This window comes from Hydra vulgaris, chromosome 09 (genome assembly GCF_038396675.1).
Source record: "Hydra vulgaris chromosome 09, alternate assembly HydraT2T_AEP".
Taxonomy (NCBI): domain Eukaryota; kingdom Metazoa; phylum Cnidaria; class Hydrozoa; order Anthoathecata; family Hydridae; genus Hydra; species Hydra vulgaris.
This window is the reverse complement of record NC_088928.1, coordinates 42,099,509-42,171,597: the sequence shown is the minus strand read 5'-3', so window position 1 is coordinate 42,171,597 and position 72,089 is coordinate 42,099,509. Positions and strand designations below refer to the sequence as shown.

At 27.0% G+C, this 72,089-nt stretch overlaps 1 protein-coding gene across 5 annotated transcripts; it reads left to right on the top strand.

Moving 5' to 3' along the window:
- Window positions 1-11,679: 11,679 nt before the first annotated feature.
- Window positions 11,680-69,305, top strand: LOC100198141 (serine/threonine-protein kinase D3). 5 transcript variants are annotated; one of them, XM_065805766.1, is made up of 19 exons: window positions 27,324-27,488; window positions 27,590-27,657; window positions 32,698-32,832; window positions 34,479-34,607; window positions 34,806-35,077; window positions 35,287-35,323; window positions 41,999-42,064; window positions 48,346-48,566; window positions 51,178-51,255; window positions 52,469-52,729; window positions 52,851-52,923; window positions 54,432-54,538; window positions 57,493-57,549; window positions 57,679-57,783; window positions 58,254-58,361; window positions 58,912-59,072; window positions 60,950-61,056; window positions 68,694-68,779; window positions 68,859-69,305. In XM_065805766.1, the coding sequence occupies exons 3-19, from the start codon at window positions 32,775-32,777 to the stop codon at window positions 69,051-69,053; spliced, it is 2,121 nt and encodes a 706-aa protein (XP_065661838.1). In that variant the 5' UTR covers window positions 27,324-27,488; window positions 27,590-27,657; window positions 32,698-32,774; the 3' UTR covers window positions 69,054-69,305. The 5 variants fall into 5 exon arrangements, with proteins under 5 accessions (XP_065661839.1, XP_065661841.1, XP_065661840.1 ...); XM_065805767.1 differs by lacking the exons at window positions 27,324-27,488; window positions 27,590-27,657 and adding an exon at window positions 11,680-11,792; XM_065805769.1 differs by lacking the exons at window positions 27,324-27,488; window positions 27,590-27,657 and adding an exon at window positions 12,654-12,962.
- Window positions 69,306-72,089: the final 2,784 nt, after the last annotated feature.

The window sequence follows — 72,089 nt, the reverse complement described above, 5'->3', positions numbered from 1 at the left end:
TGTTAGTGGAATGTAGTAATTACTTTTTTTTTTTTTTTAAGTTTACAATGTTAGTCGTGTTAGATAATTCATAAGCCGTAATACATAAACATAAGTCGTAATACCATTACGCAAATAATACAATGTAAAACATATATATAAAAGATTTAACGTATTTACATTATGCAAAGATACAACACATTTTAATATATAATAAGCTGAAGATTTAACAAATACATTTTACATACATTTTTAGTAGAATTTTAGAATGTTGTCCATAGAGAAAATTAATTTTTTTAATTTAATTTTAAAAACAGGAAGAGTAATAGAAGGATCAAAGTTTGGTAATACTATTTTATTCCAAAGATGGGGTGCACGATATGAAATACAAAATTGATGAACTTAGTTCTACAAAAAGGTTCATTTAAAAAACTAAAATTTCTTAATGTGTATTTATTTATTGGTTTTAAAAAAAAAAGTCGTTAAAAACAAATAAAGATAAATCGTTTTTCCATACAAAAGTAAAACATAAGACATTAAATACGTTCAGTTTATAAACATCTAGAACCTTCATATAATCAAAAAAATATTTTGAATGTGAAAAGCGATCCGCATAATTAACTACGCGGATTGCATGTTTCTGACGGCGATAAAGATGTTGTAATTTACTTTTATCCGTACTTCCCCAGGCGATGATTGCATAATTTATATAATTGTGTATAAATGAATAATAGAGTTGGGTTAGGTTTTTTTTGTTCACATAATTTCGGGCTTTGTATAAAATGCCAATATTTTTGGAAATTTTTGTGCTTACATGATCAATATGTTTTCTCCAAGTAATATTCTCATCAAGATAAACACCTAAGAATTTTATAACATTATCTCTTTTTATTATCGTTTCATCAATATAAATTTGAGGCATATTACTTGGTAAAAAACGTTTTTTTGCGCAGGAGTGAAAGATAATCCATTTTGTTTTGTTAATATTTAAAGTTAATTTATTAGCTTTGAACCAATTAGAAATAAGATTGAGTTCTTTGTTTGTAGTTGAAAAGAGTTCATAAACATCAGTATGGGATAAAAAAAGATTAGTATCATTAGCGAACATTATACTTTTCAATTTGGAAGCATTGTTTAAGTCGTTTACATAGATTAAAAATAGTAGTGGTCCGAGGATAGAACCTTGTGGAACACCACAGGTTATGCTCAGGGGTTCACTTTGCTGACTATCATTACTATACACAAGTTGTTTTCGATTTATTAAATAGCTTTTAAACCATTTTAAGATTTTATTGTTTAAACCATAATGTTTAATTTTTTTGATTAAAATGCGGTGATCGACCGTATCAAAAGCTTTTGATAGGTCAATAAAAACACCTAGTGTATATTGAGATTTTTTAAAAGATTCAGAGATGTTATGTATAAACTGAATAATGGCATGTTCAGTTGAACTCTCTTTTCTGAAACTATACTGATTGTCATGAAATAAGTTGTTGTAATTAAAATAATTGTATACTCTGTTGAAGATATCTCTTTCTAAAATTTTAGAAAATATAGAAAGAACAGAAATAGGACGATAATTACTGATATTGGATCTGTCGCCTTCTTTATGGATAGGGGTAACTCTGGCAAATTTAAACGTTCAGGAAAAATAACTTGATGAATAGATGCTCTGAAAATTTTATAAATAACATTTTTTAATTGTTTGTAGCAATCTATAACAATATTCCCGTTTATTTCATCTGCACCAGGTGCTTTATTTTTTTTTAAGGATTTGAAAGCTTTTTCAAACTCATCAAATGATATTTCGGCAGATAATTCTTCGGAGCAAATATCTTTGTCAATAGGTACCAAAAAATCATAAAATGAGGTTTGGGTATTTGGTATTTTTCTTGACAGAGTTGATCCAATTTCAGTGAAATATTTATTGAATTCATGAGCTATTATTTATATTAAGCGGCCGTGGCGAAGTGGGTAGAGCGCTTTCTTTATATGCAGGAGATCCAGGTTCGAATCAAGCTCTGGACAAAATTTTCGCGTCACGGTAAAGAAGGAGGCGTGAACTTCCTGGTTAAATACACTTCCGCGGTGTTCTGTGACAAGACCGTAAGGACTTCTTGGGGCACCTAAAAAAAAAGTTTGTGATTCATACAAGCTATTGTTATCGACTTTCAGCATTTGTGGCAAAGAGCTTGAGCATGTTTTTTGTTTTCCAGTAATTTCTTTTAATACTTTCCAAGTGCTTTTTGAGTCATTTTTAACTTTATTAATTAATTTTGAATAGTAAGTTTTTTTTAAAGTTTTTCGAAAAAATTTTTGTAATCTTTGTAAATTTTTTCGCTAGCTGGTGTTTTTGTTTTCAGATATTTTATGTATAGCTTTTGTTTTGTTTTGGATGATTTTTTGAATGCTTTGGTAATCCAGGGATTTTTAAAGTGTTTTGTTTTTAATATAACTGTAAGAATTGGGAAATTTGATTCGTAAACAGAGGTGAATGTTTCAAAGAACTTTTCATAAAGGTTGTTTGCGTTTTCATTAGAATTTAAGTGTTTCCAATGTAATAATGAGAGCTAATTTTTGAAAGACTCAATATTTGATGCTTTAAAAAAACGTTATTGAGTGTCTTGTTTCATATTTATGATTACGTAGAGAAAAAATTTTGTAAAAAAATTTTGAAATTATTTCATTTTGAAGTTTAAAAATAAATAACAAGTTATGATAAATATTCAGCTCATATACGTTTAGAGAATTTCCTTGAGTAACGGCTGAGCACTTTCGTACTATCTGCGCCCAAAACTAATCGACTTGCTAGCTTTTGTTTTGTGTAAATATTTTTTAGGAAAGATGAATGATTGTTTGCCCAGGCAATTTTACTATAGTTAATATGACAGTATATAAATAAATGGTATGAGTTTTTTAAACATATTTTATTCAAAAGATGTTTTGTCTTGAACATAATACCCAGAGTCTTTGAAACTTTGTTCCAGACTAACTTTATTTGGCTTTTTCAATTATAATGTTCATCAAAAATTATTCCAAGTATTTAAATTAAAAAAACTCTTTTTATTTTATTGTTATTAATTGTTCTGGTAATTTAAGTGAAAGGTTTTCAGATTAAGATGGTTTAGCAAACAAAATATATTTAGTTTTATCAGTATTCAATGAAAGTTTATTTGTCTTAAACCACTCATTAGGATATATTAGTTCTGTATTTACATAATGAAAAATACTTTTTCAATTTGAATCTGAAAAGAAAACATCAGTGTCATCAGCAAAAATAATATAATTAAGTATTATTGAGGACAAATAAATATCATTTATATAAATTAAAAACAGCAAAGGTCTAAGTATTAATCCTAGTGGAACACCGTACCTTATTAATACAAATCGTGTCCATGTTAAATCATATAGTACTCTTTGTTTACGATTTTCTAAACAACATTGCAGCCACTTTAAGTTAGAGTAAACTACTCCATAATTGCGTAGTTTATAGAAAAGAATCTTGTGGTTGCCAGTATCTAATGCTTTAGATAGATCTAGAAAAACTCAGAGTGTGTAACTATTGTTTTCGAAACCATTTAAAATTTAATTCGCAAGATCAGTTATTGTATGTTCGGTGGAATGGTTTTTGCGAAAACCAAACTGTTTATGATAAAGAATGTTATTTTTTTCAAGATAATTGTACATTCTGTTGTGCATAATACGCTCTAGTATTTAAGAAAAACAGGAAAGTGTGGAAATTGGTCGTTAGTTAGATTTTATCGTGTCATCGCCGCCTTTGTATATTGGACTTATTTTTGCTAATTTTAATTGTTCAGAAAAATGACGACTTTTAGAGAAAGATTAAAAATTATAAAAAGAGGTTTTACAGCATCAGGGTTATTTTCTTCCAGTCCTGCACTCATTTGTTTTCTGCCTACTAATCGCAAGCCGAAGTTCGTCAACTGAAAGCTCCGATTCATCCATGAAGGAATCAGGTTTTTTTAAGAAAGATTTAAATGATTTTTTCCACTCAGGAATTTCACAGGCTAATTTTTTCCCTATATTTATGAAAAAATCATTAAATGCTTCTGTAATTTCATTATTTTCAAAAGCATCTGCTTTATTATCATCTCTTTGCAATCTATTTGGTAAATTATTATTATTATTATTTTTGTTTTGTTTTTTATTACAATATTTATGATACAAATAATATAAAAAAAGAAAAGTTAACACGTCACGATATTGTTAAGAAATAAAGAATAAGAGTAAATATAAAGAATGCGGATATTCAAAGAAGACTATCAGGTCTTGTCACCGCTATTGAAGAAATCAGAACGTTTTTTTTTTGTTTTTTTAATGTTTTTAATGGTTTTTTCCTTTTTTTATGGTGTTTACGGCTTGCATAAACCAAATTACTATGTCTTCCGAACAGCTGACTCATGCAAACAATAATGTCCATAATTTTCTAGATAAATCTCTTGCGCACACTGAGTCTAATTTGTCAAAAATAATCACTGAATCTTATTAATCGCTATATATTATTCACCATATATCACTGAATATAATCAATATAATCTCATTTCCAGACTGAATATAATACATTTCCAGATTGTTCAAATGGTTGTGCAAAAGGACCTAGACAGCCATACGATGGTTATCGCGGCGTGTTAAGTCAAGTTACCAAGTTTCCGTTTACGCTTCTATGCGTTTTTGCACTTTGTAAATTATCAATTTTCACCCATCCTTCTCCTGTTATTTGGAAATACAAAAAAAACATTCCATGTTTTTTTTGTATTTCCAAATGTTTTATTTAGCGATGAAGAGAATTTTTTTTTTTTAGCGATGAAGAAGTAAATTTTTTGGATTGCTTTTTTAACTTTTCAAAAGAATTTTTACATTTTTTGTATTTAATTTTGTTTTTGTAGTTCTTTTTTTTTTAAAAAACTTTTGGTACAGTTTTTTCTTTTTTGACGACTAAATGAGTCCTTTCCTCATCACGGACTTAGCAAATTTTTATAATGAATAATTCTTTTTAATTTTGGAAAGGTCTTTTCGTATTGCTTAGAGAACATGCGAATAAAAAATCGTAGCCATTATTTACCTCATTGCAATCAGCCAATAGTTCCCAGTTTACTCCTTGTAAGAGATCGCGAAACTTGGCGAGTGATTCATTTTTTATTTTTCTTACATAAACAGTTTTTGTTTTTATTTTTTTCTCAGGGGTTGCATAAATTGTAATCAGAAAAACTGGAAAATGGTCAGTGATATCTGTTTAATTTTAGTAGATGGCAAATGAGACGCAAGCTCTTTAGAGCAGTGCTTATTATTGTATTTATAGAAAAGAGAAAGAGGAGCAAAATTACGACGATGTGAACATGGATAAAGGTTGGCTGCAAGGGTCAACTATGTTTACTATGCGTTTTTATACCTTGTCTAAACGAGAAAGAACATCATTGAATGATCCGCCCCAAATATGGCAACTGTATTCCATACAAAGGAAGGATTTAATATTTTTAGTGATAAAGAATAGAATCCTGAGTAAGAAAGTGGCAAGTACGATAAAGAGACGCAACCTTAGCAGATGCTAATTTTGCAACTGATTTGATATATGATTTTCAAGAAAGATCAGAAGTAAGAGTTAATCCAAAAGATGAAGGTTAGATGACTCATCGAGTACTTTACCGTTCATGAGTAAAGGAAGATCTAGGTTATTACAACAACGATTAGCTAAAAAAAGTTTTATTTGAGTTAAAGTTCACCAGCTACTGAAAGACCCAAGCTGTAGCAGAGTGAGACCCTTTTCAAGTTCAAAATGCTCCCTCCAAGCAGTCAAAGAATTTTAGTTTCTTATCAAGACAAGAATAAATGGTGGTATCTTTAGCAAACAATGCTATCTTAGATGCGAGAATTTCTGGGAGATCGTTAATGTAAATTAAAAAGAGTATAGAACATATAAAGTTTAAGAGTATATTCTATATATCCTAACGTAAAAGTAACATGAAAGTTGTAAATAAGAAATCGTAAGATATAATTAAAAATATAGTAGTTGTAATTAAGAAAAGTTTATAATGTAGATTTCCAAAACTTTTCTTTGTATTTATAACTTTTCTTTGTATTTATAATTTGGCTGCCTTAATTTACCATGTAATTTGACTCTTTTCTTTTGACAAATTCGAGAATTCAAATGTATAATAAGAAAAACACAAATAAATAATTAATAACAAAATATAAAGTTTTAAATTGAGTTTAAATAATGTCATTAAAAATCTTTTTAATATTCAGTCAAATACCAACTTGGACGTGATCCATATTTAAATGTGTTGAGTACTGATTGCATGGTCGTATGTTGTACAGAACGTGTACAATCACCTCCTATTAGGGGCTGTCCATTAACTACGTCAGCAAAATATGGGGGAGGGGGATCGAAAAATTTTTGACTATTTTTTAAACTACATTTCTACTTTTTTATTCCGTGTTGTGCTTTAAAAATACTCTATACATCCAGAACGAAATAATCAAACACTATTATTTTTTCAAAGCTTGTATTTGTAGGTCTGCTGTGAAAACAAATAAAGATTTATGTTAGTACATAGTCTACATTATAATAATTAAATGTTTATACCAGCGGTCAGCAACCTGCTGCTCCCAAGCCAAATTTGATGTTAAAATTTCGTGGTAAAATGCGGCTCTCCAGCTCCATGCGCAAATACTATCATAATATTGAAAACAAGATGTTGATAGCTTTTTAAAAACTGGAAAACTTTTATAAATTGTAAAGTTTGGCTCTTTCGTCTTAAAGTATTGCCAACCCCTAGTTTATACAAATTATCAAATGCATTATTTTGTTATACTAGACTCTATTAGAAATAGTTTTCAATGTGAAATTGAATTAGATCTAAAGTTAAAGTAAGGAGGAATGGCACATTCACAGATTGCAACTCTGCACTGTTTATAAATTATAATAAATATTTAACATTGTCTAGAATTAGGGCTGTTAACAGGTTCATGGGTACCCGCCTATTGGTTACTACCTGGGTATCATTATCAAATGATACCTAGATAGTAACCAACGGGATAACGGTTGCACAATTTGGGATAACTTGTAGAATATCTACCCTTTATTCTAAATTATGCAACCGTTATCCAGGCAAAAACAATATTTCAGATTAACTTACAGATGATTAACTATATATATTTTTTTAAGCTTGTAATTATTAATCATAATATAACAACTTATAACAAAAAAAGATTGAGGCGAATAATAATTGCAAACAAAGTAAACAACTTGAAAGTTTGCAATTATTAATCATAACATAACAAAATATAAACTTGTTTTGTGAAAGAAAATCTTGAAGATCTTGTCAAAAATTTCAGTAGTTACGATTTCTTTATCATAGTATGAATTTCGGAAAACATCGAGGAATATTCTCCACCATCAAAGTTTTAATGTTTCTCTTTGTATTTTTAAATTTCATAATAATTTTTATTATTATATTATTATTATATTTTGAAATAATTTTTTTTATTGAAATGGTATCGACTTGCAATTCTTCAATAGGCTGCGTGAATTTAATTTTGTTACCTTCTACCATGCACTGGAAGAAGTTTTAACGCAGAGTGTTGCAAGTAGCAATCACCAGAGCCAACGACACCGGGGGGGCCGGGGTAAAGACCTAAGAAAATTCTAGATATAGAAGTCTTTTTTTAAGAATTGACAATTGTAGCCTCCCTCCACTTCGAAACTCGTGTCGTTGGCCATGATCACTTGTACTTCTATTCACTTTTTGTTCAGAGCAAGCCCTTGTAATTTTAAATGGTTAATATATATTTTTAAAATGTTCATAAGTTAAAACTTGATTAAACTTTTTTTTTTAAACATTTTGTTTTTAATCACTTTTTCTTAAAGCTGTAAACTACTACTATTACTACTATTTAAAAAATTTTTTATTTATTTTTTTTTTTTTTCTTATGGGAGGGGGGGGGGGGCATTACTAATTGTTGACGTAATTTTATAGAGGTATTCTCTGAAAGTTTGACTAGTTGTTGACAAGGGGAGAGGTGGTGAGGTAAAAATTGCAAGAAAATTGTTGACGAAATTATTGGTTAGCCTCTTTTTTATATTTTTGCCGCAGTAAAACCTCTTTCCAAATACTGCATTTACCAATTTATTACATAGTTCGATTTGTTTTGGAAGTTTGTGAAAAGACGAGAAATACCTGCTTCTTAATGATGTGATGTTAGAAGCAAGCGTCTAATCTTAAAAGTATTTAAAAAATTTGACCACCTTTCTCATAACTTGAGGTTTTAAGTTTATGAGGCGCTAGGGCTGTCCAGAAATTATTACACAACCCAGAACATAGCCTAGTGAAGTTTTTCCCATTATACTATCAATGCTTTATTGGAAAACATTTTTTACAGATTTATTTAAAGTCTTCTAGGGGTTGCTCAAAGCTCTTGAACATTTTAAGTAAATTTTAACAGAAAATGTACAAAAACGCTATGTTATATTTAGTATAACTGTCGAAAAATGTTGAAATTGATCAATTTAAGTTATTGATTAATTAAGTTATGGATGCCAATTGATAAGTTGATGATTATTTAAGTTATTGTGAGTATTTTTTTTTAAATTTTACACAATTTTGACCCAATTTTGACCCAAATTTGACCCAAATCAAACAAATTGTATGTCATTTTCTAAAACACATAGAAAATAATGTTTTTGTTATAATAGTTATTTATTTTACCTGCATGTTATGATTGGGTACATACATTTTTGCATTTTTGTTTAGAAAAAATAGAAAATGTTGACTAGGAGTGGAAAAGAATTAAAAGTGACAAACCCAATTATGCCGTCTTCGCCATTACCTTCGAGTGTTCCCGCAACTCCGTCATCTTCAAAACCTACCACTAGAACTAATACAAATTTTTGGTTGATTGGTCAGCCATGTTCATCAATTACAGGAGCAAAGTTACCTACACGCAGACAGGTGATGAAGTATGTTTTATATCTGAGACATGATCCTGATAGCGTTGGTAACAGTGTTAAGAATGAAGAAATTTCTTACATCGTTGCAGACAGTGTTGCAGATTTTTGGCACATGGCTCGCATCGAAACCTAAGTAAGACAAAACTGTATGTTTGATGTTCTTGGATTATGGAATGAATGGACCAATTTAAAAAAAAATAGAAGTCGTGCCACCGACCCTGGTAACAAACGAGAAAACTTCATCTCAGAGCTTGATATGCTTTTCGACATTAGTGCTCCAGATGCAATTGATGACATAAGAAAATCTAGACTTCTATCTCAGAAACACAAAGATGATGACATTGCGTTTTATCTTGATCAGAAACATGAAAGAAAGTCTAGTATGAATGGCCAGGATAAAATTTTTGAAGCAAAGGCTTTACAGTTTCTGACCAGAATTGAACAGCAGCAACAACGACAAGAAAAAGAAACAGAAAGACTAGAGAAAAGAGCAGCTGCAGAGCTAGAAGGAAATGAATTTTTTGAAGAGTCCGAGGATGATGCACAAGTTGGTTGTACGGAAATTGATCCGGATTTTGAGCCAGATCACATTATTGAAAAAATAGAGTTTCAAGAATTTGTTACACTTCAAGTTCCCAGAAAAATTATGGAATGTGACGAGTTAACGACAGCAGCCGATTGGTTAAAGTTGTCCGACAATCAAACTACAATGATAGTTTCAGCTATAATAAAAGCAGCGGGTGGCAATCTAGACGACTTCGATGTATCCCGTTCAACTACGCGTCGAAAGCGAATGTCAAACAGACAGCACATTGCAGAAAACATAATGGAGAAAATAAAGGAAAAACCACCTCAATTTGGTGCCATGCACTGGGATGGAAAGTTATTGCAGGACTCTCTTGGTGATAAGTTTGAACGTCTAGCAATTCTTCTGTCAGGTTCAACAGAATTTTCATCGGGAAAATTGCTGGGTGTGCCACAACTAGGAGATTCTAAAGGACAAACTCAAGCTGATGCCTCATATGATCTCTTAGAAGCATGGGGATTAAAAGAATCAGTTGTCGCTTTGGTATTTGATACTACAGCAAGCAACAGTGGGGTCCATAAGGGTGCAGCTAAACTTATCGAAGAACTTGTTGATAAAAAGCTATTTTATCTTGCTTGTCGTCAACATATCCTTGAACTTGTAGCTAGCGCTGTTTGGAAATCACTGTTTGGTGAAATAAGAGGACCAGAAAACAAAATGTTTGCTACCTTCAAAGAGGCATGGTCAGGTCTCGATGAGCAGTCACCTATCCAGTTGCTGAAAATTGAAAATCCATGGTTGTTGGAAGTTAAAGAACGAGTCATTGAAAATTTAAAAATGCTGCTCAATAGCAAAGAATAATCTGTATTTCCTCGGGATGACTACCGAGAGTGCGCAGAAAATAATCTTTTTGTTCTGGGTGAAACACCACCTCGTGGTACCCATTTCCTCAAACCTGGAGCCATACATTAGGCTCGTTGGATGGCTTGCAACATATATTCTGGGAAGATGTTCATGTTTTCAAAAGCAATGAAATACGACAAGGAAACTGTGATTAAACTGGAACGTATGAACAGATTCTTGGCTCTTTTTTACACCTCAGCATCTGTTGTTCCAGAATCTCAACATCAGAAAAGATTGACTTGCTAAACCAGTGAATCAATGGGCAGCAGATGAAGACTTCCAAGTTGCTGAAAAGTTTGTTCGAACAGTAAAAGTTGTCAACGATGCTGCCGAACGAGGCGTCAAACTAATCTCAGATTTTGCAACAATAATAACAACAGATGAACAACAGAGAGCATGGCTATTGCAAGGTGTGGAACAACATCGGAAGCTGTTTCCAAGTTTTGACAAAAAAACACTAAACATTTGAAACTAATAACTTGAACTTACTAACTTGAAGTGACAATTTTGACATTTTTCCTCATTTTGGACCTTAAAAACTATGAAAATATTGAATTATTTTCCAGAAATATATGTAGAACGTAAACAAGCATGCACAAGTTGTGCATCATATTACTACTATATAAAAAATAACAATTTCCATAATTACTTTAATAAATTTAATTGAGTAAGACCAAGTAAGAACAAAAGTAAGATAGCGTTTTAATACATTTTCTGTTATATTTTAGTTAAAATGTTCAAGAGCTTTGAGCAACCCCTAGAAGACTTAAAATAAATCTGTAAAAAATGTTTTTCAATAAAGAATTGATAGTATAATGGGAAAAACTTCACTAGGCTATGTTCTGGGTTGTGTAATGATTTCTGGACAGCCCTAATGAGGCGTTTGTGTATCTTGTAAAATGTATTTCTTCATTATTGAATTCCGTCTAAATTATTAAACAGGCAAACCAATGTTTTCGTTTAAAAACCGTATAAAAGTTTTTAAGAAATTTTTACGACACTTTCGTTTTTTTTGCAAAGTTATTTGAAATTTAATTTAAAATCAAACAGAAGTCCTGCATTATATCTAATATATGTTATTTAAGGTAATTTTAGGTTAACTTAATTTTTAATAAAATCTTATTGAGTTATGTGACAACCATTTTATTATTCAAATCACGACCGTGAGTAAGAATTATGACTACGTATTGTATAAATTATTACTATATAAGAGAGAATAAGTAAATATTTACTGTAAACACGGTATGACAATCAAAACGCTTTGTTTTAATATTTTTCTTAATGTTTTTTTTATTCCGTTAATTAGTTTGCTTAGTAATAAGTTAGTATGTCAAAACTATTACGTCGGATCAATATACTTTTTACATCGGATTTTACTTTCATAATTCCGTATTTTGTAGTTTTGCAGTTTTATGAGTAAGTTTTTTTATATAATATTTGTTTCAGTGACAGTTTTTTTTATATTGATAAACATAAGTTTAAACTAAAAGTATTTTATTTAAGAGTATAATAAAACAGTGACGGATCCAGGAGTTTTTTTGGGGGGAGAGGGGGGAGGTAAAGGTTGGATTGGATGTTGAAATATTTTTGTATTTTGTATCACATATGCGTCTCTCATTTCTGAAATACTTTAAGACTTTCAGATTCTGGTGGGTTTGGGAATGGGGGGTAACCTTGCTTATTCCCCTACCTCTACCCCCTCTCTCCCTCCTGGATTCGTCACTGTGATAAAGTTTATTTCTGAGCAAAAACTATTTTTACTTTTAAAATTTTGTGTAAACAGTAAAATGAAATAACAAAAAAAATCCATAACTAAAAACATCAAAATGTAAGTTACTAAATGTTAAACAACATTTTTTTTAACTTTATTTTATTCAGCTAAATAGACTAAATAAAATTTAAAACATTTAAATAACATACTTTTGATAAAAAAAATTTTTGGGTATTCGTTATTATATTTAGATAAAAATGTTCACACAGTAATTATAAAAAAAACATCAGCTCTTTTTATTTAATTATAAACACACATTAGCGTCGCTAGCTTAAATGAAATTGTGGAATACAATAAAGCAATATTACAATATTGGGAGCGAGAGGATAAAATCTATGAGATAAATTACAGCAAGTAATAACAATTAGATATTTAAAAAATGAACTATATATATATATTTTTCATATGTAAATGCAGTTGGGAAAAATATAAGCTTGAACCTCTTTAAGTTGGTTTTGATTCTTCTAGAATAAACGTCTAATTTAAAGTTATAAAAATTTTTCTAGGAGTTTTAATTCATAAAAAATTGTCGGAATTACATTTGCTTTCAAGGAAAAATGCCAATCATTGTGAAATATTTTAAATTATAAATGGCAGAAGTATGTATTTATAAAGAGTTACTGTTTCCTGCACAGACAAGGTGGATTGGTAAATATGATGCAGTATACAATATTTTGGATTTGAAAGATAAATAAAACTTGATAACAGATGCACTGCAATACTAAAATTTACAAGAATTGATTTTAATAGAATACTTTGATAAATAGTTTGATCTGAGATGAAACCATTAGTTGTGAAACTAGATCAGTTGCAAGGTGACAAAGTTTTAAATTATTATAAAGTTTTAAATTATTTAAGAGTAAACTTTACAATTATTTAAAATACACATCTAAAAAAGAAGTTTTTAGTTTAAAGTTTCTCATTATTTTTTTAATCACCGTTACACACTAATTGTTATTTATATATTTATAAATATATATAATGGTAGTTTTATCAAACTTTATTTCCAGTAATAGAAATTCTCATACGAATTTCTTTTCTTCAAGAGAAGGTTCTTTAAGTTTCATAAAAAAAAGCGCTAAAATTCATTATATCTGATTTGTTTATTTAAAATGTAGTGAACAATACAAACTGGCCTTTTATTATTCAAAACGTGAAAGTTTTTTTTTTTCGCAAAACAAGTCAAAAATGTAGAATAAATTTCTTAATATAATAAGACCAAAAAGGAGACCGATGGGAAGCCGGAGCTACTTGTCTCGCGAGATTTCGTTTACTATGAACCGATAAAAGTTAAACTTGTTTATATGACAGCCCACTTAACTGAAGTTTCGCTTGATTTTAGTGGGATCCCACTCAGGTCAGACGATTTCCATATAAATACGAAAAAGCAATGCAAGCAAAATATAGCTCATTAATGTAGCTGATTGGATAAAAAAAATCACACCATTTCTTTTATCCAATCAAAGACATTTCCGTTTATTTTTAAAACAAACAGTTAAATAAAAATAAAAATGCCTAGTTCAAAATTCCAATGTAAAACATTTATTTTTTATGTTTTTATTTATTTAGTTGATCTGGTTAACTGGACCAGCCCGATTAAACACCTCCTTAGTAAATTTTGTCACACAAAAAAAAGGTGTTATTGATATATGAAAGCAAGATTTATATTGAAAATTTACCTTGGTAATAATTTTAAGCGGAGATAAGTTGATTCCTTTAAGCTGGCAGCAAATAATAGTTTGTATAATAAGCTAAAAAAGTACTCTAAGTATACAAATTTCCTGTGAAAAGATTTTACATTTTTCTTTAAAAATTACATATTTTTTAAAAATATTTTTAGAAATTAAAAAATCCTAACTACTACAGCGAAAGATGAAAAAGATTAATTAGGAAGATTTATTGTAGTTTCTGGAATTTTCTGATAAAAGGCTATGAGGTTAAACGCAATTCTTTAACTCCCTGCTGCCAACTAGTCTTGGTCTCTCCCTATAATGAAAAATGTTAGTAAATCATTTTGTCAATCTTTTAAATCAAATGAATGATTCCTGCAAAGCAAAATTATGTTTTTTTCTTGCTCCAAACAATTGTTTTATTGCATTTAAAAATGTAACTTAATTTTAATATTAAACCGCAGGTAAAAAACTGTATTTTAGCAATATTAGGCAAAATCTAGTAAATAAAAACAATTTTATTAAAGTAAAGTTTTGGAAAGTTTTATTCCACAAGCTACAAGGATAATTATTCCGCAAGATATAATAATAATAAGATGTAATAATATTTTTTAAGTTATTTTTGAGATAAATTTCTGAAAAAATTTCTTTGATCTTTTTTGATTACTTTTTAATTATCTATCACATTATAATTTTTTACCAAAAAGATATAGGTTCCCTATATCTTTTTGGTAAAAATTTACTTGCCAATCTCAGATTTGAGAACCTTATTAATCGGAAACTCCTTTACATTAATTTTAGGCTCGTTTGTTTTCATTTCGTTCTTGTAACAATCACAATATTTTATTGAGTATTTTGATGTTTTTTTTAATAAAAATTTGCACCAAAGTATTATAAACATTGATGGGGCTGCTCTAATCTGATATTAAAACTAGAGTTTCATTGTGTCATACAAGAAACGGTACGAAAATTTATGTATTTAAAAAAATAGTTCTTGTTAAATTTTTTAGTATTTTATTTTTGAAACAAGAAATAAATAATGGTGTTCATGGTAAATACTAAGGTTGTCTAGGCATATTCAGTATCGATTTCAGTTTCGGCATAAAAGCTCTTAAATTTTTGTATCATTTTTTGACTCATCGAAACTTCGGTTTCGGTGTCAAATTAAATAAATTCTAAAAAGTTTTTACATCAATTTAAAAAAAGTGATAACTTCTGATGTAAGCTTATAATAATAAAATTGGCGATAAGAATGACAAGAAGAAGAAATATAATGATAATGAATTTAAACGATTTAAGAGATTTTAGTTATGAGGGGATTTTTTAGCTTTTATATAGTATTCATAGCCGCAATAAACAGTCCGACCTTTAGGGACAGATAACTTAATTTTACTAATTAATTGTAGAATATGGTTTTAATTTTCTTTATAACTCAAAAAAGTGAATGTAAATGGCAGTTTATTAAAAAGTTGGTTCCATACAAAGAAATAATTTCGAAATCGTTTAGTTTAGGTTTCGGGATACTTGAAAAAATAGTTTTAAAGCACTTTTTTGTTGATAAAAATTCGTTTAAAATTATTTTAAAGTTTTATACCGACAAAGCGGATTTTAAAAACCGTAAGTTTTTTTTGAATCTCTTGTTTTCATTAAAATATATTATTCGAAAATTTACAGTTAAAAATCTCAATCAAAAATCAAAATCTGTTTCTACACGTTTATTATGTTTTGCATGTTACACGTATGTTTTTATTGCTTTTTTATTGTTTTACATGTTACACGTATGTTTAACTAATATACTTATATATATATATATGAATAATATTTTAATTGAAAAAATAAATAAAAAGAGTAAAAAATAGCAACACTTAACAATATTTTTTGTAATAAATAATCTTTATAGTTTGTAACTTTAAGATTTATGCTTTTACTGCAATAACTCATCGATCGCGGAGCCGTTTGTTATCTGACCCTTTCCCGACGCTGCGATCTTGTAATTACTTTTAATGTAATCATTAAGAAACTTTAAAAGAACATTTCTTTGTGTACTTTTTAGAACTAGAATTAATATTAGGATTAACTGTCTTAGGTAAATACTGACTATTTTTTACAAAAGAATGAAAGAAAAATAACTGTTTTTAACTCTTAACAAAATCTATTTTAATATGCACTTCACATAATATTAAAAGGGAGAATGAGGGGCAGAGAAATGACTTGGGGGCGATAGGGATTGGTGGATGGCACAATAACCCCTATAAAGATTTTTTTCAAGTATCGTACTTGTGATAAATATACTTTTATCGATGCTTTTACAAGCCTTTTATTATAACTATTAAATAGATCTAAGTAAACAATTTATAGTTTGAGTTTGCTAAGTTTATTTTTGTTAACAATCATCGTAAAAAAAAAAAATTAATACTATTGCAACGGTTTGGTTATCTAAAAATATATTTACACTATACATATTACTGAAAACAAGTATTACTAAAAAATTTACTTTCCTGCTAGTTTATACAACATTTTTCTGCGAGATTTCGCTTTTAGAGGGTACAGAACGTTCGTTGGACGTCTTAAAAACACCATATTGACTTGTGACGTCTATAAGGCGCTGAATAAACGTCTTACGTATGTTGTGAATTAATGTCAATCCAAAAATACATGTTTTTTCATTGTTGATCACAGATAATTTTTGATAATCTTTAGTCTACTGAAACTCATTAAAAGTAGATGTCTTATTTGGTTAGAGCGCTTGCTATAGAAGCAGGAGATCTAGGTTCAAAGCGAGCTCTGGACATATTTTTGCGTCACGGTAAGGAAGGAGGCGTGAACTTCCTGGTTAAATGCACTTCCGCGGTGCTCTGTGACAAGACCATAAGGTCTTCTTGGAGCACCTAAATTCAAAAATAAATAAATAAATAAACTTTTAAGTTTGCATTAAATGCTACATTTGGCTGGTTTAGAAACTGAGACGTGGAAGTATAAAAAGCCGTTCTAAAACGACGTTTCGTTATCTCATTTTATTTTTACTTTGAGTTAGAAAAGTTTACAAACAGTAACGTAGACTAGTGATTTCGGTTATTCAAATTATCAACTAATCAAATGGTTTTGTCTAAAAAAAATGCGTCGTTAAACAAAAATAAAAACGAACTGAAACTGGCGTAGGAAGTGCTTATGTTTATTCAGTGTTTATGTTTAAATTATTCAGTTTTTATGACCATGTAAAGAATACCCTCCCTCTCTCAATTTGAGGGGCCACTAACATTACATGGTCATAAAAACTAAACACTGAAAAATTTAAACATAAAATTTAAAATCTGTCGATGAATGCGTAACTAGTTAATATTTATGAAAAAATAAATAATTCAACTCATTGCCCTCACGTTTAGGTTAAGGGGGCTAAGATTTTAGGGTTTCTTGTTCCTATTCTCCTATCACAGTAATTTTTTTTTTATAAAGAATCTTTTCGTCATACATATGAACGTAAAAAAGTTTGGAGTGTTTATTTTGTTTAAAAGTTGATTATTTCAAACATTTAATAACTTTCCTACGCCAGTGTATGTATATATATATATATATATATATATATATATATATATATATATATATATATATATATATATATATATATATATATATATATATATATATTATTTATATATATATATATATACATATATATATATATATATATATACATATATATATATATAAATATATATATATATATAAATATATATATATATATATATATATATATATATATATATATATATATATATATATATATATATATATATATATGCATACACTGTATATAAAAGGGGAAGGGGTTGGGAATTGACGAATTTAGTCCGCTAGTTGGGTATTTGACACAATTCAACTGGATGAGTTTTAGTTTTGAGGACTTTTTATTTTTACCTTTAAGAAACCAGTTGATACTTTCTATGGATTTACCTCACCCCCCCTCCCTTTCCTCTCATTTTATTTTGTAGAATTGCCTCTGTGTATATATATATATATATATATATATATATATATATATATATATATATATATATATATATATATATATATATATATATATATATATATATATTCATATATAATGAATTCTAATGAAAATATTTTTAACTCCTCTAAACGCGTTTATGAAGATGCCCATAAAAAAAGTCACTTTCAAAATTTCGAGCTAAAATTTGAAAAGAAAATTGCAAAAAAGCGTAATAGAAATAAAAACATAATTTGGTTCAATTTTGGTACAGCAAAAATGTTTCAACAAATATAGGTACAATTTTTCTAAAATTAGTAGACAAACATTTTCCTCCCTCTAATAAATTACATAAAATTTTTAACAGAAATACCATTAAAGTAAGTTATAGTTGTACAATTGTAATTGTAAACAAAAAATAGGTTGCCCTCTAAATGGAAAATACCTTTCGAAAAATATAATTTACAAGTGCATTGTTTCCTCACAAAATAACCCTGATAAACAATATATTGGCTTAACCGAGGGGAATGGAAAAAACGTTATGCCAATCACAAACAATCGTTTAAACACAAGAAATATTCAAAAGAGACTATGCTGTTAAAATATATTTGGGATTTAAAAGAAAAAAAGAAAAAATTTTAATTTACAATGGTCTATTCTAAAATCTGCCCCAGCCTATAATAACATTTCCAAAAAATGTATGCGATGTTTGCAAGAAAAATTTGAAATAATTACTCATTTAAATCAAGAAAATTTATTAAATAAAAAATCTGAATTAATTTCTAAATGTAGGCACGAAAATAAATACCTCTTAAAAAATTATAAAAACAAATGACCAAATTAAACTATTCTCATTCCAAAGAAATTTATTTAATAATTACTTTCTGTAACTTTCCGTTAACAAAAAAAATATAGTAATTTAAATTTTTTTATATAATAATATATAACTTCCTGAAAAATATTTTTTTCTAAAAATTGAATTTTTTTGAGATTTAGTAACTCTTCCTGATGATCCAGCAATGGTGAAACTTAAAGTAGAAGATAAAAGTTAGATATTTGTTTTTTACTAATATATATATATATATATATATATATATATATATATATATATATATATATATATATATATATATATATATATATATATATATATATATATATATATATATATATATATATATATATATATATATATATATATATATATATATATATATATATATATATATATATATATATATTATTAGTTAAATCTTAACAAATATTTAAAGTTTTTTTCTCTTACACAGAAGGCCTTTCATATAAAATCTTCAGCTGTGTATGAGATTTACAAAACTATAAAAAACTCTTTATATTGAACTTCCTATAAAAAGTTTAAAAAGAAAGTAATTAAGATTTATATAAAAAACTATAATTAACAAAAATATAGCATGATTTGATACTTGTAGGTAAGGAAATTTTAAAAGTAATATGAAAATAATTTCTTCCTGTTTATATGTTCATTGTATCATGTCCCTGTTTATGTAGGTGAGCTTCATAAATAAGAAGTAAATTCTCATTTTTAACATTGGAAATAATTTAGAGTTTTAACATTGCAAATAATAATTAAAAAAGGTTCATTTTTATGGCAATTGAAAACATGCTAATCAAATTTATCTGAACCAGTACCTGTTCTGCATGTGTAGATGTGTAGATTAGTTCTTAACCTTAGGTTATTAGTTTTACCAATGTATGTTTTTTTTCCATCACATCCATTACATGATAGAAAATAAATAATATTTTTTGAATTACATGATATTTAATTTTTAATGTACCATACTTTACCAGATGATGTAGTAAAATGGTTAACAAACTGAAGATAGATAGTACATAACTTACAACGTTTTGATACGCGTTTGAAAACCTTACATTCATCGTTAATAAAAACTGGTTTCTTATTAAAACTTGATATACTTATGTGTCTTAAAATATTTTTTGGTTGGCGTTGTGATAGTACAATAGAAGTGTTTTCAAAAACTAATTTTAAATTATTGTCTAAAACAGATAGTTTCAAAATACTATGTAGAGTAGTTACCAAATTTTCAAAATTAATATTTGCAAAATTTGTAGTTACAAAAGGTATAATTTTGTTCTTTTCTTATTTTTGAGGTGCTGGTCCCTGTAGTCGAGCTTTAAAAATTCCATTATTAATGATTTTTACTGGGTAATTGCATCGAACTAAAAATTGTTTTAGTTGTTGAAGTCTAATTTCCATTTTTGTTGGATTAGATACAAAACAAATGATCCGTTTAGCTAATGCAAAAAGTATATTTTCCTTTGTGTGTTTAGGGTGATGGCTATTGTAATTTAGATAGTCATGGGAATTTGTAGGTTTATAAAAAATATCTGTTTCAATAATGTTGTTATCATGTAGAATAACTTTTATGTCTAAGAAGTTTAAAAATTGGTACTATGTGGTTTTCGTATATGAAATTTTAGATTGTTCTTCTGTATATTTGATATCGGGGTGTAAAGAATTGAGACACTTTAACAGCAAATTAACATTAATTGATTTTAATAAAGCAACAAAACCATCATCCATGTATCTTTTGAAATTGTTTTGAACATTCTTTCATTCAATTTTATTGAAGAAGTTTAGTAAAACTTTAGGAAATAGTTTCACTTCTTCAAGATATCCTACTACTGAACAAGCATATGGTGGAGCCATTTTTGTTCCCATAGCTGTACGGATTAGTTGATTGAAAAACTCATTATTGAAAGTAAAATTATTGTTCTTTAAAATAAAATTCACGCTTTCTAAAATAAAAGCTTCCGAAAATCTGATAGGTATATTATCACGTAATTTACTTATCCAAAAATTAATTGCTTCTAAACCAAGTTCATAAAAAATACTAGTATAAAGATAAGAAATATCAACACTGTATAAAGTAGTATTTTGGTACTCCATATTATTAGGTAGAATTCTAATGAAATGCCAATCAACTTTGATATATGTTGTTAATTTTGGTACAAGAGGTGATAAGATTTTTTCAACGAGTTCACTAAGGCGCTGGATAGGCGAAAAAGACCCGCCCTAATATATACATATATAATATATATGTATATATTAGGGCGGGTCATATTTTTAATTCTTCTGATTTTTGCATCGTTACTAGTGGGAAAAGTTGCTACCCCATGTAATATGACTACCAAAAAAATATTACCATTTTTGAATTTACATCAAAGGGGGCAACTTTTGCTTGTATTATTTGAGTTCCACTGTTATTCGTCTACATATCACCTGAAAATAAGTAAAAACAACATGTAAAGAATAAAAGCTACATTTGTATACTAAAAAAAGAACGTGAAAATGCAAAATCCTTATATAAAGCCCTTTTTACTGTCGAATTTTGGATATTTAAGTTTTGAGTTTGAAGCGGAAACAACCATTCCATGACATTTTTCATAGGTTGTGACAATCTTAGATAGAGTATATACTTCTTTGACTAGACGTTCAACATTTTGAGAATGGCATGGAATGTCAGAAACTTGAAGAGTGCCATTTACAACATTGATTAAGAGGTTCATTGTTCACTTCAGATAAAATCGGAGGAGGAGAGATATCAACATTTGACCAGTCGATCATTTCTAAATATGAGGATAGAAATTGAAAGAAATTTTTTGTAATGGAAATTGAGAGAAATCTTTTGTAGAGAGAAAACACGCACCCCATCAGTATTATCTTCTCTTTTATATAAAATAATTTTCTTTGCTGCATCGACCGCTTTTTTCTTGTCTTCATCTTTGATGACTGACAACAAACCATTTTCAAGATGAGCAAAGTAACAGTTTCTTTGCAATACTTTCTGGGCAATTGCTATTGTATCAGGATGTTTAAGACTACAAATAAATTTCGTAATCATGAAAAATTTCTGTGCTCTTTCAACGAGTTTCCAATTTTTCTTTGTTAAAAACAAATAGAAACAGTAAACTTTGATGATGTAATCAACATTTTTTATCAGACTTATTGTGGGTTTTACGGTCGACATGTATAACCAAAGCAGACGATCGGCAAATGTAAGCCATCCGGGAGAAGTATTTGTGAAATACTTCTTTGTTTCTACATCCAAAATTTGAAATCCACGGATAACAGCATTGCCTGTTTTAAGTAAGTATTTCTGATCTTTACGGAGATTATGAATAACGTCATTAGACATTTCAATGAGTACTCCGTTTACACTGGCAAAGTCAACTATTGGTAGAAAATGAACATCAAAAGATAGTTGTTCACCAAGAATGTCTTTGAATACAGTAGAACCAGATGTACTTCCATCAAGTGCAGTGAAAATTGCTCTGATAGGTAACTTATTCAAATGAAGCAAACAAATACACCATAGAAGAGGTTTGCCAGTACGAGTTTCAAGTAAACGAATGATACCACTTTTCTAGCTAGTGTTTAAATGGGTTCTATCACAAACAACACTTTGTAAAGTTACAAGAGAACTTCTGTCGTTTAAAACTAAAACAATTTTTTTCAAAACATCAACTGCTTTACCACTTTGAGGACAAATGTGATCAAAGTAGACGCTGTTGAGACATGAACAGATTATGTAATGATCTTCTTTGATGGAAGTGGCCCTGCTAACTTTACCATCGTCTTGTTCCACTAACCTTAGGGTTTTGTCTATGTGGGTAATTCTGCATGTTCTTCGAAATCTTTTTATCGCCACAGGTTTCTTTGTCTTCTAAACTCCTGTTCGTTATATTTGACAGAGTTCTTTGTACTGAAATACATTGCGATATTTGGAATCATGTCCACTATGTGAGCTGTCTTCTGAATTAGTAGCTTCATTATATTCCTCATTATCATTGCAACAACTTCTTTCTTTATCGCTCTCCCAGGAAAGAATTATTGTCAATGACGAAGCTTGGCCTGTTTCTGCATTCTTTTTTCCAAACTGAATTTTCAGTTCTTTACGAATTTTCTGCTTTTGGAGTTGTTCTGTTTCTTCTTGGTCAATCTGGCCAATCTAAATTTTATGATTACTCTTTTGAGTGAGCCGAAACTCCCATTCTTTAAAAGGAACTTTGGTGAAACAATGGCAGTTTAACCGGTCTCTGATACCACAAATAACATAGTTGCAAGGACAAATGTGAAATACTTTATTGAACGAACCAAGTTGGCACTCAATCGTTTTGTATCAGTAACCAATTTATCCAAGCTTTTCAGAGTGCTGTTATATAACATCTTAGGAAACCTTGTCCTCAACCATATGTTTACCAAATCATCAGCTAACATCTTATTTATATCTCTGATTGATGGTTCTTCAGAGTCTAAGGATTGTGAGAAAGCGTGTCTGATGTATAGATAATGCTTAAAGACTTCTGCTTTTGTCAGCAATTGACTTTCTGGAAATTTACGGGGTTGGCCAAATACTGAGTGTTCTGTGTCACTTCCGGTTATGATTCTTTAAACTTTTTCTTTAAGTTTATCATGCAACCTTAAAAGAATAAGAATAAAAAATCATTCGTAATCCACATTTACAAAAACTAACTTTAAAAAAGCAATGTTCTCTTGTGAACGTAAATATTAAGTGCCAACAAATCAATACACAAACATTCAAACAATTCTACAATGTGTTAAACTTTAACATTAACAATCAAAACATATTTAAAGTATGCATATTTCAATATTAGTATTGCATTATGCATTCAGAACACTCGGAATATTGTGAGTGTTGCATTATCGCCAGGGCCGTCCCGAAGAGGTTTCTCATGGAAGTGGGGGGGGGGGGGGAGTGGTCGTATGTATTATTTGCCAACTAGTAACACCAAAAAAAAAAGGTCCACAATATTTGAAATTTGTCAACTATAGTTCAAAACTAGCCAACTCAAATGCTTATATGACAGCTTTGGGGAGGGTGGAATACCCCCTACAACCCCGTCCCCGTTCAGGATGGCCCTGATTATCGCGCTTATATATTAAAAAACAACTATCTGATAGTTATTGATTCTACCATGTTTATTACATAAAATCTTATTTATATATATACAAATTAAAACTCCCATGACAATTCTTTAACTACAATAGTCATTAAAATAACCCTTAAAAGTAATCATAAAAAAATGCGTGAATTTTAACTCGCTTCTTTACGCAACATTTTGTGTATTCTACAAACAGAGTGCTCAATGTTCTTAAAGAACAGAGCAATAATAAATTAGTAAAAACACTTATCTAATTTTTGTTTTCTTCTATATTTCTTATATATATATATATATATATATATATATATATATATATATATATATATATATATATACATATATATATATATATATATATATATATATATATATATATATATATATATATATATATATATATATATATATATATATATATATATACACACACACAGACACACACACACACACACACACACACACACACACACACACACACACACACACACACACACACACACACATTAGATACGATACTTTTCAGGAGTTTTCCAAGAAGATTTCTGATTGTTTCCGACCTTTTCTATTCCACTTACTATCTGATTATGACACGACATTATTTATTTCATAACGCGACAATATTATTTGATAATTGGATAATACGGTTTTATATTTTGTATGGCATCTTGTAAAAAAATATCATTTCATATTTGAATTATAGAGTTTTATTAAGTAAATTATATATTAAAATAATAATTACATTGGAGGTAAAAAAACAAAAACAACAACAACAACAACAATATTTTTTATTTTGTTTTTAAAAATAATTCAAAAATATCATAAAGCGTCACATGGTGTAACTTGGGGCAAAGGGGCAAAAATGAAGCATTTGACTTTTCTTTCCTAGTGCAGGTCTGCTTTTGTTTTTTATGAATTTGTTTTTTTTATTTGTTATTCTTGCTGTTGTAAAAAATTTTATGATTTTCTTTTTCTTTCTTTAAATGTTTCATAGTGGTTTCCATCATTTTTGTTCTAAAATGTACATAGGAAAGCACATTTAAAGTTTACAACTCAAAAAAAATTCCGACAACTTATTAACGCATCAAAAACATTAATATTAAACTTTTAATCATTAAATGCTTAAGTTGGCTTTTTTTTTTTTTTTTAAAGTATTTTAAAGATATTTTACTTATTACAGAGAAAGTCTACTGAAAAAGATTGTCAAAATAAATAAAGTTATTTTTATTTTTTTATTTTTTTAAACTCCATCATTTTGTGAAAGAAGTAGATTTAAGCTTTTTGATTACATTCCGCGAGATTAGAACTATTTTGATTTATCTCCACATTTTAAAACGGTTTACAAAATATAAACTTTGGGAGACGGCATATAAAAAGATTTTTGTTATTTTTGTTATTTCCGCAACTTTTTTTGATTGTAGCTTAGATTTCAATATAGTAGAAAAATATTATTTTGAGGTACATAACACGATCAATAACTCGAATTTTTCATAAAGTGGAGATTCAAAATAATTCTAACCTCGCAATTTAATAATAAAACATCATTAACAGATTACACAGAGTTCACATCCTAAAACTAAAATAAATTAAATTTTGCTTAAAATCCTTTTTAAGTATCTGGGGATTTTTTGTTCTTTTTTAATCCTGTATTTTTCTTTGAAATATTCTGTTTTTATTAATGAGCAGTTTTTGACTTCTGTTAAATAATTGAAGAGCGTTTTTCAAAAGGGACATAAGTCACTTGTACATGTATTGAAAACTAAAAAAATTAATTATCTATTTAAACTTTTAACAAATAATATCTTTTATTTTTTTTAGCAGTAGTTTATTGTGATTTTAATAAAAATTAGTTTACTATTAAAATTTTCTCTTTTATAAATATACTTATAACGGTTTAAAATGTGAGAGGTTTTTCAAAAAGGGCTTAGGTACACATTTTTTTAGAGAAAAAATAATGTTTGTGTCAAATTATATTTCGTGTGATTTAATGTTTTCGAATTAAGTTTATTTAGATAGACTTACAAAAATGATAACACAAATTCCTAGAATCCTAATATTTTGACCACCTCGCCCTTGTTACACGATAAGTAAAGGCCCTATTCGGGATTTCATTTTTTTGTAACAATTTAAAATTGATACGTTCTGTATTCAAACAATTTAAAATTCATTCGTTAAAATTCAAAACATTGGAATTAAATAAATAAAAGTGGATGTATAATTTTTTTGTCCATGTTAACATAGTCAGAATCGTGTCATTTACACTATAGAATCCAAAAGTAACCAAAACTCAATTTCGGCAAAAATTTTCCATTTTTGCCGAAATTGAGTTTTGAAAAATGTTAACCGGTTCCGGTACTAACTCAATAACTTTTTGTTTCTAATTAAAAAAAATCATCAAACAGAAAAGATAAAAATTCACAGATATTAATTAAAGATTTAAAAGAAAAATTTGTTTTTTTTTTAAATTATTTTGTCAGTATTTTATTATCTGTTGTTTTTGCTATTATTATTTATCTTATACTAATTTAATAGGACTGTTATGATTTATGTTATAAGTTTTTGTTAACTAGTATGTAAGAATTTATGTCTTATATAATATCAATTTATGTCATATATAAAATCAGGATAGAGGTTATCCATAAATTATGTCACGCAGTTTTTGACCATTTCTGACTTCCCTCTCCCCCTCGTCACAAAATCGAAACACATTAGTAGCAAGTTTTGTCAAGGATGCTCAACGTCGGAATAGAGGTTTGAAAAGAGAGACAACTGTTTTGTATGAGTTGTCACAAAACCACCGACCTCTTCCCCTCCTTAGAGCCTTAATTAAGTTGTTTAATTTCATTTTTCAAGTAACCAATAAAATACAATGTTTAAATAAATTGCACTATTCGATGATGGAACAATTTAGTTTTTTTAAACCATGCTTATTGTTTGCTTTGAAAAAAATTGTTTTAACAATAATCAGACACTAAAAACAAATCCTACTTAATTTATGATTTTAAAGTAACCAATAAAATATTTGGTTTGAATGAACTGTATTATCTGATTATGACATATTTTATGATAAAATAAAGTCGTGGTATGGCAATAAAATAAGCGTAGTATAACAATACGGTTGTGTTACGAATAAAATACTTAAAAAAGTTTTATGGTGTTAAAATGAAGATCTAGAGGATCTTTTCGCTAGAACCAAGTAAAAAATTAACTAAAAAAAAAATTAATTAAAAAAAAGAAAATTTAATTGATTTAAAAACTAGTTAATATTGTACAATCAAAATAAACACAGACTGAAAATAGTTTTACATTTCAAAAATATCAAAATGGATTTTCACTTTCAATAATACTATTTTTTTTTTAATTTAGTTTTAAAAACGAAAAAAAAATTGAATTATCAAAACTAGGTGGGGCAATTTTATTCCCCGCTTAAAATTGATTAAACCTTATTTGACATTAGGGTTCAGTTAATAGATTATTATTTCGCAAAATTTTTTTAAGTTTTTTTATTTGTTTATAGATACTTGGATAAAAAGAAATTTAAAAACAAATAATGATTAGTCATTCCCAGAACAAACATAAACATAATATAAAATAGACATTGAGTAAACGTTTTGTGCTTTTATATATTTAATAAATGCTTTGAATGCAAAAAACGGTTTTCAAAATGTATTTTATGTATTGCATGTACCTGACGGTGGCAAATTTATTTCAACTTACTTTTAGCGGTACTTTCCAACGCAATTTTTGTTTTATTTATACAGCTATAAATAAATGAGTTAAATTTTATATACTTGGTATCTGTTTAATTGTATCTGGCCTTATATAGAATTTCAAATCTCATGGCTAATTTAGTGGATATATTGACAACATGATGCGTTTAATATCTTCATCAAGGTAATTATTTATTATCAAAAAATTAAAAAATTTCTCAAAAAATAGATCAATCAACCTGAGTCTCAAAATGCCATAAAAAAAATAAGTCAACATGGATTTCAAATGAAGCAAAATTGTATACAACTTTAAAAAAAATTAATATTTTTATAAAATATTTGTTTTTAAAATATTTATATTTTAAAATATTTATATTTTAAAAATTTGTATAATATTGTAAAGCATTTATGTCGTGGAATTGTTGTTTTTTGGGTCACTTGCGCAGGAAATTTGTTTTAAAAGTTATGTTACGTACATATTTTACATGAATATGATTTTGAGAAAAAGTTAATAAAATGATATTTAGTTCCTTTATACTTATATATGTTATAATAATGTTTAAATTTAATGTATTTTACTAAAATAGAAACTAAAGTAGAAACTAAAGTAGAGAAAATCTAGGACAGAAATACAATTTTTAAATTTACTAAACTAGTTGGTTAAAGTTTATTAAAAGATTAGGCTTGTTTTTTACATTCATTGCTGCTCAATTTTAATCTACCTACATTCCTTTTATTTGCCACACTATTGCTGTAAAATATTATGTATTGCTGTAAAATAAATTCTTCGGTCTATTCTAAGTTATAAAATAGAATCCAATAGAAATTTGATTCTATTTTATCAAATCTATGCGCTTTTGAGATTACAGCGCAGAGGTTAGAGTACTGGATTTTAGATTGAAAGGTCTGGTGTTCAACCTTTTGGAGTTTTTCTTATAGCAGTAGTCAATGCTAAAACCCACTGAAAAAAAGGAATAAATTCTTTCAAGGTGACAAGGTGAATTTCTTATCGTTTTGTTTACTTTGTAAATAGTGTTTCAAAGTGACACAGAATTTCTTATCATTTTGTTTATTGTGTAATTACTTAACATTTGTTTACTGTGTAAATACTTAACATAATGCTAAAATAAAATAAAATCATGTGTCCCACTAAAAATTTAGTTATAAATTAAAATTTTTTTCAAATTTATTCCGTAAAAGTAACTGCAATACTAAACAAACCGTAAGTTTTTTTCAAAGTTTTTGTAAAATGCAACACAGTGGGAACAGAACGTTCGTTGGACGTCTGAAGAACGTCCTACAGAATTGTGACGTTTATAGACGTCTATGTTCGCTGGGAATGGACTGTGATAAAAACTTTTAAAAAAATGACTTTAACGGTTCAAAAAGGTAGTGTAAAATGGGACTGATTTCATTGTAAGAGATTGCATTGGAGATATTTTAACTTTATGGTGCAGGGTTTAGATAACTTACTGAAAAATAAATCCATTTTATCTAAAAATATTGAGAAGTGAGTTTATGTGAGTACAGATTAAATAAATGATTTTAATTTTTTTTTTTACCACGTCACGTTTAGCCCACGTACCCATCCAATCTACGTTTTGTAGCGTTTCTTTGGCAACAATAGACCTACTCTTTAGCGTCACGCATTAATATATAAAGTATCGATTATATTCTGCAAAATCTAAACGCGAGTTCTGATGGCATGTTTAGATGAATTTAATAATCCGTGATATTTAATAATCCGTGAAATCGTTAGCCATCCGTCTAATGGATAGAACAAGACAGTTAACGATGTGTCTTAGAACTTTATATTAAAAAGAGTTTAAAAAAACTAACAAGTTTTTACGCCTATTAGAATTTTTTGCCGCATTGTTATTATATCAAATTTTTATTTTTTCAATAAGTATATATAATATAAAAAGTATTATATTCTACTTAAAAACGCGCTTATGCTGTAAGTAAGTTTTAAAAAAATCTTTTTTGTTACGGTTTTTCTACACGAGCAAATTAACTGTTTTTTATCATCATCGTCGTCTTTGTCGTTGTTATCATGATCTTCATTATCAACATCATCATCATCATCATCATCATCATCATCATCATCATCATCATCATCATCATCATCATCATCATCATCATCATCATCATCATCATCATTATTGTCATCATTATCATCATTATCATCATTATCATCATCAGCATCATCATCATCATCAGCAGCAGCATCATCATCATCACAAGTATTATTGTCATCATTATTGTCACTATCATTACTATCTTTATTATCATTGTCATCATTATTACCATTACCATCATCATCATCATCATCATCATCATCATCATCATCATCATCATCATCATCATCATCATCATCATCATCATCATTATCATCATTATCATCATCAGCATCATCATCATCATCAGCAGCAGCATCATCATCATCACAAGTATAAATAATGTTATAAATTATTATTTCAATAATTTATTATTCAAATAATTAAAACTTTTGTAGATAGTTTTCAAAATTTTTGAAATTATGTGTAATAAGATTGGTTAATAACTACAACCTCATTTTAATGCTTTTATAATTTTCATCCATTAGATTTGCATTCATTAAAAGTTATTTTTATGTGTATATATATATATATATATATATATATATATATATATATATATATATATATATATATATATATATATATATATATATATCAAGGACAAAAATTAATTTCAAGTTTTAGTATGAACTTCTGTTCATGATTTAATAATATTTAAATTAAATGATTTCCTGGAGCTCGGATTCGAAAGAAGGTAAAATGCTTTTTAAGTAAGACCAATTTTCATATTGTAAAATATAAATATTTTATAATCTAAGAAATCATCTTCTGAAATAATCTAAGACTGGTTGAGTTGTATTTTTATTTGTATGTAACATTGTAATTTGAACATTAGTGTATAACTACTTTAAATGTATTTTAAAAATTTCTTTAAAATAATCAGAATGAGTAAATCTTTTTTGTGCAAAGTGCGATTTTATTATTAAAGACTCCTAAAGTAATCACTGTTTGGGGGGCATCTATAAAGTACGTACGCAGTAAAACTACTGATTTAGGACCCCTTTCCCTTTGTATGAACCTGTACGCTTTCGAAAACCCCCTTCCCTCCAAATATGTATGCTTTTTTTTTTCAGAATTAACTCGATTTCTTTTTTCTCTCCTCATTATTTATAAAGAATTAAAAAAAAAAATTGTGACAGAAGTCAGAAAAAAAAACACAATTCTGATTTGTTACACATGTGAAATTCAATGTTTTTTAAAAAAAAATCAAGTTTAGGAAAGATAGTCAAACCCCGTGTACATACTCAGTCTTTAACACCCCCTCCCCCTTGTACACATTCATTTGTTTCTTGTACACATTCATTTGTTTGTACTTAATAGATGGCTCCTCGGTTGTCTTACCTGCCTACTGTCTGATAGTTATTTCTCAATTTTAGTTGCAAGTTGTCCCAAAATACTGGATGACTATAAAGTTACACTGCTGGCTTCTTAAAAAAAGCCAGGTCCTTAATAAAATTGTTAGTAACTGTTGAGAGTTTACTAACAATTAAAGACAAACTAGCTAATAAACAACAAGCTCAATAAACAGTCTAATTCAACAGCTAATAAACAAGTCTTGATCCCTTTATGGTCAAGTCTTGGTTCATTGTGGGTCAAAATTTTGACTGAAGTTGTTGCATGTCCTCTTGACTTTGAAACAGAATTTTTAGCAAAAATTTTATACAGAATTTTTAGCAAGATTTTTAAACAGAATTTTAGCAAACTTTCATGTTATCCCCATACATTTTAGGTGAAAATCTTAAAATGTTATCTTAAAATGTTATTTTCATTTTGTTAAACAAATTTAAATAAGATTTTACATTGTGAAGATTTTTTCATCAAGTATCTCATTTATCTGGTTGATAAATCAGCATCTTATAATATTAAAGTCTATTAACTGATGCAATTTTACATTAATGGTGTCATAGACGACTTTATGGAAGATAATTTGCATCCTAATAGTTTGTAGGAGTCTTCTTTTTCTCCTCAATGAAATTTTTTTCAACCAAATATACTTAAGTTTTCCCATCTATATGCATGCTAATAAGAAAACTAAACTAAAGGGCCACTATGAAACAACAATGGGACACACATGTTAAAAATGAATTGGCTAAGTCTCTGCGATCGGATCATATAATAACAATTTTTGCATGTAAAAAGTCATAAAGAGATATTTTTCAATATTAATTCCAAAGAATCTATTAACCCTACTCAGTATATGTTAAATATGTTACATAAGTGTTATTTAATCCAGATGTAGTTCATGAAATATGAATGCAAAATTATTGTAACAGAAATAAATTACGATCATTAACATGTGTGACTGTGTATGCGTTTAATTTAAATTCTTTATAAAATTATGCATATATATATATATATATATATATATATATATATATATATATATATATATATATATACACACACACACACACACACCTATAGTATCACAGGGACAAATTTTACAAAAAAAATGAACACTTCTTGGGACATTAGCATTATCGGGGACATTTTAGTGTACCCGTTAATTTTTTGTCCCCGTAAGCATTGGTTTTTTTGTAAAAAAAATGTCCCCATAAGCAACAAGAACTACATACATCAACTATCAAATAGCCTGACTCGCAGTGTAGTGCTGCTACATCAACTGAGGGTTTGGTTTGGGTCACCATCAAGCTCAGGTTTAGGGTTAGGGTTACAGCAAGGTTTAAATATGGTTATATTAATGTAATTAATTGTATTTGCAAATAGATGAAAATAAAAATGAAATATAATATATAATAAATAAAAATAACAAAAATAAATACAAAGTAAATATTTTTATAATAAAAAAAAAAATTTAAATATATATAAATAAAAATAAAAATATGATAAAAATTAAAAAATAATTATATTTATGATAAAAATAGTATAGAAAAAGGAAAAAAACAACAACAAAACGGAAACAAAAATATATATATATATATATATTTATATATTTATATGCATTTGAAAAATGCATTTTAACTAGTATATATGATTTATTTTAGCTTTTAAGTATAATTATTTATAATTTTCTTGGTCTATAAATTTAAAATTATTTAATGTTAATTAGTGATATGATATATAAAAATATTTTATTTTGTTAGCATTAATTAATTTTTAATGATGGCATTGTGCTGTTGAAGAGTTGAGAGCGTTCTTTGTTCATCTGAAAGATATAACGATGCCTAACACAACATATAACTCTAAAGGACAAACTGGTAGTTTGTTAACAAATAAAAGTAAATATTTTCTTTTTAAATATAATGTAATTACATTTCAAAGAAGTTTTTTTTTAGCTTTTTTTTTAAAAATTGTGGTTACAACCCTCTTGACTCTTAAACTCCGAACCTTGATAAATAAGGCTGCTGCACAGAGATAATATAGTGGGGTTAAAATTAGAACTTTTTTGCTTACAGGCACTCTACTACTGCACCACTACCATATTAAAAGGTTTTATAAATAGATGCTATATTTGCTCTATAAATAAAAATTAACTGCTAAAATTTTAAACACAGTTTCAAAAATTAAATTCTTGTTATGAAAAAACTGAAAAATTTCTACTAAGTATAATATTATTAAGTACCTATTTAGTAGGTTAACACCAACTTAATATATTTAGTAAGTTGTTTTAATAAGTAGCAGATTAACTCGTCTACTTACCATACTTATTAGATGTTACTGGGCATTTAATTATGCGAATTTATTTTATTTTATTACTTGTTAAAGGAAATTATTAGTCTCTTTATATTAATGATAAACTTAATAGTGTTAGTGCCCCTTCAAGCGTGTTTGACAACTGCATTATTGCAACTGATGTAAGAATGAGTTGCAGCACTTTTTTCCATGAAAAAATGTAAATAAAAGCGTATGCAAATATCTAATTTATCTAAACTTCAAATTATGTAATGTTAAAACATATAATAAGTTTTACAATTTTACTTTTGCTTAAAAACTGCATTGCAGCATTATCTCATAAATTTTTATTTGTAGAATTTATTTGCTGTTTTAAAAAGTTTTTTGTTTATAAAATTTGTAATAAAAGTTTTTTGTTTAAAATTTTGTTTTTGTTTAAGTGGTTAGCTTGTTGAGCTTTTGATGCAAAGTGCCGTGGTTCAAATCCTACCACTAACATTTTTTTTTTTTAATCTTTTTCAATTTTTCTAAAATACAAAATAAAACACTTTTAAAGTTTTATAAATACTATATACATAACATATATAAAAATATTATACACTATAACAAACGAAAGGGAGAGAAATATTAAAAAAGTTTATTTGCTGTTTTATAAAGTCTTTTGTTTATTAAATATTTTTAAAATTTTCATAAGACAACACCCATATGTGGCCAAAGTGGTTAGCTTGCAGCATTTCTGAACCGGTTGTCGTGGTTCAAATCCTATCAATAAAACCTTTTTTTTTTTTTTTAATCTTTTCCATTTTTTTAGAATAGAAATTAAAACACTTTTGAAGTTTTATAGATATTATATACATAATAATATATAAAGATATTATATACTATAACAAACAAAAGGGTGAGAGTTTTTTAAAAAGCTTAATTTTTCTAAAAACATCAAAATACCTGAAAAACTTTAAAACTGTATTTTTTAAATTAATATTTTTTTGCTAAATTTATTTTTTTGTTTAAAATATATATATATATTTATATATATATAAATATATATAGTCAGTATATGAAATCTATATAAGAATATGAATTTTTTTTAATAACAATGTTTTTTGATACAAATCTGGTCAGCTAGCATAAAAGGTTGTTGTATTGTTTGTTTTTATAATTGAACCAAACCTATTTGCGGTTATACTTGAAAGTTCATAAAATTTGAGTCGTTAAATAGACATTGCTTTCATAATTTTATGTTATGTTTTAGTTTCTCAATCATTTGATAATGGTTTGCGCCCACATATGCTGTATGTTCACTCGTATAAGTCTCCAACATTTTGTGATTACTGTGCTGTTATGCTATTTGGACTTGTTCGGCAAGGACTAAAATGTGAAGGTGTGTACTGTAAAAGTTTTTTAATTTATACTAATTTATACTAATCTATTTTAATTTATACTATCTTATATTATCTGAATTTATGTTATTTTAATATCTTATATTATTTTAATTTATCTTATATTATAATAGAAGGAATTTCATTGACACATATTTCAGTTTTATTTTGTTTGATATTAAACGAATGTTTTATTTTAGGTTGTAATGGAAATTTTCATAAAAAGTGTGCTTTTAAGATACTTAACAACTGTTCTGGAGTACAAATAACTCGTAATGGTTGTTCAACTTTGTCACCATCTTCCAGAAATTTTAACCTAGATTCAGATAGTTCAGATAAATATACAAAAGATAGAAGAAACACAATTGGGCCAACTGATAGTAGGAGTATAACAGATATAACCAATATACCACATACATTTGTGGTACATACATATGGAAAGCCAACTCAATGTCATAATTGCAGAAAACTGGTGAGTATTATGCATAACACTGGTAAGTATTTTAGAAATATATTAGTAGCTAAAACATTATTCAAATATTCATTATTGTTTCATTTTTAACAAACAGCTATAACTTTTGTTGTATGATTTGGATTTAAAAAATTAAAAATATATTTATACATACTTCCTAAAAAGTTAAGATTTTTTTAATTTTAACTTATGTTTTTAATTATTATTAGCTTATAGGACTGCTCAAACAAGGTTACCAGTGTAAAGGTATGTTGGCATATTTATTTATATAAATATTTAGCATATATATTTGTAATTGTATTGAGGAATTGTACACATATAAAATATACAAGGAAATATGTTAAAAAAATCGTAATTTTGTGTTTTAAAAGTTTTTATTTATAATTTGGTAAGAAAATTTCATAAATAAAATCTTTTTTGTTTTCTTATATAGTTTGTTGTTTTCTGATATTCATTGAATATACCAATAAGTTAATAATTAAAAATTAACATAACGCAAGAAGTTTAAACCTTTATCACAATTTTATTGGGCTGAATTTAATTATAAAAATGCTAATGTAATAGAGTACTGTTTTGCTTTTGTCACGCAAATATTGAATAAATTAAAACTAAGGATTCTGGAATCGAAATGACAAATAACTCTAAAATGAATGAAAACATCAATTAAAGCTATTCAGTTTTTAATACAAGCTCTAAATAACTTTTTGAATTCTTGTTTATTAATAGTAAATTTTCAAGAACTGATTACAAAAAAAGTTTTCATTTTGATCATTTAGTTTAAATTTGACATTTTAAAGCCTGATTTTTATCAGTAGATAGTTTTCTTTGACAATAAGAGAAATTTCATAAACAAATGAGTTTAATGAATCTTAATAGGTTTAAGGTGGGTATATTTTCCAAAAGTTAACAAACTACCACTTCTTTGTATTAAGCACCTGAGAGTAAATGCTTGAATAAAAAGAATTTGGCAAGGTCAGAAAAATATTAACTTGCTCTCTAAGCATTGACTTTTAAAAAGATACTTTTAGAATAAAAATATTAAAAATATATATTTAGTTAATAAGAAAATTCCTTTTAAAAGTAGATCAAATAAATAAATTTACAAAAATGTTTTGAATAAGTTTTAATCCTTAATTTTTAAGAAAGCCTAAATACTTCTTAAATTAGTTTAAAATGGTTATTAATCTTTTTTAAATTTACTTTTCTTTTATTAGTACTTGTATAAGGATTACGCAAAGGAATCTTTGGTATACATAGAAAAAAAGTGAAAAATTTTCAGTTTGCGAAAAAAATAACAAAATAAACAACTAAATTTGTAAAAACAAAAACATTGTTTAAAGTTTACCAATTATAAAGTAACATTAAAAAATTAAGCTGCTAGTGCCAATAAATGAAGCATTACTCCATCAAATAATCCACCAAATAACTTTTGATTGAATGGTTTATTTTTATTTAAATCTCAATACATATGTTCATTGAATCGTTCAAAATAAACACATGCTTTTTACAATTCTTTTTGATTGCATGACCTCTTTTTTTGTAAACTTTTCACATACTTAAAAATATTGCAATATAAATAGTTTTTTGTTTCTGTAAAAGCAAGTTTTGAACTATAATTTCTTTTATAGACAAGAAAATAATCTTGAAAATTAATATACTCTGTAATTCCACACTTCTGAAATATAGCCACATCACTAATGCTACATTAATATAAAATTTGATACATGCTTTTGCTTTTTCACAGATAACTATTAAGACTTTGTTTCAATCCCCACACTCTTTGAGTTGAAAATATGAAAGTTGATAATTTGATGGTCCAAGAAAGTCATAGAAGTAGAAAATTGAGATTCATTTAATTGATAAAATCATATATTTTATGTTCATATGATTAAAGATTAAATGATACAAAAAATCAGCTATAATATCATGGCTATTTCCAGTATTAAAATCAACAATGCTGCATTCTACATTTATATCAGAACTAATGAAGGTTTTCATATTTCTTTGTTATAATGGTTATACATATTTTTTGCATCTATTTTAATAATATTCTTGTTCTTTTCGACAAGAAAATCTATAAGATGTAAACTTTTTGTTTAAATATATAATTTTGAAAGCTTTATTTTTCTTTTATCCTTTTTTCCAAGTTTGTTATCAAATCTTTCGTTCTTTCTATTTTTTTAAATTACATCAGCTGGTAAATGTTCAAGGTAGCAAGAGTCTGATGAGAATAAATCCTAATAATTTAGTTAGAGTTATTATAAATACTCTCCCTTTTTTTTTTTTTTTTTTTTTTTTTTAAAAATAACTTTAATAAATTCTAAATAAAGTTTGATTTTAGCTTTAGTAAAGTTATTTTATTATTTTTTTTTTTTTCAAGTTTTTTTTTAATGTTTTTTTTATAGTTGAGTAAAGATAATTTTCAGCACATTTTTAATATACAAATTTTCAAAAATATCTATAAATTATTAATAATCTTTAAGAAATAAATTATAAAAGCGGAAAGAATTGTAATCTTTTTCAAATACCAAATTTAGATTTTATCGGTAATTTTTGTTATAGATATATTGTTAAAATGATTTAACGCTGTTAAAAAAATTAAATTAAATTACAATGCAGTACCTTATAATATGCTAAAGACTCAATTTAACTTTTAATGATGTAAATGTCAAAACTGAGTTAAAGTTATATTTAGTAGCATTAAGCCTTTTTGTTACATAATGAAATCTCATAACAAGGCCTCCATTCACTTCCATTTTATATGTTTATCCTGATCATGTTGTTTGGACATTAATTTTTTTTTTTTTTAATTCACCTCCCCAAGGCCCAGAAGGCCACTACAGATGAGGAGGCTACTTAATTGTGGTTATAACCCTCTCTCAACTCTATAACTCAGAAACACGAACCTTGACGAACAAGGCCGCTGGGCGGAGAAACAAGTTGAGTGCGGTACTACCAGGGACGTGGTGGGGATTGAACTCGGAACCTCTCACTAATGAAGCGAGCGCTCTACCACTACACCACTATCGCATTTAAATTACTACAATTACAATTATTACTACAATTACAACTAAATTTGACAATGATACCTAACAGACATTATCTCTTGGTGGCCAAATTTTCAGATGGACCATTAAGATGCATAAATATAATTTGGATATCATTTAAGTAATATCTATCTCTTACTCCACAAAAGGAATCATACTTACATGCAATAAAATCATTTACATTTTGTACAACTACAACATCAGTTACTACTGATTTTGACCATGTAAGTCTGCAAATTAATTTTTACTTATGCTTTTGAAAATAATTCAAATTTTGAAATTATTTTTAGCCCTCTCTTAATAAAATTCCATATTATTTAATGTCCCTATTAACTGGTAATTCTAAAACAAAGAAATGTTTCCTCTACCAAACTAAACACTTATTTGTGTACATATTTAAAGAAATGACGTTTTTTAATGTCATTTTTTCAACATCAAATGTCATAAAAACTAAAAATGACATTTATTAATTAAAAAACATCATTTTTTATATCTAATATCAAAAGTTTTCTAAAAAATGTTTGAAATTTTTCTTATAATTTTGTGTACATATTTAAAGAAATGACGTTTTTTAATGTCATTTTTTCAACATCAAATGTCATAAAAACTAAAAATGACATTTATTAATTAAAAAACATCATTTTTTATATCTAATATCAAAAGTTTTCTAAAAAATGTTTGAAATTTTTCTTATAATTTTGCTTCATTTGACTCAGACCCAGGTCTTTTTTTTAAGTTTTTTTAATTTGTTTTAGGCTAATTTTTAAGCTAATTTTATTGTATTTTTGATTTTACTCATTAAATGTTTAAGGGTTTTAAACAACTGCTAAAAGATTTTAAGTTTAGTGTTAACTTATTATATACACTAGTGGCTATAGGAATTGACACCCCTGTAATTTTTACCATTTTTCTTAGAAAAGTTGACATATCATGCACTTGGTAGATTTAATTATTTATTTTTATATTTAAACCATGTCATTTATCATTTGGCTTATAGGAAATCACAAATTTTAATCGTTTATATCAATTTTAAACATAATTATGGATTATTATTGTTAATTGGTGTCAAAAATGAGTCATTGCTCTGCTAATGAGTTTCTCTAGTAAAAGGTGAATGTCTCTATTTTTGTGCTTTTATGAAAATTAGTTTATTTATTGTGATGACTAATAGTTAATTACGTTATTAATTAACATTTTTATCCATAAATCTTTTAAGCTTTAAATACAAGATCATTGTTTTGTAGTCATTTAGTTGAGTTTCAACAATTGCTGGTGAAAAGTCGACAGTGCTCTTGAAGATTTAATGTTTTTTTTTTAAATTGTACTTTTATTTACAATGGCGAAAGGATATTGATCACCTACAAAGCGATGCAAAGCTGTTACATTACGTGGAGAAGGTTATTCGTATATGGAAATCGCCAAAAAGTTGGGAAATGGAGCAACAAAATCTGGAGTAAGGAAGGTGTGTGAAAGGTTTAAGGCAACCAATACCTTCAAAAATATGCCAAAAAATGGAAAAATTAAGAAGACAACTGCCAACGATGACAGGATAATAATGAGGCTTGCACTTAAGAACCGAAGAGCAACTTCAGCTGAAATTAAAAATGATTTAGAGGCCGTTGGAGTTTCGGTTAGTTCAAGAACAATTCGCCGAAGGCTTTTTGAAAATGGTTTAAAAGCAAGAAGACCCAGAAAAAACCATATTCAAACAAAAAACAACAAAAAGAATCGTTTGATTTGGGCAAAAGAACACAACGAGTGGACAAAGGGAGACTGGGCAAGAGTTATTTGAAGTGATAAAAGCAAGATTTCCATTTTTGGAAGTGATGGAGTCAATTATGTGAGAAGAAGGCCCGGTGAAGATCTTTAACCTGAGTGCGCATTGGTTACAATGAAGCATCCCATAAGTGTAATGGTGTGGGGATGCATGACAAGAGATGCTGTGGGTCGTATCCACATTGTGGATTTTAAAAAAATACCAAGAAAATATATTAGAAGCCAAATTACTCACATCAATTGATGATTTGTTTGAGGGCAAAACAGAAACCTGTGTGTTCCAGCAGGATAGTGCTACATGCCACAACGCAAAAACTGTCAAAAATTGATTTAAAGCCAAAAAGATAAACATTTTGAAGTGGCCTGTAAACAGTTTGGACCTGAATCTGATAGAAAACCTGTGGTCTCGACTGAAAAAACTTGTAAGGAAAGAAAACCTGGGAACAAGCGACAATTAATAGAGGCCATAATCAAATCCTGGTTTCACGTGATCAGCACTGAAGATTTGGGCAATTTAGTGGACTCTTAATGCCTCGTAGGATTGCTGAAGTAATAAAAAATAATGGATATCCAACAAAATATCAAGTTTTTTTTTTATAAGCCAATTTTTTAATAACATGTTTTGTAAGCTGTAAAACGTAAATTTACCATAATTTGTCACTTTGTCGTTAAATTGTTATATTTTTATATTAAAATTGTGAATTTTAATCAAAATATTAGTTTTTTTGAATCTAAACACATAAAAAAATAATAATCAATAAAGAAAACCGCATAAATATGGTTATTTTCTTTTAAAAAACACACCAAAGTGAAGTTTTCATATATTTTAAAGGGGTGTCCATTCCTATGGCCACTAGTGTAGAGTACATTGTTTTTTGAACACCTGATATATATGTATATATACAGTAGGGTATCCTAAAAAATGTTTCTGAAAAATATAAGCTGCCCCCTCAATGTGGAATATGATAAAAAAACATAGGATTTAAACAATGTTTGAATAAAAAATATTTTTAGGGATCCCCCAAAACCCTTAATCATTTAATGAGTTCCTAATATTATCAGAAAAAAAGTTCTTCAAAAGTGTATGTTGGGTTTCAATTGAAGCGTAATCATATGAAAATTTCAAAAATGATAATTATATTATAAAAAACTTTATTGAAAAAGAATGTTGTCAAAAAAATATTTTTAGAAACTTTTTTCTTTTTTAGTTAATAAGCTTCATTTATAATGCTGTTAAGTCTAACATATTTGTTTTTATATAGTATAGTTATCATTTTTTAAATTTTTGAATAATTTTGCTTTATTTGAGTCCCAACATGATACACTTTTAAAGAAATTTTTTTCTTATAATGTTTAAACATTTAAACAACTCGTTATATGTTCAAAGGTCTTGAGGGACCCTAAAAATTTTTTTAAACCAGTGTTTTTTTTAATATAAAACACATTAAGGGTGTGGCAGCATATATTTTTCAAAAATATTGTTTTTTGGGACGCCCTAATATACAGCCCTCAGAATTAAGGTCAGCATATGGCAATGCCATTTTAAAATTGTCTGAGGTTGACAATTTTTTTCCAAACTTGTTTCTATGGTGATATGGTGTTTATTTCTATAGTGTTATGGTGAAACTTTTGTGTTAAAACTTTGTGGCAACCTGATGCCAACTCTAAACTATTTTTGAGGGCTGTATGTTTATATATATATATATACATATATATATATATATATATATATATATATATATATATATATATATATATATATATATATATATATATATATATATATATATATATATATATATATATATATATATATATATATATTATATATATATATTATATATATATATTATATATATATATATTATATATATATATGTATATTATATATATATATATATATATATATATATATATATATATATATATATATATATATATATATATATATATATATATATATATATATATATATATATATATATATATATACAAAATATGTTTTGTGTAGATTGTAAATATAACTATATATATATATATATATATATATATATATATATATATATATATATATATATACAAAATATGTTTTGTGTAGATTGTAAATATAACTGCCATTTAAAATGCATTGAAAAAGTTGAGAGAAATTGTCGTGGTGAGAGAGGTAACCTGTTAGTTTTTATTTTTAATCAGTATTTTTTTGGTTTTAAATGTAATAAGTACATAAATTTTGAGGTTTTATTAGTCATAAGGTTAAAGTTTAAATCTGTAACAAATTTTGTTTTTGTTTTGTGGACAAGCATGTTTTGATGATGAGTTTTTTCCGACTTGTAGATAAGTCTTATTTTGCTAGATAATTGGTAAGCATACATTGAATTATACATAAGTTATATACACAGTTAAGGGATGCCAGAAATGTTTAGATTAATGTGTTTTCGTTATATAAATTTACCTCTTTTAAATTTTAGTTTTATTGCAGTAATTGCAATAAAATAAAACTTTGTTGACTTTTTAAGTTATGCTTCATGGGAAAGATAAATTATTTGTCTTACATAAAGTATAACTTAATATTCTTTAAATTAAAATATAAACTTTGTATAAAAATAATATATTTCAAATATAAAAAGATAATTGCATGATAAAATATATGAACAACAGTTATACTAAGCAATATTTACAAGTCGTCACTGCAATCAATAATAGAACTTTTTTTATTTCTGTGAAAAAGTTTTTTTAATTTAAATTAGATCGCTTTCAAATTTTTTCAAAATAGTGAGTTGAGATTGACCCCCAATTTTAATGTTTTGATATTTTAATGCAATTTCTTGTAATCCAATGTTTAATATTTAGCTTATCATTTTTTTGTTGGTTTTATTATTAATTTTCAGTAAGTTCAGTTGTTACAGTTTTTTGCAGCAAATTTTGCGAATAAGTTAAATTCAAGTGATTTTGAAGATTCATTTTTATTTTGTGGTTTTTACAAGAATAAAATAATTTTTGTTTTTTTGCTTTTGATAAATTTTTTAATTGCATCATAAAAATTATTCACACTATATACTCATTAGACATTATAGTACTAGACTTACTACAATTTAAAACTTCAATGAAAACTGTTGACAATTTCAACAAAAGGTAGTAAATAACTTTTGTATTGATAACCTGGGTACCCTTTTGTGCTTGTATTTGTATGAATAAAAATTTAAAAAATTAAATTTTAAATTTAAGCTCTGGATCAACATTATGTAGATCAAAACCATGTGATAAGTGAGTTTTTTTTGTCAAAAATAATTACAAAAAATCAGTTTAGGCTTTAACCATCACTGTATGCACACCTTTGATGACCCCTGATGGTGCTTATTCAGGTACCTCCAACAATATTTGTACTAAATAATTTGAAAGTTTTGTTTATTAACACATGCTAGTAAATGTTATAGGAAAAAGAAATAATAACTATTATTTAGCTATAGAAATATTACTTATTGCATTTTACAATATTTGTTGAATGTTCATTACAAACCATCAGTTGATATTCAGTGCATTTCTTATGTGTTTTTTATCCTCTTTTTATTGGTATTTTATAATACATATGACAGGATTTTCTGTGATTTTTGTGTTCTTTTCTGTGATTATTACTACTTGACCATCTATGATTACTTTTTTATTACCTAATTTTAGTAGTATATTTTTGCATTACTTAAGGACTCGTCATGTGTGATTCAATCATCGGCTAGGCAAGTTCTTTACTGAATTTTTTGAGCATAAAAATGTTTTCTTCATAATTGTTTTATTATTTTCATTATAAACTTTATATGAGGAAAATGCAGTGACCTCCAACATGTTAACCCTTTGAGCGCTCGATAAAATTTAAACGCCATACATAAAAATTCAACTAAAAAAAAATCGGTAAAAACAAACAAGAAAAAAACTGTTTTTGAACTTTATTTTTTTGTTAGTTATATAAGATTAAAAGCAGTTAAATGATTTTAATGCACAACTGCGTGATAATCAGAAAAACAGGCTGGACACAGTTCAACACCGCATAACTGGCACTGCCAACTTGTGCAGACTCCAGTTTGGTGCCCAGCTACACATTTAATTTTTTTCCTGCACCAACATTCGCAATTTTGTGACCATATAATGGATTGTTATTTGCAGTATGTTGTGGAAGTGGGTATGGGGCAATTGTACTTCTAGCCACTTCAATCTCTTTTAATGTTTGACTCTTAGAAATTACTTTCACTGGAAAATAACCTCCAGCTAAACTTTGCCATCATAAAATCTATTCTTAACATTGGCTTATGTTCATTTGTGTTGAGCTTATACAATAAATAGCTATTTAAAATTGCCTTACCAAATAAAGAAAAAGCAACTTTAGTTGTCCACTTTATTGTTTTATGCTCAGACAGGGTTAGCTGATTATAAATAAAGATTTAAATCAAAAGATTTTTTTGGATGATTTAAATCAAGTTTTTCTTTTATGTTTGATTTTTGAATAATAAAAATGTATTTAAAAACTATTTTTGTCATATTTCAAAACAAAACTAATTAAATATAGCAGAACTATGTATTTATAGAATTAATGACACAAAGTATACAATAAAAATAAATAAAACAGGTAATGCTACAGTGCACAAAACAAATCAATAAACATAATTATCAATTAAAACTAAAAAATTTTTCTCCAGCATTAAAATTAATCATCTACATCAAATTGAATAATTTTCTGCTGATTAATTTTTAATTCAAGAAAAACACAAGCTTAGCAGCTTTTACCCAATCTATTTCGTACCCAATCTATTTCGTACCCAATCTATTTCGTACCCAATCTTTTTCTATTCAGCTTTTGCCATACCCAATCTATTTCTCAGTTTTGAATGTACCAAGCCATAAAAGGAGAACACCCATTCAACTCCTGCAGATGAAGCTACCACAGTCATCAATTGCAAAATTGTATTTAATGTTTTACTTTCAATGTTATCATGTTTTGAAAACATTGCAAGTAAAACAATCACTGAACCGGCGATAATGCTGTTAAAACCTCCAAGCTAAATTCAAATTCCAGGAAGGTATAACTTTCCTCTAAATTTCATAACTGTAAGAATAACATGTGGGTATTGTAGATTGGATATTCTAACGCAGTATTTTTTTCAATTTCATTCAACATTCTACCTTGGTAATGAGGGTGAAGAAGATTAGCCAGAAGATGGGATGGTGTCACTGTCTTTTTGTATCTTTGTTTGAATTTCTTTAGGATAACTTTCTCACTTTTACACAAAAGTTTGTTTTCTAGATTTATTGCAAAAGCAATAGGTTCTAAACAAGCAAGTAGATCTTCTGCAGATCTCTTAATGGCTAATAGTGGGGATAGTTTTGTTGAGGTATAAGGTTATAAGAAATGATTATAGAATCCTGAGTATACTTCTGACCTGTTTGACCACTGCATTATGTACAAAAACACAGTCAACCAATTTCATATTACTTTAAATTATATTAAAAGTTCAATAAAAAATAATTTATTTAAATCAAAAAAATCTTATTTTTTTGATTTTTTTTTTAAATCGTGATTTTTTCCAACCCTGTGCTCAGACAAGTGCACATTGAGCTGTGCATCACCCAAATTTACACTGCGCATGGTTTTATTGTCAAGGGCAACAACATTTGGTTTTATAACTATATTTCCTCTTCTTCAAAACCTGCTTGGCAACAGTAGATAGTAATATAGGCTTTTTTTTACCATCTTGATATGCCACACACATTCGAATTGACACAAATAACCATTGGTGCTGTCTGAAACACACCATAACTTAATCCCAAATCTAGATAGATGTTTGTTTGGCATATATTGACGCAGATGTGGTGTCTTTCCTTTGTAGCCAATCATACTCTCATCTATAGAAATGTCTCTTTGTGGATAATAATAATGATAAAGAATTTTGTTGTTAAAATGTTCAACTAAAAACTGAATTTTATAAATTTTTTTTGAATGGTTGTTGATTTGGTACATGGATGTCTGTAAAAGGAAGAAATTTAAGCAAAAGTTGAAACCGGTCACAATTAAAGTGGGTAACAAATCAGAGAGTAGATGCACAAGGATGACTTATATCCCAGTACAGTTTTAGGTTAGCTTTTTTGATGAGACCCATGTTGATTACGACTCCAAGGAAAGCTCTTATCTCTAAAAGATTTGTTTTTCCCTGCTTAATCCATCCATGACCTCTTGATATTGGATGGGACCTCAAATAATGTTGATTATTTTGAATCCACATATCAGCATAATTATTAGTAAAATTTACTATATTTTTTAAAAATTCAGGAGTAAAAAACAATTCAAGATATTCAATAGGCTTAGACTCAAATGAAATTTAGTGCTTGGGTCCAGATTTACCAGTAAAGTGAACAACATCAGGACCATGGTCATCTCCTAGAACAAATACCCAATTATCTAAAACATTACCACCAACATCATCTACATCAATACAATATATGGTTACTATAGTTACTATTTTGCATCATCATACAAAATCATTTTTGAATGCTGTGTTGATATTAGAATTACAGCTTTATTTTTTTTTAGGTATGTACAGGGACGATCCCAGACCTGTTTTGGTACTGCTGGATCGATATGGGTGTCTAATAATTTGCCCTAAAAAATATTAACTGTTTATTTATAATAATTATTTATAATAAATGAGTTATAAATTTATAATAAACAAGTAAAAATTTCAGTCTTAACTAAAATATAGTTCTCTCATTTTTAATTTTTGAATGAATGAACTTTTGTTTTTTAGCTTGCTATTTTTTCTTTTACATTAAGAAAACAAAAAAATGAAACAAACTTTTTCAGAAAGTTTTGTTTCATTTCATATTTTTTTAATAATAAATATCAATTATAAACAATATCAATAACTTTATAAAAGTTTTAAGACTATTAAGTTATTGATATGTTATATTTATTATTAATGATTTTTTAAACATTAAAGCCATTAAAGTTATTTTCAAACTTTAATGGCTTTAATGTTTAAAAAATCCGTAGTAAATGTAACTTATTTCATGTACGCAATTTTTTAAATTATACGTAATGAAAAGCGTCTTAAACACACACTTTGAAAACCTTTTGTAAAAGTTAAACAGAATTGCTTATATTTAAATCAAAATGAAAATATTTGTAAATACACTTAACGCTTATGTTTTGTAATTCAATAGTTATTGTCTATATAAACTATACTATATTATATAGAGAGAATAACTATTTTAATACAATACGTAAGCATAATTACTAGTATGTTAATTTTGCCAATACAATGTGGTTTGTAAATATTGTAAATGTTAAAATTTTTATTTTAAACATTTAATAACTATAAAAATTAAAATTACTAAAAAAGTTTACTAAGTGTAAAATACTTTAAATAATTTTCAATACTTTAATAAAATAATTACAAGTAGCGTAGTATTTACAACTTGTGCGTTTAATAAAATCTAAAATAAAATAGTTTTTAAATTCATGTATTCAAAAAAAATTTATGAGTGGCTATTTAAATCAACTACTTATCTTAGAATAAAGTTAAACAAGGTGAACACAAATAAAGTTATATTTAAAAATCATTGTCGTGATACTGGTTTTAACTGAGGGAATAAGGGGAAGAGAAAAACCAAAAACGGTTGAGAATTCTATTGTGGTTTACTTGTTGCCATAACATTAGTGATATATAGTTTATGTCTTTTTATTGTGCCAACAATAGTAAGATTTAACAATAAAAAGTGTTTTACAACAGCAAGAGTTATAAAGAAATTATCCATGCATATATTTTTTCTACCTTTGTTGTATACAAATGCTAAGTCTTTTACCACTCCCTGATTTTTCTTGTGAATATCATTCTTTTTTTGCCAGTATAAATTGTACCCTGCAAAGAATACACATTTTCAGCATTGCTAATCAACCATATTGATTGTGAGTACATGGAGCTGACATGGAGCTGACTTATCTTCTACATGGAGCTGACTTATCTTCTTACATTGAGTGTGAGTATTACTGTCATCAAATTTAAAAATAATGTATAAATTTTTGGAACCCATTAAGTTGCATATCTACATTTGTAATTTGTATTGGTAAATAAAAATTAGTGTTGTGTGACAGACAATAATCATATTTTCAATAAAATAATTTTAAAATGTTTTGGTTACTGATAGTGTCTTTGTGTTATGATGAAGACCACTTTCCTGACATAAAAGGGTGTGAGCTCCCATCTGATGTTGGTTTGCTAGATTTTCCTTTGACACAGTTTTATCTTACTCTGCTTCACTTCCTGAAGAATCAATTATTGTATTGTTTTAATAGATTTAAATATTATAAATGTCAAAACTAAATAAAATTACTGTCCAAATATTTACAAATATTGCATATATAAGTTTATTCATACATAAAGTTTAATTACCAAGCAAATTCAGCTTTAGATATTCCTGATGTAGATGACAATGACAACCCAGTTTTTCACCAAAACCATGATGAGGAAGATGGCTTTGAAAAACTATCTGTGTCTGAAAATAATATTCCACTTCAAAGAATTGCTAGTTTATATAACAGCAATTCACCTCGTAATAGAAAAATCAGAGGTTCAAAGATATTGAAATCGGATTGGCTGGTCCATTTTACTGAATCTGACAAAACGGTATGGATATGTATATATATATATATAAAGTACTTTATAATTGCTCTGTTCTTTTAAGAACATTGAGCATTCTATTTTGTAGAATACATTTTAAAATTGTTTAAATATATATATATATATATATATATATATATATATATATATATATATATATATATATATATATATATATATATATATATACAGCTATTCACGAAAGTTTAAACGATTGCAGAATTTTTATCAAGTATGTTTGGTTTGTGTTTAATAAAAAAAAACTGTAAAATGATATCGAATTAATTTTTTTTATTTATTAAAGAAAAAGTAATAAAGTTTAAAATGAATATGAATATATTATAAAAATTTTAATATTTAGTTAGAAAAAAACAATTACAAAAAATCATATAGGAAAAATAAGAAGCACAAAAGTTTAAACGAATTGCAACATTCGAGCAAAAAATGAAAAAAAAAGCAAAATAATATTTAAAGTGTCCTTTGTTTTTATAGCAAAGATAAACTCGTTTATGCATTAATTCAACTAATTTCATGCACATCATGCGAGGTACCTTCAGCCAGTACTCATTCAAAAGTTGCTTCAAATGCTGAGTTGATTGAATTTCATGGTATGTCTGTTGATTGTTGATCCAAGACCAAATATTTTAAATTGGGTTGGGCACCAGGGCATCACATTGAACTTTTTTTTCAAAAAATATTTTTTGATTGAATGAGCTGCGTGAGCTAAAGCCCCGCCTTGTTGAAATATAAATTGCTTGCTTCTGCCATACAAGTGTCTGATTGATGGAACTAAACACATTTCCAATGTGTTCTTGTAGGTGTATTGATTAATTCGGCCTTCGTACAGCTCACAGAAGCTTATACCTTTGTGAGAAAAATATCCCCAGATGCCAACCAAACCTCCATCCCCTTGTCGACAATGTTGCAAAAACTTGTCTGAATATTTCTCAGTTGCAAATCTTTTGACATAGATTCTTACCTTGCAGTTGGCGACTTGAAAATTAGCTTCATCACTCCAGATAACTTTTGCCCACTGTTCTACAGACCAGTCCAGCCTTTCTTTTGACCACACTCGTCGTTTACTTTTATCCATGATTGAAAGAATAGGTTTTCTAGCAGCTATGTAGGTTCCAATTCCTTTGTCCAACAATGTTCGTCTCACGAGCTCTCTGCTAACTTTTGGGTTATTTTTTGACTCTTTGAAGATTTGTGCTAGCTTTTTGTAGCTTATTTTTATTATTTTTGTAGCCGAGGGGTTTTCTCTGCTCATTCTGAATATACCACATTTGTCACGGTTGAGTTTGGATGGTCTCCCAGTATGCGGCATGTCAGAGACGTCCTTGGTAAGTTCCCAGGTTTTGATAGTTTTTCGAATGCAATATTCAGAAACGTGAAGTATTTTGCCTATTTGAACGTTTGAATGATTTTTTGTCCTCGCCATACCAATAACTTGCCACTTGATCTCACTAGAAACTTGTTTTCAACCCATTTGCATGCAATTGAAATTAATTTGAAATTTACAATATTTCAAGTTGATTTTTAATAAATTAAAAGCTGCCTGATGATGTTGTGATGAATTTTTTGATTGTAAACTACTCATTTTAACTTAATTTGAAAATAAAAAAACTTTCGCTCCGGATTTATCAATTAATTAGCAAATAATTGATCCGAAATAAAATGGTTTAAACTTTTGTGACACCTCTTAATTTGTATCACCTAAATTTAATGAAATTTCTGAGTAAACAGTGATGAGTCGAAACCTACTTTTTTTTATTCTTTTAACAAATAACCAAATTTACCAAATTGGAAAAAAAAAATTAATTTGATATCTGTTTCTGTTAGATTTTTATTCAAGAAAAACTGAAGATTAGATCTTAAAATTCTGTAATTGTTTAAACTTTCGTGAATAGCTGTATATATATATATATATATATATATATATATATATATATATATATATATATATATATATATATATATATATATATATATATATATATATATATTTATTTATTTGTTTATATCAGGGATGCGGAGTCCCAAAAAAGACTCCGGATTCGAAAGTCACAAAAAGATTACTTTATCCTAGTTTTTAGTATCCCGGAGCTCTAAAAATATTAAAAAGTTTATGGACTACTAATAGGAAAAACAATTAAGACTTTTAGGTTAAAGCCCGGAGTCCTTAGGTATAATGGCGGCAAGGACTCCGGGCTTAAAAACAATAAGTTTCAAGTCATTAAATCTCATGAATTTTTTTTATTATAGCAGATAATAAGTCAACAAACATGTTTAGAGCTTCTGGACACTACAGACTTGGAAAAAGTAGAGATATTAAGCCGGAGTCCTTTTTGGACTCCGCATCCCTGGTTTATATATATACATATATATATATATATATATATATATATATATATATATATATATATATATATATATATATATATATATATATATATACATGTATATATATGTAAACTTAACTGTTGTGCTACTGACAATGTGATTGTTTGTTGCATTATTTATTTGTTTTTATACTAATAATATGATATTTTATGTTGTAACAAAGAATGGTTATAAATTTTGTGATTGAGTACAAATGATTTTATTTTATTACTAGAAAAAAGTATATTATTGGCGATTGTATACAAAATGCATTTGCTTGTATGAATCAGATACTGCTAAAGAACCTATCAAGGTTTTGTGTTTATTACTTTGTTTTAAACCAGTACATAGTTCACATAATTATTTTATTAATTCACATAATTATTTTATTAATTCACATAATTATTTTATTAATGTTATTGTTTTTATTTCTGTTTTACGTTTATAATATTAGGTATCTTTTAAGCAGTCAGTTTGGTACAACTTTATTTAAGCAGGCAGACAAATATATTTGAGATTTTGTAATTCTTTTGAAAAGAATTATAATATCTCAAATAAAATCATATCTTTAAAATGATGACTTGGTGCTTAAATAAAAATTTAAATTAAATGTTGCTTAAACGTTTAGGAGTGAAAACTGATACAACAAATACTGATATTGGTTACAGGCTCAGTTAAAAAATAATAATAAAAAAAGTTTAAAATAAGATATATTTTTGTTAGTTTTTGTTATAATATTTTAAAAAAGTAATTTTAAAATTTTTTTTTAACTACTTATCAATAACCAATGTCACTAAATGTCTAAAAGTGCTTGCGGGTAATTTAAATAATAAGTCACATATTTTTATTTTTATAAACAAAAACAAACAACGTTTATAAAGTTTTAGTAAATTGGCAAAGAAGAGCATCTTTTTGATTTTACAAAAAGAGTTATTTTTTATTTTACATAAAGAATTTTTATGTAAAATAAAAATAAAATTTACATAAAAAGTTTTTTATATAAAATTCTGAGTTCAGACTTTAATATATTTTCACAATGACATTAATAATTACTGTTTTTAAATGTTTTGACATTATTGTAATATGTAATATTGTGTTGTTGTTTTTTAAATAAAATTCACAACCCAAAATGTATAATCATATTTGTTTTTCTGGATTGTGGCATGTTATTCTAGTGAGTTTTTTAAGTTGATTGTTTTGTTTTTAATTCTTTTGGTAACTTTCTCTTTTCTACAAACATCAAGAAAGAGGAGACAATTGTAGAAGCTTGCCATAGTCTTGGTATCGGTGATGTTTTTTTACATCATCAGGGTTAAGGTTAGGATTTACAGTTTCTTTGTTATGTGCAACTATTTCATTGCGAGATCACTCATGAATGTTCGCTGAGCAGCGTCCCTGACACACCCTAAGTGTTTTACTAGCAACGTCATATTTGTTATGATTGAATGTTGACCATTCTTTTTGAAATTGTTTGAATAAACCTACATAAGGTTTTCACAAGAGCTGTTTATATTTATGTTCTTTAGGATATACCTTTATCTGAGATAACTGAAGAGCCTATGGTACGTCATGGTCGCGACGCGTATTTATTTATACTCAAAACAAACACAGAAATATATTATTGTGGTGAAGGAGACAGTTATGATGCAAATGGGACTGTTATTGCATCTTCACCTAATAGTGGTAAAGGTACTCATATTGCTATAGCTTGGTCTGAAAAAATAAGAAATGCGTTTAAATCAGTGGCTGCAAGTCATGAGGTTGAGGAAAATTTAGAGGAAAATGTAGTAAGATTCAATGTCTAATTTTTTTTTTAACATTTTTTCTTTTAATTTTACTTTAGTTAACATTTTATTCTTCTTTTTTTTTTTAATTTATGCTTTAAAATCTATTATATATTTTTTTTAGGATATCAGTCAAGTGTACCAAATTTTTTCAGATGAGGTTTTAGGGTCTGGTCAGTTTGGTATTGTTTATGGAGGTAATTAGTTATTTTGACATTTTAAATGATTTATTATTATGCTTTTTTTTTTAATAATTATTTATTGCATATATAATATTGTAGTAAGTTGTTTTTTTTACATTAACATTTATTCATACTTTATATTTATTGAAAAATGTTTATCTTAACAAAAACACTGTGTTTATTAGTAAAAATGAGTAACACCTCAAATTGATATTTTGCTGCAAGCTTTGAATATTTTCATCAGCATAACTAAAATCAATTTCCATCATAATTTACATTTATCAGTGTGCTAGCTATTAGTAATATTTTTTTTTTGCAAAGTTAATTAAAGAATTTGCTTAATTCAATAATTTTATGGATTAAATTGGTTAATTATACGCTTTAAAACAACGGATATGATTTCAAAATGATTAAACCAAAAAGTTTGCTTTTCTATTTTTCAAGTCACATGATTATTTGCAAGTATTATTCAATTCCCCATTAAGACATTTTCCAATTAAAAGAAAAATTTGAGATAAAAGGTGAGATAAAAAAAATGCAAAAAAAAAAAAGGCATTCACAAGTTAATCAACAGGATATGTTTATGTTGGTTAAACATTCTTGGGTGGAAATACCAAATGATGTTTTAATTTGGTTGATGTAATGGTGTTGTTGCGACAAAATATTTTCCAAACAAGTATTAAAATTACATACAGATTATTTACATTGTGCAACATATACATCATGTAACAGAAATCATTACAAAAAATGCTAAAATTTTATCATTTGTTAATATATTTGATTGTTGATAGATTTAATTGTTGATAAATGTGATTTTGATAAGTTTGGCTGTTGATAGATTTGATTCTTGATAAATGTGATTGTTGATAAATTTGGTTTTTGATAGATTTAATTGTTGATAAATGTGATTAATAATCACAATCTTATTCTAATTGAGTTTCTAATTCTAATTATTCTAATTGAGTTGATTGAATTGAATTATTCTGGAATGATAAATAATGAGGTAAAAGAACAATGCATACATCAATACAACAAACTGTTTTTATTAACTTAAATCTTTGATAAATTATGAAAATTCATTAATGCTATAGAATCTTCAATTATTCTACTTTTTTTGATGCAGACTCTAATCAGATAAGTAACATTGGTAAGGAAGGAGGTGCGAGGTTCCTGGTTAAATGCTGTTCTGGTGTGCGGCAGTAACCCCACACACTATGTGAGGTTACCATCGCCCTTTTTCAGTTATTGCTAAAATAAGTGCTTCACATCATGACAAATAAGTGACATGCATGTTTTGAGCTTTATATTTTTGAAATAAGAAAGATAATGACAAGTTTACTTTTTATGGTAAATTTTGGTTAATGCAATATTATAATAAAGTTTATTTTTTAGTTTTGAAATGTAAATAACAAAATTTTTGTTTTCTCTATTTAATATGCATTAATATGTAGCATGGAATTCTCTCTATATATTAAAATTAACTAAAATTATAGATTAAAAAGTTATAAATATTACATTTTAAGGAGTTCACAGAAAAACAAAAAAAGAGGTTGCAGTCAAGGTGATCGATAAGTCAAGATTCCCAACACAAGAAGAAAGAGCTCTAAAAAATGAAGTCACTATATTGGAGGTATGAAATATTTTTCTTTGTAATAACCTAATATTTTGTACCACAAATGTTTTTTTGTTGTTGTTTTTTTCATTGTTTATTATTATTTTTATGTTTTTTTTTCTGTGGCATAGACAGTAGGGTAGAGTGAATTATTTTTTTTAATTTCATTTAGTAAGGGTGTGCAAAGATAAATAAATGCTGCATAAACAATATCAAAGGGCAGATTAAATATTTCTAGAGATAACATTTTTAATGTAATGTAAGTTACCTAATGTGTAGGTAAAATTCCCATTTTGTATATAAAATGTGTACATTTTAACATTTCTTAACAAGGCCTGGTTTAAAAGATGGGTTTTTGATTATCTAGCATGTAGGTCAATTCTTATGTTTAGGTTAAGTTCTCATTTTGTATGTAAAGTTAAAATCAATCATCAAAAGACAAAGCCTGATTTACAAGATATTTTTTGAAGATCATGGTACACTAGTTACATTTCAAAAATCAACTTTAAAATTGTGAAAAACATGTCTGGTTTGAATCCACAAAGCTCTGTTCTGAAACTACTTGTTTCTTAAAGTAAAGAAAAGACATCATTTGAAGATCCGCTCCATATATGGCAATAGTATTGCATACAAGAAGGAGTAGAGATTTATAGAGATAAAAAATAGAATCCAGAGTAAGAAAGTGGCGAGCACGATAAAGTGATGCAACCTTTGCAAATGATAATTTTGCAATAGGTTTGATATGTGGTTTCTAAGAAAGATCGGAAATAAGTGTTAATTTTTGAAGTTGAAGGGTAGATGTACTTTATGAGATGACTCATAAAGTAAATTGCCGTTCATAAACATAGGAAAATCTAGATTATTCCAATAACGATTAGCTGAAAAGTTTGAGTTTTATCTGAGTTAAAGTTCATCAGCCACTTTGAGCCCCATAATGTAGCATAAGTCAGATCCTTTTTTTATCTCAAATGTCCCCTCCAAACAATCCGAGAGTGTTGGCTTCTTATCAAGACAAGAATAAATGGTAGTATCATCAGTGAAAAATGCCACCTTAGTTGTGAGAGTTAGAAATCAGCAGTAGAACAAGAAGATCAAAATCCATATTGATAATCAGAAAATAAGTTATTAGATTCAAGTTAAGTGTTTGTTAATTAAAGATTCAAAAGCCTTGTTTATGATAGTAAGAAGATCATTGAAATAGTTGCTAGACAAGTCAGATCGTTCTCCAAAATTTTTGAAAAAAAGGATAACAGATACCATTTTCCAGCAGGCTGGAAAACAAGACTCTGATAAGCACTTATTAAATAGTTTTTAAAGTATAGACAACAGCTCTGGAGAACACTTCTGAAAGACTTTAACAGGTATGTTGTCCAAACCACAAGCTTTAGAAGAGTCTAAGCAGAATATCACTTTAAATACGAAAGCTGGAGTGATACGAATGTCAATTGATGGATCAACCTGTTTGTCAGCCATACCAGATAAGATGTGATTAATGGAATCAAGAGATAAGATTGATGAAAATTTCTCAGCAAACGATTCAGCTTTGTCTTTAAGTGAGATAGCAAAATATGAACCATGCAAGAGAGGTGGAATAACAGATTTCCCCTTATTATAGACACTGTTAAAGATTTTCCAGAGCAGGAAGCCTGGAACATTCCCATTCTGCAAAATCTTTAACAGTGAGCTTAATTTTTAAGATAAAATACCAGATTTTGTGACCTGAGAATAGCTAAAGGGCTTTGGTGTTAGACAAAACCTCATTATAATAGTTTCTAGCAATAGTAAACAGATTTCTGTTTTCTGGAAAATTAGAGGGAATAAAAGATTCCATGCCAGCCTGAATCCAAGAAGTTACATAAGAAGTGCATTTATCAGCAAGAAGACGAAAGATTTCTATCCAAGGGAAAGTTTAAAACAAAAAGTTGGGTATAATTTTTTGTGTAGACATCTAGAAGTATATAAGTATAAATGCAATATTTTATTGTGTTTTTTACAGGACAATACGTTATATGACGTATATTTAGTCATGCCTATAAAACATTTTTGGGTAACTTATATTTTGCAAAGATATATATTAAAAAAAAATTATTCATAGGTATTTTTAAACAACACAGTTGTTACAATAATTGTAGTAATTGTTATTATATTTAAAATCTAATGAAAACCTAATAAAATTCCATTTGCCAAATTTCTATAGACCAGCTGTCTGCTATTTGAAATAATCACACACTTGTGAATTATGCACCCACACTTGTATACTATCGCCCACACTTGTATACTATGCACCCACACCTGTGAACTATGCACTTTAAAGTTTAGGGTTTTTCATTATTTTTTAGTTGACTTGATGTTTTTGTTACAAAAAAGGAACATTAAGTATTTTAGCATCTTAATCTTGTTTTAAATTGTGGTACAGCCTTGGCTAGTTTGAATGATATTTTTTACTAGTTTGAACAATGTTTTTTTACTTTTCAGAAAAGCAACTGATTTCGAACAGTGGTCTCAAACTGTTCAACTGCAGCTTCTAACAACTTTAAACTCCCACTCTAAAAGTCAATCAACAATGATTTGTTTTTTTGTATAAACTTTTTATTTATCAAGCCTTATAAAGAGAGTGAAAAAAGGAGAGAAGCTTTATTCTTAGCAGCAGCCCAGTGCTTAGGATGGTGAATATAGAATGAAAAAAAAAATTGGTTAAATTTTTAATGATGCTTTTATTAGCTAAAGGTAATATGACAATCTATTCATATGACTCGAAAAGATAAACAGTCTCCATAATCATTAATTGTTTTAGTTAATTTCTTAAGTTTATAATATACTAAAATATGAAGTATCTAATGATTATGTTTTTTTATTTTTTAAATGTGTGCATAAATAAATGCATAGTTTTTAAATAAAATTTAAAATTTAGCATATATTAAGTATTTTTAATTGTTATTTCCTTATTTATGTTTATGTGTATGCATTTCTAGAATATTAGTCATCCAGCTGTGGTTAATCTGGAGAGAATGTTTGAAACACCAGAACGAGTAAGAAATAATTTAGCTCATAATATAGTTTTAAACATGGTTAAACATGTCTCTTATTTTATAATTTTTTTATAATTATTTTGGCTTAATATTTATTTTATAGAAGTATAATTTTATTGTTATTAATAGATATTTGTTGTAATGCAAAAAATGAAAGGCGACATGTTGGAAATGATATTAGGCAGCCCTAATGCAAGACTTACGGAAAAGCAGACCAAGTTTATCTGTCACCAAGTTTGTTTTTACTTGAACTATTTTGTTTATGATACTTCTCGAACTAGTATTAAAAGAAATCATGTTATATAAATAGAACTATAAAATTAAATAACAACTGATGATAGAAATCGTTATAGATACAACAAGCTGTTTCTAATGTTTCTATAACAACTATAAAATTTGACCAATTAATTATTTATTGAAATGTTCAGTGATAAATTATTTATTATGATCGTGTAGACAACATAAATTTACATTTAAATTATTTATAATCTTTTTTTTTGTTGTTTATTTTAATATTTAATAATACTTTATTTAATAATATTTCTACAAAAATTTCTTGGTTTAAAATTAACTTCAAACTCAAATTTAGACCATTTATATAAATTAAATGAGTTGCCTGATTTTGTCCTAAATTGTTTTACAGTCTTTTATAAATTGTTATTTCTGTGGTGTTATACTTAAAAAGATAATATTTTTATTTTAAGATTCTAGCAGCTTTAAATTTTCTTCATAAAATGGACATTGTTCACTGCGATTTAAAACCTGAAAATGTGCTTTTGTCTGGTGTTGAGTCCAAGGAAGGATTTCCTCAGGTACTTAAACTTGTTTGCATATATATGCTTTTGCACACTTTATCAGAGTATAAACATTTGTTGGGAGATATCTAATCAGAAAACAATGTGAAAAATAAATTTACTATAAAAATTATAATGGATATCATTAGTTATGTTAAACAAAAAGTTTCAATTAGTGATTTTTTCGCTCCGAGCGGGATAAAAAAATAAAAGGCAAATGAATTATCAGAAATAATTAAATTTTAATCAAAAAAGATCTTTTGCATATTTTTTTTTTAAGTTAAATTTTGTTTACAATAAATATGTTTTAATTGAATTTTGAAATTGTTTTTACACTGCATTCGATTTTTGTATAAATAATCTTTTTAAATAAGTTTTAATATTTATTTTTTTTTAAGATTTATTTTTTACTGAAAATTTAAGTTTTTTCGTTACATATAATCAGGAGTTGTCATAATTATTGGCAAGTTTACACATTGTTGGTGTGTTTGTGTTTGTATTAAATGTTATAAAATAATTATAAAATTTATAAATTATTAAGTATATTGAATTTGTTTTATTTCTTAAGATTAAGTTATGTGACTTTGGTTTTTCACGAATTATTGGTCGTGAATCATTTCGCCGTTCAATAGTTGGTACTCCAGCATACCTAGCACCAGAAGTTTTAAGTAATAGAAAATATAATAGATCATTAGATATGTGGTCTGTTGGTGTTATTATATATGTTAGGTAAGAGTATTTACATTTAATGGTTTATTACATTTTTGAATGACCATCATTTGTTGGAGTTGTTATATATGTTTTTATCTGTTGAAATATCTGTTGAAGAATTATATATGTTATTATCTGTTATATATGTTATTATATATGCTATATGTGGAAGCTAATATATATGTTAGGTAAGACATTTTGCTTTCAAGAAAGTACTCTATGAACTAAATCAAATCAGCTATATATATATATATATATATAAATATATATATATATATATATATATATATATATATATATATATATATATGTTTAATTTTGCTTTGAGTATATATTCAGCAAAAGTGCTCAATGAAGGATATAAGAGCTATATAATTGATTTTTTAGCCAAGATTAAATAAAAATAACTACATAATTTTTACTACTAAAAGTTTCATGCGTTTAGCAATCATCAGGTAAAAAATACATTGTTTTTTTCGTTAAAAAATATACTCTTAATAAACATCGTGACGTTCAAAAACAATTATAAAACTGTTACTATTTGCGAGTGTGGTTTGGTTTTTTAATCTTTGGGCTCATGGTTGTCAAGCAAGTATTTGTTTTCATGACGGCACTTAGATATTATTTCTGCTTTTTTATTGAATAGTTTTGCCATTATAATATCTAAGTGCCATCACAAAAACAAATTCTTGCTTTTTTATAATTATTTTTTTTGAATAAAAAATCTTCGAGTTTTTAAGATACATACATTGACTAAAAAATATATGTTCATTAAAATATTTATCTGAATTTAAATATATTTCAATGATAACAACAATAAAAACCGGTTTGCGTAGTTAAAAATTGAATTTTCAATGGTGGGGTGAACTTTTTTCAAAAGATATGCAAATAATAGTTCATTTTGTGTTTAGGTAAAAGTTCATCAAACTACAGTACAGGAGTATGGGGTTGAAAAAAAAGTCATAACCCTAGTGTATACATATATTCACTATGGCATTTTTTCTAATCTCACTTATGATATATAAGAGTTCAGAAATCTTAAGATAATTTATTTTAATTTTTCATGTCCTTTTTTTTTATTTCTGCTGGTTTTTTAATTGCCTAAAAAAAGTGACGAAAACTGCAAAAGTTCTTGTTGGTTAAATTTCTTAAAGTGAAATTTTCCTTGATGCTAACTAAAAAGAATTTGATTAAATAAAAGCAATAGCTTTTTTTATTGATCATAATGGAAAGAAAACGACATAAAGCTAATTCTGATTGTAACCTAACCTTTCCAAAATGGTTTTTAATTCTACAGTTGTTCATTTAAGTCTAAATTTGTTACAGAAGCTGAAGTACAAATAGCAAAAAGCAGTTAGATCTTGAAACTTAAAACAAACAACTTTTTATTTATTTTTTCAACTCAAGCAATATTTTTTCATCAAAAAAATTTAAAAAAAGCTAAAAAGCTCCCAACATTTCTACAACATTTTACTATTATACTAAATTAACAATTGATTATTATTAATTGGTAACACATAGGTATGGCTTTTTAGGTTTGAAAAATTTAATACACACACGCACACAAAAAAAAGCATGCTTATGTTGGCACTCCTTCATGCTGAGATAGGCATGAAATTGGAAGAGAATTCTAAAAGTTTAAAGTGTAAATTTTAAGTATTCTCTTCCAGCTGTATGGAATACTATTATCCTTTTTATTTTTTGATATTGTTGTTATTTGTGTGGTTGTTAACGTTACCTGTATAATTTGTCAAATTTTACTTTAGTTTGTATTATTATTTACATATCTTAGTGTGAAATTAGTTTAGTTGTAGATAATATTATAAATCAATTCATCATCATGAGCAATAGTTGAATTCTGCTGACATTATTAGTTTTTCATTTTTTATTTATAGTGTAAGTGGAACATTTCCATTTAATGAAGATGAAGATATTCCGGATCAAATAAAAAATGCTGCTTTTATGTATCCACCACAGCCTTGGGCTGAAATTTCAAAAGATGGTATAAATGATCTACTTTTCTTATAAAAGATTATGTGTTGATATCTTTTTATTTTAAATTAAATCTAAAATGTTCTTTGTAAACAATAATGATTTGATTTTGACAATTTGCAATAGACATTTGATTGTGACAATCTGCAATAGACAATTGATTGTGACAATCTGTAATAGACATTTGATTAGAACCTGAAAAAAGATTTGAAAAATGTTTGATTTGATTAATTACTCTATATGATATAAAAGATTTTTTCTAACATAAAAGCATTTTATAATCTCTGTTTTTACTTGTTGAAAATTTGTTGAAAAACCGTTAACAATTTGTTGAAAAGGCGAATTTCAATTCTAAAGTGGTTAAATTTAACATTTAAAATCAATAATATATATCAACATTATTCATGATCACGTTAAATTTTAAATCAAATTTTTTTTTTTTATCTTTTTTTGTTTTTTGTTGGTTTCTAAATAAAAAGAGTAATAAATAATGTTTCTATTAAATTTTCCTGTATATTTAATTGTTAGCAAAATAGACAATTAAAAAATTAATTGTTAATGTAATTTAATTGTTAGCAAAATAGACATTAAAAAAATAGACCAGCAAAATTTTATAAAGACTTATCTTTCAAATTAAAAGGTTCAAAAATTGGAACTTTGAGAAAAATTGTTTAAAATTTATTTTGAAAAAAATCGCAATCTTTTTTAATAAATCTGGATTAGCTAATTTATTTATTGTTTTAAAGATATGGTTTGTTGTCCCTTCCATCTAATGATTTTCTTAAGGAAAAAGATGGTTAACAACTTGGTCATTGTCACTTCCAATTAAAAGTACTTCATTAATACAGTTAAAATGTTATTTTACTTTAATTTTCTTTTATCCACTCAATTTATACATTTTACTGCTTAACCTTAGTGTTCCAAGTATTCTTAGTCCAGTTCAGTAATTTTTAAAAACCTCTGTATCTTACATGTATAAGTATAACAAGGATGAGTTGCCATGGAACAAGAGTTTGATATCTGCCACATAAGTAAGTTATTTTATTTAAACAAAGCTTGTTAAGCACGTTTTTAAGGTTACGATTAGTCTCTGGTACATCTGACACCAGTACTATAACAAATGATGCATTAGGGTGTTGACTTTTTGGTAAACTTTTGTTATCTCCAGTTTCCTGTAATAAATTTTTGGTATCTCCAGTTTGCTTCTACATATCTTTCCTGAAAATTTTATGAATTTCTTCATATTTTCTCCTTTTATTTTTTTTACCAGGATTTAAAACAAAGTTTAAACAAACTTGAATAGTTCATTATTAAATTACATTTGTTAAATTTATAATTAGAAATAAAAGTAGCGCATTTAAAAATCAAAGTTGAGATATCTCAAACCTCCATCAATGGAAATTTCCAAACTGATAATTTAAATTTTTACATCTGTTGTTCAGTTTAAAAAAAAAAAAAATTTCTTTAAATTTAATGTTAAAAAATTCAAAATGTTCAAGTTGCTAGTTAATTTGTTTAAGCTCTGCTACTAACACTGTTTTTTTTCTGTTGTGTTTTGAATCTTAATTCTTTTGCTAGCTTTAGCACTTTTATGTTTATTTCTATAGCAAGAAAGAAAGTGCTCTTCTCATGATGAAATCATAAAAGAATTCCTCTCTACTTTTACTAAAAGCGTGAAAGACAATAAAATCAAGTCCCAAAACATTTTCTTTTCTTGGAACACAGTAACAAGAAGAGTCGAAGAAATGGCTGGTGATGTCTAAAACAAATCATAGTAGCAACAGCAACTTCAAATTGTAGTAGCATAGTATCATAGCAACAGCAACTTCAAATCATAGTATCATAGCAACTTCAAATCATAGTAGCATAGTATCATAGCAACAGCAACTTCAAGATACTTTTAAATTAATATTGATAAAAGTTGTAATTCAACTGAGAATGCTCAACTACATGTTTACATCAGATATGTAAATGAAAACTTTGATATCATGCGAGATCTCCTTGGTCTCTGTCAGCATCATACCAAAACAACCAGATCAGATATTTTTGAAATATTGAAAAATTTATAGAAAATTCAAAAATTAGCACACATAACTTGAATTGGAATAAACTTGACAGTATTTACACTGGCAGGGCACCAGAAATGGTTGGAAAGAGTAATGGTTGTGTTTCTTTCTATGAGAAATATTTAAAAAGTAAACTCTTTTAAATATCATTAGATCATTCATGAGCAAGTGCTCTGTACTAAAGATATGGAATTTAGCCATGTAATTGACACTGTTGTACAATGCATTAATAAAATTCAAGCAAAAGGACTTCATAGACAAAAGTTGGTTTTTTAAAAATAAAACCAATGAATATGGAGAGCTTTTGCTGCACTGTTCAGTTCGTTGGATATTAAAGGTCAAAATGTTGCCTAAATTTTTTTAAATAAAAACCCAAGTGCTTTATTTTTCGGAAGAAAAGGAGGAGTTATTATCAGAGTATGAACTGCTGAAGTGTTTATCTTGATTATGTGATTTGGCTTTTTTAGTTTACAACTAATCTTAACAAATTGAGCGCAGGTCTACAAGGTGAGATTTCCAACACTTTTTAATTAGATCAAAACAAAAACAGCTTTTAAGTAACTTAAGCTATTTTCTAACTAACTAACTCTATATTGCTCATATTTTTTTATTTTATAAAAAAATGGAGAACCACATTGCAAATTATTAAACTTCAGGGTGTTGCTTAAAATTCAAACGCAAGTTGTAATGACTTAAAAACAAGCAATGATGATAAATCAAAGAGAAAATGCTGCAAAGTTGATATTATTTTAAAATAACAGAAGTAATCTGTTTTTTACTGATGTGTTGATGATGTAATCTTTTTCCAAGCTTTTAAAAACTCAAGTTTTTTGATGGATTATGAAAAATATAAACTGGTTATTTTAAAACTATTGGAGTCCTTTGTTTCTTTTGTATGTATAAGATGTAGAACCATTGTCATCAACGCTTTAAATATTGTTTTTTTACATCTTATTTTTTCTTTTCTTGAATGTAAATCTCTTTATGTATTCTCTAAATATACGTTACCAAGTTACTTGAATTTTTTCCATCAAGAGTTGTGCCACACACTCCCTCATTATTCTTGTCCTGAACTAGACGTGGATATGTCGGGTTTTTTTGTCGGAGGTGTACCAGATATAACTTTTTACATATCTGGCCAGATACCAGATATGTCGGATATATATTTCCATATCCGTATCTAGCTGGATATATATTCCCATATCCAGTCGAATATGCCAAATATATTGAATTTCAGAATTTAGCTTGTTTTTTTTTACATACAATATCAGCAACTCATATTAAAAGTTCCACAATAGTTGAAATTTATATCTTGCTTCCTAAAAAATAGATATTGAATGTATACTTTAGTTTTTTTCTTGCAGCAGAGGAAAACAGTATTATTGTAATTATCATTAAAGATAATTAAATGAACAACATGTTTTTGTTATAAATACAAGTTAAATATTCAACACATACTTTAAATATATATCAGTTGAATGTTTTTATGAACTTAAAACAACGAGCATTTTTATAGAAAACAGCAATTACCAATTTATTTGCAATCAAATTAGAATTGAGTTTAAATAATTAAAACTATTTGAATGAAAATACACACAAATAAGTAGCTAACCGTAGCTAATTATTTGTGCTAATAATTAGCTGCAGTTTGTTTAGTATAAAACTATTGTACAGTATTTGGATATTTTTTTTTAATTTTATTTTTGCAATGTAAATGTATTTGGTGAAATTAATAAAGCTGTTGTTGTTGTTGTTGTTATTGTTGTTTCATTATTATAAATAAAATATATTATTTGCTATTTATAGACTTATAAGTTTAGCAATGATTATATTATACATTGGAGTCAAACTAGGTACTGGACACTGGACATTGACGCCCCTTGGCCTGTCTTTGAGATCCATCTGAGTGGAGCAATTAGCAACTAGTCATATTATTTGACACCATGATCAATGTTTATTTTCCCTCTCTGGTGGGTCTCAGGAACTGTCATAGGTCACCGATGTTTGTGACCTATGCTGACCCTTATATAAATCCAAATTTGATTTAAGAAATACTGTTATTATCTTTCACACTAACTTTTCCTCAATGTTTCTAACAGTTGGTGTAATGGTTCTAAAAAGGTATGGCACAACCCTATGTCATTTCATTAAACTAAAATCTGTTTTAAGAGGGGTGTAATCAGTTGATATTTATAAAAAAATTTATTTGCACTACGTCATATAACTTATTTGCACTTACGTCATGTTATAAATAATTTTTAAATTTATTTATGTATATTTTAAATTATTTATGAAAGTTATTGGTAGGTTTTTGCATCCAATAAATTTTTTTTTTTTTATAAGACCAATTTTATTTTACTAACTTTAGATTTAATTTCATTAAGGTAAAATAAAATTAAATCTCTAAAGTTTCTATTCATTCAATTTCTATTTTATGCATATACATACATATTTATATATATTTATATATATATATATATATATATATATATGTATATATATATATATATATATATATATATATATATATATATATATATATATATATATATGTGGGTGTGTGTGTGTGTGTATATATATATATATATATACATATATATATATATGTATGTATATATATATATATATATATATATAAATATTTTATGTTTATTTTTTTTGTTTGTTTGTTTTAAAGAGAGTTTTTTACATTATGTAAATATATAAAATTTAAGAAAAAATATCAACTCCCCTAAAGAGTTTTTTTTTTATTTTATTTTATTAAATATTCAAAATAATGTCCATCATTATCTATACAATGTTGCATCCTTTCAAACCATTTGTCAAACATTTTTTTATACTCTTTTTTGGGTATACTTTGAAGTAGCTTCGTTATGCTTCATTTTTTGACTTTCGACGTCAGTATCGTAATCAAGATTTTTTTTTTATCAAGTCAAATAGCTAATAATCAGATGGAGCTAAGTCTGGTGAGTATGGTGGGTGGCGAATTATTGTAATTCCAGCTTGGTTTAGACAATTTGTGACAGTTTGAGTCTCATGGTGTAAAGCGTTATCATGGAGAAATGTGAAATTTTGAGTGCCTGTTTTAGGTTTTTGCTTATTTATTTCGCATATAACAGGTTTCAAACAATTTTTATATAATATTCGCTAGTAATGGTGTCTCCCTTTTCAACATAACCCAAATGAAAAACATGTTCTACATCTTCTTCAAAACACCTGTTGTTTTGAAGAAGATGTAGAACATGTTTTTCGGCTAAAACTTGTCACATCTTACTATAGTTCTTGGACTTTCACCTTCACCAACCCAACTAGCGTTAGCCGACTTGTGTCCAACTTGTCTCAAGTAAAACCACAACTCATCCCCTTTAATAATATCACATAGTCTCCATGGGCCGTTTCTGAAAAGGGCTAAATTTTCTGAAAAGGGCTAAATTACATGCCTCAATTCTATTCTTGCGAAAAGTAAAATGAAAACTAATCTTATTTAAGTTAAGTTTACACAAAACTGTTTTAATCAAATATACGAAGAAAAAAAATTTATTAATTAAAAAAAAGAGTTGTTTCATCGGCAGAAGCAAGGTTTGCGGCATTTTTTCACGCAAAAAAACTCTTCCCCAATTTTGTATTTTTCGGATAAACACGATTGACAAACCCAAGACTTGTAACTAAAAGCTTCGCATTGGTACCACATTTTGATGTCTTTGTCTTGGCTCGGTTTTTTTGAACGTTGCACTTTTTGCTGAATTTCATCTGAACTTCACTGAAGTGAATTTTGCGCTTCTTTAATTGCTTTGACTTCGTGGCCTCATCCTCTTGCTTTAGTTTTTCGAGCACCTCAGATGAACTTAGACACTGGCCTTCAACTCTCAGAATGCTGACTCTTTTGGGTTTTTTTTTGCGTGTCAATATAGTGACACTGAAAAACATTTTTTAAATTGCCTTCGAGTCTTCTGTTAAGTGTTGCAACATTTGATACATTTGAGCAAGAGTCATTGGTGTTGTTAAATTTTGAAGTTGGCAAATCGTTGAAGTTTGATGCTGACTGATGTTAAATGATGATATAGACTGAAATGAGGATGATGAAGCAGGCTTGGTTGAGGATGATGAAACAGACTTGCATGAAGATGATGAAACAGTCTCCATTGAGGATGATGAAGCAGGTTCAGATGAAGATGATGCTGGTTGAGGATGATGAAGTAGACTGAGATGGTACTTGAAATGTTTGAGCAATTTATAATTTTTTAGATAAATTACTAAAAATTTTAGATTAGCAAAGGTTGCCATATTTATTTACGTTTTAAGTAATAACTATTAATTAGTTTAACCGCGCTCATCTTGATGCATAAGTGTGAGCAATTAGCAAGTTTACTCTTCCATCGAAAAACATTTATATTAGTTTTTTACCCATAACTTTTTTCCGGAACTAGCAAATTCAATTTTGAAAAGAGAGTCTTGATCGTCATAAAATTTTCTAAAAAACAGCCTTTTTTGTTTAGTAAAATTTAATTTTAGTTATGGGAATTTTGAAGTTGATTTTTTAGAAAAAAAAACTTTTTTTTTTACGAGGGTGAGGATTTTGAGGTTTGCTAAGGCAAAATTAAATTTTTTAAACTAACTTTTACATCTTTAGATAGAACACAAAATTCTCTACAAAAAAGTGCCTCGCATTTTTAAAGATTTTTTGTTTTAGCTTTCAATAAATACAAAGGAAACAAACATGCTAAACCGTTCACTTTTTTTTTTCGTTTACTCTTACCCCAGTTTACACTATATACTCGATGTAGTTAAGGCGATTTACAAATTATTTGAATTCTTTTATTAGAAATTAGCATGATTTTATCAACGATTTTATAAGCGTATTATGTCCAAACAAGAGCTTTAAATGTTATAATTTTTTTTTGCTTCAGGTTTTTTTAATATTTAAAGAAACTTTTCTTTTTTTTATATATAATTTAAAAACATTTTTACTACCCCTAATAGTGAATCTAAAAAATACCATTTTAGTGTCTTTAGATCACTTTTAGTTAAAGATAACTTTTAGTTAATTTAGTAAAACTTTTTTGAAAAAGTGTCTTAAGTCACTATAGATCCTAGTACTAATCGGTTCTGACATATTAACTATATATAGTTGTCAAAATACAATATTCAATTTTCACAAAAAAGACTAGAATTCCGACCAAGAAAGAGCATATAATTTTAAAAAATTGCCAATAAACAATCAGAATAGATATAGATTATGATGTTTATTTCACCTAAAAAACGTATTTATTTAGAATCTTATTCCAATTTGGACTAGCGATTGTGATTTTAAGATTTTTTTTTTAAAAAAAGAATCTTCGGTCTAGGTTTTTTTGATTCAAACATTTATATTTTATGATACCGCAAAATTTATCATTTTAACTTTTTTCATCTTTTTATAATTCATAAATCATTCATATAATTCAAACCTGATCATTTAACGGAAATATGTCGTAGTATAAAATAAAATATCATACAGACACCATAATATTTTTAATTGCCTTAACTACATCGAGTACTTTTGATTTACAAAAGCATTATTTTAAGTCAACGTTTTTTTTAGCGCAAGACTTGATTAACCAGCTTTTACAAGTGAAGATGAAGATCAGATTGACGTGTCAGCAAGCTTTAATTCATAAATGGATGCAGGTATTTATTTGCTTTTTTTCTTTATTTTATAAACCATCGTGTACTGATAAAATAATGCAAACATGCGATTATAATTTAGGATCTTGATACGTTTTTGGAATTGCGTCGTCTTGAAGTGAAAGTTGGAATACGATATATAACGCACGAGAGTGATGATGAAGCATGGAGACGATATGATCCTACTATATCATTTTTAAAAGAGTCAAAAGATACCGTATCAGAAAATAACATCTGTGAAAAAAATCAGACATTAGCAAATATTATTGAACTGTAAAATGTAAAAATATCAAGAATTTTTATTAAAAATTGCCATTTATCTAAGTTAATATGCTTACGAATATTTTTTAATCTATTTTTTAAACTTTTACATTTATTTTTATTTTTTGTAATGGTTGTTTATAATTTGAAATTTTTCTGTTTGTGGGGTTTAATTATTCGTTCATTGTCCTTTATATTTTTGTTTTATGTTTCATTTCTGTATATCATGTATTATTTATGAAAGCTATCTGTAGGTTTTTGCATCGAATCGATTTTTTTATTTATAAATTTTTTTAATTTAGACTAATTTTATTTTATTAACCTTGAAACAATTTTCATCGCAATTTTTTGTTCCTTTAGCTTTATTACGGGCCAAATTGTAAATAACTTCACTATTATTAAGTTTTTTGTATGCTTACTAATACTTATTATTATTACGCATACTAGTATTATTAAAATAATTTGAATTATTCTGATCGCTGTAGATGTATATAATTTAATTTTTTGCAATGAATTGAAAACTTATATATATATATATATATATATATATATATATATATATATATATATATATATATATATATATATATATATATATATATGTATATATATATATATATATATATATGTATATATATATATATATATGTATATATATATATATATATATATATATATATATATATATATATATATATATATATATATAGATATATATATATATATATAATGTGTGTGTTTGTTTTCAAAATAAGACTTTTTTTTTTAATAAAACGTATGGTTTTTAAAATAAAAATAAACTTGTTATATGTTTACAAATATCCTTGTTGCCAATGATATTTTTTAGAAAAAAGAGACATTAGCTGTCTTTTTTGTGTTTTTTTCTTTTTATACATGCATTCGTCAAACCAAAGGACCGCTCTGATCGGCGCGCTATACAGTGCGCGTTAGAGCCTGGAAATAAAATTATGCCGAAAAGGTGGCCTCTTAACCCAAATGTGAGGGTAAAAAGTTAATCAAATAAATTACTTTGGTCTTGTAGACTTGACGCTTTTTGACGTTATATTAACTCCAAACTTTGGTAACTGCGGCATTGGCGCAGTGGTTAGAGCGCTTGCATTATAAGCAGGAGATCCAGGTTCTAAACGAGCTCTGGACATATTTTCGCGTCACGGTAAGGAAGGAGGCGTGAACTTCCCGGTTAAATGTAATACCGCGGTGCTCTGAGACTAGACTATTAGGTCAAATGGTAACGTTTTGCAAAAAAAATAGCTGTGATTGGAGCCTGGAAACAAAAATACTCAAAAAAAGTTTGCTTACCCCCAATGGTGCACGCAATTAATTAATTTTTTTATTATTATTTGATACTAAATTTAATTTTATTGGCAAGTTTTTAATTTAATGAAATAATATTTTAGAGTTGAAAAGTTATGGCTATTTAAAATTTACAACCCCTTTTTTTCTACTTCAACTTTCGAAATATAAAAGGTTATTAGATGAAATCTTTTTGTAAATTTAAGGTGAAAAACTAAAAAAAAAAATTTTAATACCTGACAATATTTCAATAAATATTTTTACTTGATAAATACATTTAAAAAAGTTTTGTTTGTTTTTTTTTTCCCGTAAATTTTAGGCAAAAACAGCTGGTTTTAGTCTAAAAACATACTAAAATCTTGGCAAAGGTATCTCAAAAAGTAAAATGTATTAAGTTCTAAATTTTTGCTTTTTTTTAGTTTCATTCCTTTTATGTCCTGAGATAAAAAATTTTATTGAAAATTTTTTTATTTTAAAGCATCGTAAGATTTTTCTATGCTCTTTATTTAAAATAGCTAATAATATGGATCAAAAAAAATTTTTTAATTTGTATTTTTAATTTAATAAATGTTTGTACGAAACTTAAAGTTCTTGCACCTCTTTTGTTTTTAATATACATAAACAATCTTCCTAAAGCCTCTAGTAAATTGGATTTCATAATGTTTGCCGACGACACCAATTTATTTTATGCATCCTCATCAATTACAGATCTTTTTGAAACTACAAATACTGAACTTGAAAAAATAAACAGTTGGTTTAAATCTAACAAATTATCGCTAAACACAGAAAAAACCAAATACATTCTTTTTCATTCTAACCTTAAAAAGATACCACCCGATTTACCTTCGCTAAATATACTAAAGAAATAGAGAAAGAAATAGATACTAAAGAAATAGAGAGAACCCAAGCAACTAAATTTCTAGGGATACATATTGATGAGAACATCTCATGGAAATCACATATAGATATATTAAATACCAAAATATCAAAAAAAACATTGGTATCCTCTACAAAGCAAGTTCTATACTGTCTCCTGATAATTTACAGTTTCTATACTTCTCGTTTATACAAAGCTACTACATATACGCTAATGTTGCATGGGCAAGCACTCATAGATCCAAACTAACCACACTATATCGAAAACAAAAACATGCTGCAAGAATAGTTTTTAATAAAGATAGACTTTCGCATGCTGAGCCACTTTTAAAAAATTTGAAAGCATTAAGTGTATATCAAATCAATATTCCAAAATTTGTTATTTATGCTCAAATATAAACTTGGACTTTTTCCTTCTGACTTTTCAAAGAATTTTTTCCAAAATAGCAAAAATAGATACTATACCAGAGGAATGGGAAACTTCAACGTACCTTTTAAAAAAACTAATCTTAAAAAAACCGTGGTCCTTATCTATATAACAAATTAATATCAAAAAGTACTAAACTAGAAAAATTAAATAACTTAAATACTCTGAAAATGTTATTAAAAGATCTCATTTTAAACACTAACAACTTTATGAATTTTTATTAACCCCAAAACATTTAAAACTATATATAAAATTAACTTTATCCTGAAACCAATGTAAACTCTAATAACTCAAAAAATTCTAAATAGCTCAAAAACAACAGCAATAACAAAAATACAAAAACATATAATAGGCTTATTTATCAACACTTGAACGATCGTGTACCTACTTATATTTATGTGTATTGAAATAAAATTAAAAAATTAAAAACTTCTT

Bases quoted from the DNA above. Each gene is read 5' to 3' on its own strand.
- LOC100198141 (XM_065805767.1), top strand. From the start codon at position 32,775: ATGCCTAACACAACATATAACTCTAAAGGACAAACTGGTAGTTTGTTA. The intron at 54,539-57,492 runs GTATGAAATATT...ATGCATTTCTAG, and splicing joins ATGAAGTCACTATATTGGAG to AATATTAGTCATCCAGCTGT. The intron at 61,057-68,693 runs GTATAAATGATC...CGTTTTTTTTAG, and splicing joins GGCTGAAATTTCAAAAGATG to CGCAAGACTTGATTAACCAG.